General features: G+C 45.5%; 1 protein-coding gene across 2 annotated transcripts; it reads left to right on the top strand.

Moving 5' to 3' along the window:
- The first annotated feature begins 12235 nt into the window (after window positions 1–12235).
- Window positions 12236–70174, top strand: LMCD1 (LIM and cysteine rich domains 1). Of its 2 annotated transcripts, XM_082683176.1 has the most exons (6): window positions 12236–12407; window positions 41100–41188; window positions 46991–47246; window positions 53800–54129; window positions 67138–67353; window positions 69517–70174. In XM_082683176.1, exons 1-6 carry the CDS (start codon window positions 12366–12368, stop codon window positions 69673–69675), a joined length of 1092 nt encoding a protein of 363 aa, XP_082539302.1. In that variant the 5' UTR covers window positions 12236–12365; the 3' UTR covers window positions 69676–70174. The 2 variants fall into 2 exon arrangements, with proteins under 2 accessions (XP_082539302.1, XP_082539303.1); XM_082683177.1 differs by lacking the exon at window positions 41100–41188 and having other exon boundaries at window positions 12239–12407.
- The last annotated feature ends 1915 nt before the right edge of the window (window positions 70175–72089 follow it).

Here is a 72089-nt window from a genome sequence, read left to right as displayed (position 1 = left end):
TACGTGCGAGCATAAGATTGATTTGTTTCTCGGGTGGATTGCCTAAGCTCATTCTACAGTTAGAAATAACTTCCCGCAAAGCTTTCTCATGCCTTCTGGGATGCAGGAACATAGTTTGCCCCATGATGCTCTCTGACCCGATCACCCCAAGTTCTTGCTCTTTTTCCCATGGGCTATGAGGCTCACTGCAGAGCTCTTGATTCTTTGGGAGTACACTAGGAAGGTCCAAAGGCTCCCTTTGGCCTGACTTCTCAATGTCTTTTGTTACAGGTTTTCCACTTCCTAGACACATGAGGGGAAATGTTCATGATTATTACTGCAAGCTATAGAATCAGACCAGGGTTCAACTCCTGGCTCTGCCACTTCACTTTATGTGACTACAGACAAGCTGTTTATCCTTTTTGAGCCTCAACTTCCTCATCTGTGAAATGGGGATACTTAAGGGTCCCTAACTCAGGAAAGATTAAGTGTGACTGTCTTTGTAAAGGATTTGGCTCAGTGGCTGGCTACATGGCAAGAGCTCTACAGATTTTAGCTCTTACTCTTCCTAATGGATGAGTGTTTGGGGTTCTGTATTTAGACACCCAGGAAGTGAAGCCACTAGGATCTGATGTTTTAGGTAATAGAAAACTGGGCTCTCCAGCCAAACTGAACTTCTTTTGCCTCAGGGCCGGTACTTTTCCTATCATAATGCTCCCCATTCATCGCCTTTTATTGTAATTGCTTATTTAACATCTGCTTTTCCTAGGAGAGTAGATTCTGTGAATCTTTTTTTTCACTGCTGCATGCCTCACAGGCAGCAGAGCCCTTGGTACAGAAAAAAACATTGAATAGGTATTCATTGAATGACTGAAAGACTGAACAGCTAGAACCACAGACCAGAGGACTGAATGACCAACTGAGGGATTCAGTGAATGAAGGAACGAACGCATGAATGAGGGGTTCAGATTGGTCATCTACATTCAGCTGGATATGAAAATATTATCTTAGCATGACAATAGACAAGACTACTAAATACAAGATTTTAACTTGGAAAAGGAGGGTCTTCAGGCGGATATATAATACTTGTTTTCTAGTATTTAGAGTTCAGTTCTTCTCCCATCCCCATCAATGATAGGATGGGTGATAATATCCTATTGGAAAGCATTACTCATTCCGCACTCACATGGCCCTTAAACTGCACATCCCTCCCACCCTCCATCATGATCCAGAATCTGCTTGACAGTTTCAGGCCTCAGTGTGTCTATCTATGTCAGATGACATCATGGCCCAACCATGTGTCTTGGGCTGTGAGAACAACTTGGGAAATCAACAGGAAGCCCCAGATCTTTCAATGCCTAATTTCTGATAACTAAGAATTTTTCCTGAAATCTCCCACCCACCCCTGTCTTCTTGGTGAGCTCATCTAGTCTTTCCAGAAAGGCCGATCAGTGACAAGGCATTGCTGGACTTTGTCAGGGGGATTTGGTGTCTTCATACCTTGTTCATCCGCCACAGGACACACTCATCTTTCAAGCGTTCTGGAATTCTGCCCATGAATGTCTGAACATTCTGCTGCAATCCCAAAGGACCTCTTAGAATGTACATGTTTAGCCGCAGAATATCCAAACTCTTTTTAAATTAAAACCTGCCTCAAATGAACATACTTAAAATGACCGTGGAGCGGTATTTTGACTATCCTATCCTCCTCTTAAGAATCCTGTGGCTGTAACAAAATAAATGGAACACTCAGTTAATGCCATTTTCCTTGTGTAAGTGATGGGGGGAAAAGCTCCCATTTCCAGGCTGATGAAATCCTTAAAGGTCACTAGGAAGATTTTCTAAGAGAACCAAGCATGGTGGCTACTTGCCTGGAAACTAGTAAATAATAATTACACAGCTACTGCCTCTTTTCCACTCCAGACAAGAAACTGTGTACTTTCTATACATGAGCACGTTTAATCTCCCTGTGGGGACTAGGATATTGGTATTACTGCTTCCATTTTATAGATAGGTAAGTGAGGTTCCCAGTAGGTGCCCATGGAGGGATTGGAACCAAATGTGCCTTCCTTCAAAGCTGATGCTCCTACCTCTCCACAAGTTGCAACACAGCTCCTGAGATAAGGGAAAGCATGACTGATGACCAAGCAGAATGGAATAATGGAATAAATTAGGCATAATAAAATAGTACCTAAAGTCTAGAGGAGAGAAGACCTTGTGAATACATGACCAACAGTTTTCTATTAGATCAACTGTCATCATGTGAGAAAGGGAGAGCCCTTTAAATAGATTGCAGAAGCTGGAAAGAACAGGTAGGTGACAGCCCTAGGAAGGCAGATGTCAGCCAAAGTAACACAGAACCTTCTAATAATGAGAAATGTCCCAAACTGCTAGATCGGTCTGGTGAGAATGAATTCTTGAACACGGAAAGTGTCCAAGCAGGGGGTAGATGCCACAGCAGTAGGTGGTGTACCTTTGAGGTCCTGGCCCTCTGTCTGCTTTGGGTAGATGCCCACTAATTATCAGAGAAATTTACCCCTGCCTGTACCTCCTCACCATCTGCCACAAGCAAGCAAGCAAAACAATGTGTGCAGAAACAGTCTCATGCAAGTTTCATTTCTCTGAGGCTAGAGAAGGAATGGTGGGGAACTGTTACTCTGAATCTCTTTGTGACAAACAAGGAAGAATTGGGGCGATATTGGAAGGGAGAGAAATCTTCTAGACGAAGGAAACTAGGGTATTCCTTTGTGCCAAGTAATGGGTCACATGCTTCAAACATGCTCTCTCTTTAAGTGTGGGGCCACCCTCTGCAAGTAGGACTAATCATTTCCATTTTATGGCTAAAATAGTCTAAGAGAAAATTTAATTTGCCCATGGCCACAAAGCTAACAAGTAGTATAACCAGGACTCAAACCCAGATATGTCTAACTTCAAAACCCTCACTCTTTGCTCAATAGTTTGCTGCCAAACCCAGTGAAGGAGATCGGGCAGGGTGCTGAGAGAAGGTGCTTAGGACAGGTGGATTTTGATGGGTAGAAGAGGAGTAAGAAGGCAGCAGCATGAAGTAAAACACAGGAGTGTAGATCAGAATGCACTGCTCAGACAGGCAATTTAATCACTGAGCAAAGGCAGGTAACAGAAAGGAAATGGATCAAGCCAGACATCACCTCCTTCACAATGCATTCTACTTTTAGAATTGAACCCAAGCCACAGAACTGGTTCCAAACTACAAGAGATACAAGTTCATAAATAGGACCTCAGACTTTCAATCTAAACAAAACCCACACATGTCAGCTTTGCCCCTAAAGGTAATATACAGAAGCCACTTCCCTGTGATTTCAATACCCAATGGGGAGATGTTACCAGGTAAAGCAAGTTCATAAGGCTTTGGATAATTAAAATGCCAAGATGGAAAAAAGAATGAAAAATGTGATAATGAAAGAAGATGATGATGATGACTTTAACTGTTAATTTTTATCTTCGGTCTCCTGGGAAACAGCGGTGCTACAATGCTCCCGTCAATCCCTGGCTAGTCAACCCTAATGAGTTGAACAGGCCTGATTTTCCCCCATTTTATTCCAAAGTAGAATTTTATTCTAAATGGTTCCCATAATTAGGTTGTTGAGGGACACCTACAATTACACCACAAGTGTTAAGTGTCTGTGTATGTGTAGTGAGGGGGGCAGTGGTTTATTTCTATTATAGTGATCCAGATCCTACACTCTAAGAATTAAATATGATCAGCACATGATGCCAAGGCTGGGGCTTGCTGGGACTTCAGTTGGTTCCCTGTACTTCTCATCACTACCATCTCTGCTGTCTGACACATATGGGTCCAAATTCCTGCTCCATGATGAGCTATGTGACCTTGGGACCATTATTTAATATCCATAAGGATCAGTCTGCTGTTCTGTAAAATGAGAATAGTTTTATTCTTGCCTCAGGAAGATGCTGGGAGGATGCAATAAAATTGCCGCTGGAAAGAGCCAGGCAATCATGTTGGCTGTAGATCAGAAGTGGCACTTGGTACAAATTATCCTGAGCATGTCCTTTGAAATTGGCAATCCCCCCTTGGATAGGCCACTGTCAACCCACCACTCAACCTGTCCAAGCTAGTCCACCCCTCCCCCCCTTTCCCCCCCCTTCCCCACAGATCAAGACCATTCTTTTTTTTTTTTTTTTTTAAAGATTTTTATTTATTTATTTGACAGAGAGAGGTTACAAGTAGGCAGAGAGGCAGGCAGAGAGAGAGAGGAGGAAGCAGGCTCCCTGCTGAGCAGAGAGCCCGATGCGGGACTCGATCCCAGGACCCTGAGATCATGACCTGAGCTGAAGGCAGCGGCTTAACCCACTGAGCCACCCAGGCGCCCGATCAAGACCATTCTTACAGTAGGAACTTAGAGCTGCAATATTACCCCTTTATCCTATTTAAGATATTTTCTCTTTAGTGAGCCATAGCAACATCTCACTCCCAGTGGGCCATGTAGAACACATGTATTTTCGTACATCTTGGCTGCAAAGTACATGCAGGTCAGCAAATTACAATGATTCAAGAGGGTCTACCTCAGCAAATTGCTTCAAGTTCCCCAGTGTCTCACATTCAAGCCTCATCCCCAAAGATGCAAGACTAGTTTCATGACAGCTGGAATCCTGGCATGGGAACAGAACATTTGGAAGGGCCATCAAGCTTAAGCCAAACTTTGCACATAACCCCATATTCACTCCTCACAGTGATCCCCACTTTGACACAGAATAAGACCAAGGCAAGGGGAGTTGTATATCCAAAGTCACTTACAATGTCTGAAGGAAACCATGGTCGTCAGCAGACCTACCCTAGGGAAGGTTCCTAAATTTCTGTCTTGTTTCTCCAAGTACCTCTAACTGGTTTTCTTGTTCTAATTAATGGGCCAAATCCCAAATCATTTCAACTACTTCACATGCAAAAAGCAGAAAAACTACATGAGAAACACACAGGGTCTTCTATCTCACCAATCCAGCAAAGGCCACACTGAGATCATCTCTAAAACCCACTTTGCTTCTGTATGGGTCAGGGTCCTGGCCAGAAACACTTGAAGGAGTAATCAAGGGAAGTTTAATAAAGGCACCATCAATGAAGGCCCGTAACAGCAAGAAGCAAAGACCATCCTCCAGGCGCCATGGGAGAGAGCTGTTCCCAGGATCACAGGAGCTGAAGCTAGAGGTAGAAGAGCGTGACTACCACCTCCAAGATTCAGGCCAGTAGGGAAGAAGAGGAAAGATTAAATATACTCACCCTGATCTCCTACCAGTGTCTCCTGTTCCCAGGAAGACAGCAAAGTGGCACCAGCAAGGAGTCCATGTGTCAGTCTACCAGGCATGAGCTGGAGTAGGAGAGCAAAGAGTGGATCAGGAGGGAAACACACAAAACATCCAGAACAATCCCAAAAGGTAAGAAACCCTGTCTTCCCTTCTGGTCCAAGCTAAGTCCTTACTGTAAAGCCAGGCAGCTCATGAGAGATCCCATCTGGTTTGGATCCTAACTAAGGAGCAGCTCTTTATACTCTTGTTCACCTGGCAAAGAAGGGAATGGGGTCCACTGCACCATCAAGTGGGATATATATCTGATACTCAGAAAAAATTGATCACTTGCGCCTAGTAAATAATAATACATTTGTGTTGTAGGTGGCCTTAGACATGATGGCCAGCTGCAACATTTTGACATAGCTAGAATCAAAATATTGGGCTCTGGACTCCTGAGCCAATGCTCCTTCATGATGGATAGATTCTCCTTATGTCCTTCATAGTCCCTGTCAGAGCCAGCCTATAAGGCAGAAGAATGCTTGGGTCCAACAACCACATTTTGTTTCTATCCAGATGTTTTGGCCTTATAGGCAAAGCCTTATGTGATCTAGGAAGCCATCCAAAAATCTGGAGAAAATTAGATAGTTATTCTAAAATTAAAGTTACTGTAAGAACGACAGGAAAGAAACCAAAAAAATGTAAGTTGTGAACAATTCACATATACATGGTATGAATGATGGCCCCAGTTGATACAAATTAAAACATATAAGTTCTTTGGGACATATTTGTATCAATTAATATACATTAAAATATACTATTTGGCTCAGGGATTATTTGTATCAGTTAATATACATCAAAATACATTAGGTGATTCATGGTTTATTCACATATACCTACTATTAAGTGTCGAGTATTTTAATGAATAAAATATGACTAAAAAGTCATAACCAAATAGAAGCCATCACTCATATTTGCATATTAAAACAACCATGCTACACCTATTACAATGTAACACAAAAGCTTCATCATCGGGAGCCATGATTACTGGAGATTTCCCAAAGTGCCTGACATGAAACCAAAAGATCTGGGTTCAAAGTTTGCTTGGCTTATTTCTAGCTTTGTGACTTTGGGTAAATAGCTTATCCTTCCAGTGCTATGCCTCAAACAGTAGACCAGACATGTAGTTATTGGTTCTCAGACTCTCAGTCTTTCCACCTGATGATGAGAAGTTGTTAGTTACCAGGCAAGTATCTATTAAGACCTTTTGGGTGTCCTGGCTGTGAATTAAATGGTAAATCAGGTACTGTCATCCCCCACTGCTTAGAACTCTATAACTGCTCTAATATGGTAGCCACTGGCCATAAGTAACTAGTAAGCATTTGCAATGTGGTTGATCTCAGCAGAGGTGTAGTGCAAGTGTAAGGCACACACCAGATTTCAAAGAGATAATATACAAAAAAAAAAAAAAAATAAGAAGAAGAAGAAGAAGAACGTAAAACATCTCAGTAATGGTGTATATCAATCACAGGAAGAAATTACCAATTTGAGATATACTGGATAACAAAAATATATTATAAATAGTTCACCTGTTTCCTTTTACTTTTTTAAATGTAGCTATTAGAAATTTTTAAATGACATATTTGGCACACATTATGTCTCAGCTGGGAAGTACTCATTTATAATTCCCCAGTGCTCTCAGGAAAGAATTTAGCCTCCGTAGCAGAGTCCAATGTGATCTAGTCACTGTCTATTTCTCGGATCACCTTATGCATTCTCCCTGTCCATCATTACCCTCAGACATAGAAAGCCTGTACCCACCTTAATGTCTTTGCTCTCATGACTCCATCCTTCTGAAATTTCTTTCCATGGAGACTCTAGTCAGAGCTGACTCATTCTCCTCCTTCAGGTCTCAGCTCACATGATCCCTTCAAGTCAAGCCTTCACTGGACCACCTGATGTGAATGGACCACATAACCAGTGAATCTCTCCTCCATTGCTTCCTCCAAAGCACTCACTGCCATCCTCGATTACCTTATCTAATTATCTGTTCACCTATTTAATGTCTGTCTCCCTCCACTAGGATAGAAGTTGTGTAAGGACAGGAACTTTCTCTGTCTCATTCATGGTCTGTCTTAGCCCAGCTCAGGGCCTCCTGATTCACTGTAGTTCTTAGTTCAGTGTTTGTTGAATGAAGGAATAAATGAATGAACAATGAAAACAGCATGAATACAGAGTCAAAAATCCCAGTTAGGACAAACCCACTGATAATGACAATGACAACAATACTATCTTCCTTCAAGTGCTTACATTTTCCCTGCAGTCAATCCTTAAGAATCATAGGGAGGTAGTGTGGAATAGTGGAAAGGACACAGTTTCAAGTTAAAAGTCCTAAGTGTGTGGGTGTCTGGGTGGCTCAGTGAGTTAAGCCTCTGCCTTCAGCTCAGGTCATGATCCCAGGGTCCTGGAATCGAGCCCCACATCAGACTCTCTGCTCAGCAGGGAGCCTGCCTCCCCCTCTCTCTGCCTGCCCCTTTAATATTTTTAATTTATTTTCAGCATAACAGTATTCATTGTTTTTGCACCACACCAAGTGCTCCATGCAATCTGTGCCCTCTCCAATACCCACCACCTGGTTCCCCCAACCTCCCACCCCCCGCCCCTTCAAACCCCTCAGATTGTTTTTCAGAGTCCATAGTCTCTCATGGTTCACCTCCCCTTCCAATTTCCCTCAACTCCCTTCTCCTCTCCATCTCCCCTTGTCCTCCATGCTATTTGCTATGCTCCATAAATAAGTGAAACCATACGATAATTGACTCTCTCTGCTTGACTTATTTCACTCAGCATAATCTCTTCCAGTCCCGTCCATGTTGCTACAAAAGTTGGGTATTCATCCTTTCTGATGGAGGCATAATACTCCATAGTGTATATGGACCACATCTTCCTTATCCATTCGTCCGTGGAAGAGCATCTTGGTTCTTTCCACAGTTTGGTACTGTGGCCATTGCCGCTATAAACATTGGGGTACAGATGGCCCTTCTTTTTACTACATCTGTATCTTTGGGGTAAATGCCCAGTAGTGCAATTGCAGGGTCATAGAGAAGCTCTATTTTTCATTTCTTGAGGAATTTTTACACTGTTTTCCAAAGTGGCTGCACTAACTTGCATTCCCACCAACAGTGTAAGAGGGCTCCCCTTTCTCCATATCCTCTCCAACACATGTTGTTTCCTGTCATGCTAATTTTGGCCATTCTAACTGGTGTAAGGTGGTATCTCAATGTGGTTTTAATTAGAATCTCCCTGATAGCTAGTGATGATGAACATTTTTTCATGTGTCTGATAGCCATTTGTATGTCTTCATTGGAGAAGTGTCTGTTCATATCTTCGCCCATTTTTTTTTTAATATGATTGTCTGTTCTGTGTGTGTGGAGTTTGAGTTCTTTATAGATCCTGGATAACAACCTTTTGTCTGTGCTGTCATTTGCAAATATCTTCTCCCATTCCGTGGGTTACCTCTTTGTTTTGTTGACTGTTTCCTTTGCTGTGCAGAAGCTTTTGATCTTGATGAAGTCCCAAAAGTTCATTTTTGCTTTTGTTTCCTTTGCCTTTGGAGACATATCTTGAAAGAAGTTGCTGCGGCTGATATCGAAGAGGTTACTGCCTATGTTCTCCTCTAGGATTCTGATGGATTCCTGTCTCACATTGAGGTATTTTATCCATTTTGAGTTTATTTTTGTGTACGGTGTAAGAGAACAGTCGAGTTTCATTCTTCTATATATAGCTGTCCAGTATTCCCAGCACCATTTATTGAAGAGACTGACTCCACCCCTAAACTACTAGAACTCATACAACAATTCAGCAACGTGGCAAGATACAAAGTCAATGTACAGAAATCAGTGGCTTTCTTATACACTAACAATGAAAATACAGAAAAGGAAATTAGAGAATCGATTTCATTTACTATAGCACCAAGAACCATAAGATACCTGGGAATAAACCTAACCAAAGAGGTAAAGGATCTGGACTCGAGGAACTACAGAACACTCCTGAAAGAAATTGAAGAAGACACAAAAAGATGGAAGACCATTCCATGCTCTTGGATTGGAAGAATAAACATTGTTAAAGTATCTATACTGCCTAGAGCAATCTATACTTTTAATGCCATTCTGATCAAAATTCCACCGGTATTTTTCAAAGAGCTGGAGCAAATAATCTTAAAATTTGTATGGAATCAGAAGAGACCCCGAATCTCTAAGGAAATGTTGAAAAACAAAAATAAAACTCGGGGCATCAGGTTACCTGATTTCAAGCTTTACTACAAAGCTGTGATCACCAAGACAGCATAAAAACAGACACATAAACCAGTGGAATAGAGTAGAGAGCCCAGATATGGACCCTCAACTCTGTGATTAAATAATCTTCGACAAAACAGGAAAAAAATATACAGTGGAAAAAAGACTCTCTCTTCAATGAATGAAGCTTCTAATAAGCCCTACCACCACAAAGCAATGAGCCTTGGGAAAATCAGATCTCTCACTGTTCCAACCTAGAAAAGATAACCCATTTTCTTCCAAAGAGAAGCAAAAGTAGAATAAGGCTGTGGTATAATGGCCATATTGCCTCCATTGGCCAGAACGTCCCAAATTATAATAGTCCAACGAGGTGTCCAGCCAAGACTCTGACTATAGCTCCCCTTAAACATCTGGCTCAAGAGTAGGGTTCAAAGAGTCAGCGTGAGCATCTTTAGCCAGCAAAAGAGTAAGTAGTAGAAGGGACTGGGGGCTACCTTTCTGCCCACAACAGGTTATTCTCCAGAAAAAAAGAGACTGAACCACCCCAAGCAGTAGCTCCTGATTCTCACATTCTAAGAGTCACAATATCTGCCTCCTTAGCTGACACAGGGCCCAAGGGCAAAAATAAGGAGGGGAAAGGGGTCATGAGTTTGGAGCTATACAGTGTCAAAGTTAGTAGAATTAGAATTATCCCATGGAACAATAATTTCTCAAGATGGGGCAAGAAGGGTGGCTGGGAAGCAAGTGAGAAATGACTTCACTGGGAAGGCTTCTGCCCAGTTTGCAAGGGATAAAGCATGTCTTTGTTACTCCTCTGGCTTCTGTTCCTATAACTCTGAAATATAAAGGCTTCTGGCATAAGATCCCAGTTCAGCACCATTGTTCCTAGGAGTTGCTACTGAATGGGCTGTTCACATGGAAACCTCCTCCAGGCCAGGCTTCTGGTGGCCACCGTTTATTTACACACCAGTTTAACGTGCAGCCCACCTTGGAAGTTTGGACATACTAGACTAAGGTGTAGCATTGCACCATCTCTTCCTAGTCCTGCCTGCCAGCTACTGCTGATTAAAAACAAGAACCCAACCTGTATTCATTTAACACACATGTTTCAAGTGTCCATCATATGCTAGGTGTTGGGGTACAGCAGGGAACAAGCAAAACAAACATCGATTATAGCAGATCCACAAAAGAAGGATCACAAACAGAAAGCCTTTTCTAGGAATGGGAAAAAGGAATCATAATTTGGGATTATTGGTCAAGATTTGGGATGGCTGGAGATGATGATGTGTTAAGAATCAAGATGGAGGAGGCTTTAAGAGGGAAAGTACCTCCAATAAGAGAGGAAGCCCTAGAATATGGCCTGCAGTTCCCCCACCCCCTCAAATTAGTCACATGAAGTACTATGAGACCCCCTCCCCCTTCAATCTCCTCTGCAACCTAGTTTTACCGAAACCCACTTGAGCCCTGGTTTCTGGCAGGGGGTACTGCCACTGTTGAGTTACAGGACTGAAAACGTCATAACATTCTCCCCAGGGTAGAAAGGGGCTGGGGTTTAGTCCTTTGTCCTGGCAGAGAAGAAAATGCCTCTAAGATCCCAGGTCTGTGGAACTGGCTCAGTAGAGATGTGAATTTTCAGGCCCACAATATGGCATAGTGAGGGAAGACCTTGCTCATATTGTCTTATGAGGCTTGTTACATTAGACGTTGCCAGGCAAGTCAACCCAGAGATGTGAGACATCCACAGATAGAATCTTGCTTGTCCAGATAGCCGTTGCCCAATTTATGGAGTTTAACGAGAGTTTCCTAGTTTATGGCTTCTTGTCATCCATCATGTGTCCCCTCTCCCCTGGTAACTGCTCACTCTCACTAACTCAGATGTAAAGCCTTGACCAAGGGTTCAACAGTGGACCGGTGATCCTGAGTGTGTCCTCATCTACCAAATGCAAGTGATAATCACCACCATCATCATCACGGTGATAACACTTGACGGAATTCCAAAACTAGAAAGAAGATGTACCTCTCCGCGCTTATAAAATCAGGACCGTATCCTCCTCGCTGAAATGGGAGGATTTACACAAAGCAAGTTAGAAAAGGCAGATTAATAATTTACTAACCTTAATTTTAAAAAAACAAAAACAAAAAACACCTAACTCACTGAGCTCTCACCTCCTGTCTGGTGATTGGAGGATTTGCCCCGGTTTGGGAAAGTTAGCAGGCCCAGTCCGCCGCGGGGCTGCACACCACCTGCCTCCCCTGTCGCCCCGCACCTCCCCTAGGACAAGGCAGAAAGGGTGGGAAGGGGAACACGGCTCAGCATTTATTTTTGGACCCAGCTCACTAAAAATACCTCAGCCTTCCTGTTTGATCACTCTCCCTTTTGACCTGAATGGATCGCGGGGGCCCAGCGGCCCTCCCCACCCTCTGCTCGTTGTCCTTTAAAGGAGAAGGGCGTGGGGACGGATTCCTGCCGCCTGCTCGAGGGACAGATGTGAGCCGCCAGGGCAGGCAGGGGCCGCGGCCGCACTGACGTCAGGGCAGCGCTCGCGCCGCCGCAGCTGCCTGGACGGCCCAGGGCGCCTGGAGGGGAGGGGGGGAGCCGCGCGCTGCCATTGGCCGGCCGAGCGCGAGCGCCCGCGAGGATTGGCTGGCGCGGTTTTAGAGGGAGTCCCGCTCTCCAATTAAAGGACCCCGCGGCGCCGGGCTGCGCACAGAGCTCCCCCCGGGCCCGCGAACTTGGCCATTCAGCCAGTGCTGTCCCCGCTGCGCGCCCTCGCGCCTCTGCCTGAGAAGCCAGGCGCTGTTCCTGCACCAGAGAAGATGGCAAAGGTGGCTAAGGACCTCAAGAAAGGAGTTCAAAAGGTGAGCTGCGATCTGTCTGTACTTACCTACATTCTTCCTTTTCCCCATGTCCCTCCCCCAGGTTTCCCGGAGGCTTACCTAGACTAAGAAGGAAGCTCATTAAATTCCAAGACTTCCCAGAAAACAGAACAGTTGGGAGTACATATTTGAGCTAACAGGCACACACCCCAAAACTTAGTCTTAAAAACCATTGTGTAAAGTATTTGCAAAGCATCTTAGTTCTTCTATGATGCTAATTAAAATTTAAATAAAGTGGAACTTAAAAAAAAAATAGTAATCCTATTGTCTGTAGGAAGAAAAATAACCCCTCCCTTACCCCTCTTGGGATTGAGGTGAAAGTTGAGGGGAGGGTAATATTTACTCATAAGGAAATCTCCTCTCTTGCTGTCATCCTAGTGTTTTGTTTTTCACACACACACGTACACACATCAGTATCTTTAGTTGGTGATGTTGGCGAGGGCAGCAGTTCCAGCACATGGGAACTAATTTCTGTCCCCAGGGTCTGCACATTTCCCTTTCAGGAAGATCTGGCCTGGAGCCCAGAAGGTCACGGGTGATTCACTGCAGGAGGGGCCTATGCTGTGCCTGTAGCTCCAACACCCACTTACCTGGATGCATTTGGGAGAGGGCACAGGCCAGAGGCTTAGAGGACAAGTGAGCTGGAAGGGAGCAGAGACACAGACAGTCTAAGCCAACGGAGAACCGAAGCCCAGGGTTTAGAGCGGTTGCTTCCAGGAGGCAGTGGTGCATAAGGAATGCCTAAGGCACTGAAACCCTGGCCCTGCCACTTTTTAGGGGCACTGTTTTGACCAATTCACTTTTCTGTGCCTCCGTTTCCTTGTCTCCAGTTTTGGGGATGGTAGACCCTGCTTCTCTCCCAGCAGCAACAATAGCAGCAGTACACTGTGGGTTAATCTCCCAAAGCAGTCATTTTAAATTCTTGCAGGGCAAAGCCCTCCTCAGACCTCTGCCATTACCTGTGGAATAGAATGAGAGACATGAAAAACAAAAACAAAAACAAAAACAAAAAAACAAAGGAAAGGACAGGAAAGAGGAAGAAAAGACAAAAACCCCGAACATATGTCAGAATCAAAATAAAAATGCAAGCCACATAACTTAGAAGCACAGAGTTCATGCATCTGATTTATAGCTGCACCATTACACAGCTGACCTCCCCACAATCCCACACAGTCCAGCGGACCCTTCTGAATGTGTACACCAAGTCAAACTTAATCAGGGCATCTCTCTGGAAGGTACCATGTCCCATCACATTTGCCAGACTCTTTGGAGAATCCGGGTCCTCTTTCAGTCTATGGAATTCTCCTAACACTTTAGACCTCGGTAAGATACCTGTTAATTTCTACCTACTAACAAGTCATGCCTACACTGCTTTTATTTCTTTATACATGTTTCTAAACTCCTTGAAGACAGACCTTTCTGGTTCATCTCCGTTCCAACACAGCATACCATACACAGCAGGACTCAATAAACGACCAGTGAACCACTGAATATCCATCCAGCTAAGACCATAGTTTTCGCAGATGGTACATTTTGTACGTGAATGTTTTTTAACTTGTGGCAGCACCAGGATATTTTTGTATCTGAACAGCCTCCCCAAATTCAGCTGAAGTAAAAGAATTTGGGGCTAAAGGGGCCAAGCCCCACGGTCCTCTAGAAACTGAGGTGATTTGGGGTGGTTTTACTACAAGCAGATTGATAGATGATGTGTGAAGACCCAGTACATGGAAACCCTCCTCCTTCCTGAGGGCCAAAGCCACCCCTTGGAGGAAGCCTTGTTTTTATTTTTCCTTTGCATCGGTGAGTGTGATTATCCGGATTAGAGGTGGAACATGTTCCCCTTCTTGTCACCCTCTTGTGCCAACTTCCTTGGCCTGCAAAGGGTTTATTTTCCATTTAGATCCAATTACAGGCTTAGAGAAAGAATGTGGTGGGTAGAGATGAAAGGGTTTTTTTTTTTTTTTTTTACTTCTTGGGACGATGGCAATGAGGAGGACAGTCACCACTAGGTAGATGAACCAATGTCTTCAACTCAGAAAGTCAAGAGAAGGGAGCTGGGGAGAAACTCTCCTTGCTGAATGTTATAAGAGTGATTAAACACCGTGTCATACCAACAGCATGCTGAAAACCTTTTACTGCATATTTACTCTTTAAATCTGCAGCAGGGGGGGGGTGGTTTATAACATTTGGCTTCAGGATGCTTAATCACACTTAAGCATTTTGAAGCGATTTCATAGACTCTCACTTACAAAATGAGAACGGGTTTAAAATGGCATACAAACTGTCTCTACTGCCCCAACCCCAAGGGGAAGTAGGTTATGAGGAATCCCTAGCAGCTGGAAAGTCATAAAAAGGTCTTCAAGAGAACATAAAATCCAAAACCTGGAGTTGCTTTAGAGATCGTCTAACCAATCCCAGACGAACTGAGAGACTCACCATGGATCATATACCTAGTTACTGGCAGAACTTAGAAACAGCTACCTGCCTCCTCTCATCTGTGCTATGTTAAATGCCACTCTTGAGCCATCATTTGTTTTTCTACTGGGAGAGAGAAGGTCTCCTAGTACAGAGAGTTCCCACAGAATAGTCAACATTCCTTGGTAATAAAGGGTCTGGAAGGCCAAATGCCATTTCTTTTGGTGGAATCAATCACTACAGTGGATTTGTTCTTCTATTGTTTATTAAGCATATTTAAGAATACTGCTACTACTATTCTTGGATCCAGAGCGAGTCTCATACCCCAGCTCTACCACTTAGTAGCTGTGTGCTCTTGTGTACTCCATAATTAATGTCTGAGTCTGTGCCCTTATCTGAGAATTAGAGAGGCAGTAGCCGCATCTACCCCCCAAGGGGTCTGTGATCATTAAATGAGATAATGCATAAAAAGGGCTCAGCCCAGAAGCTGGCAAATAGACTTAGTTTTTATTGTTGTTATTGGTATATTTTGATGGGTGTGTGAATGTTCAAAGGGGTCTTTTGGTGAAGGACACAATTTTCTTTATGAATATCCCATCTGAAGAGCAGCTAACTTTCATTCATCTGAACCAAAGCAAGTTGCTCAGTTTCAATAAGCCAAACATTGATCTCATCTTCATTCTACCCTAACAGATACAAAATCTGCTTACATGGCACAGAGATTACCAGTCATTTCACTATGGAGTTATAGAATTTTAGGCTTGGAAGGGGACAGGGAGCTCTCTTCACTTTTTAGGCAAGGAAACTGAAGCCCAGAGAGGTCAAGCTCCATATTTGAGATTGCTGAGAAGATGGGCTGAAGCCAATTTAGGCTCTGCAACAATATGGGCCCGTTGATTGCTAAGAAGCCACTTGCAGGAATTTAGAAAGGACGAGAACAAAGGGATCTAAGAGCATGTCCACTGTGGACTATGCATGTGCTAGTAGACCTGCTCCAAAGGGTTCTCTTTTCACCCCTCAACGCCATGTCAAAGGAGTATTAAATGATGATTTTAAGTGTATTGCCAGGCTCAGCTGGGCGTCTCCCCACACCCTTCTCTGCACTCCCTCCCTCTTGGCTTTCCTGTCCTCCAGCTTCATCCTCCCCTCTGTCTTCAACCCTTCCTGCCTTCACCTCCAGTTCCTGCAGCGTGTAACACTGCTGGCACGTTGCCTGAGCGAGCCGATCCAATGTAAACATGGCTCCTCAAGAATGGTCGTTGGCTCCCTCAATCTTAAAAATATATCAAGCTGTCACTTAAAGACCGTAATAGCCAAGGTATTGGAGACATGCCCATAGGTGTATAAGCAACCTGGCCCAAAAGACAGGCTTGTTTAAAAAAAAAAAGAAAGAAATTATCCAAGTCCTTCTTAAAGGGTCCCTGAAAACAAATGCTGAAGCCATTACTTTGTACATTGAAGATGCTTGTCACATTGTGCAGACATGTCTGAATATGGGGGGTTAGGGGCTGAGGATTGACTTTCACCAGTGCATCCACCACCTGGGGTGATGGGAGGCAGGGAAAGACTTAATCATAGACCATCTCTAGGCTTACTCTCAGCCCTCTAGGCTCCAAGACCTTCTCCTAGCCAGGACCTATGCACAATTCCATAACCAGACAGTGGGTAAAGGTATTCCCTTCGGAAGGGCCTATGGTTTGATCTTCTCTCCATATTAATTAGCCAAAGATAACAAAGGATAAAAAGAATGGGCTGAGTCAAGCAAAAGCTGGGGATCAAGAAGGAAGGACATTGACACAGGCTCACAGGTGCATCATTCTTTCTCACCCCCATGCCCGCCACTTCTGGTGAGGAGAAGGTAAGGAGCAGAGCAGTGAGGGGATAATTCCTCCTGCAGCCCACTGGAGTCAACAGGACTCCAGAAGAGGTATTCAATTTGACTTTGACTTTGGAAAGAATCTTTTTTTAATTTTTTCCAACTTGTACATTCAAAATAGTATGTGAATAACAAAGTAGAAATCTGGCATGATGAGTATAAACCTTGGGAGTTCTTATATCCCCAGTGTTCATCCAACACCATTTAAACATAGATGATGAGAAAGGTTTTCTGGCAGAGGTTGAGTCAGCCTAATAACTATAGGCATTTATTTATCAGTTGACTTTGGACAGGTCACTTTTCCTAGGAAGTAGCAGACCTGGGATGAGAAAAATTCTTCCTTTTTCCTTCAGCCCAGTGACCTTTCCAATACACCAGACTATCTCCCGAATAACAAATAATTCCAGAAAAGCAGGCTAAAACTCTGTTCCACTAAAAGTAAAATTGTGGAACAGCTTTTCAGGACATCCAGAAGGAAGAGACAACTGTTGTTCTTTAAGTGCCTTTGTTTGGAAGTACTCCCCCCCCCCCCAACCAACACAAACACACACACACTCTTTCTGTTGCTATCAGAAAGAGAATTTGGCTGGCAGCTGTCATGATCTTGGTAGGTACAGGGCCACCAACCACTTCTACAGGAGTCTCTCAAGATTATGTTATTTCCATAACTTCACATAGGATATTTAAGATGTCCTAAACCCATTCTTGGAGCTTTGTACATATCAGTGGTCTGGATCTGCAGAAATTCTAGAAATGTTTTCTATATAGCTTTTAAAGAAAACATCAAACAAGAAATTGGGTCTTCTGTGTGAACCAAGACTCTTTTCAGTGGCCAAATCCTGAACTTGGTTCCTAGGCCTAAATATCTGGTGTGGAAACTTGATGGTGGTTTCACAAGAACAGAAACAGAACTAAAACAATTACAAAGCTTTGTCAGACTTCCAGATCAACTCTTTACTCATTGTCTGCTCCTTTATATGAGAAGAAAACCCCTTTCCTTTTTTTCTCAGGAGAGACATGTTGTCTCTTCCTTTCACCATTTGTTTGGACTCTTGTCCCCCTAAGAACTCTGCAGGAAGACTCACTCATTCTCTGCTAGCATAGACAAATTCAAGGAAAAACCAAAGAGAGGAAAGACCTCTCTTGAGTGCATGGAGGTGCTTGAAGTTTCCCACATCCCATTTTACCTCAAAGACTACCATGCAAAAATGTGAGTGTTCTCCATGTGAGTAGATTAAGACTAAGTTTACATGATCATATGATGGCAGGTTAGGAACTCAAACCCAGCCTTTCTGATCCCAAAACTTAATCTCTCTCCACTCTAAGGAAAAATAAGAAGGCTTTCCTCAGAAGTAGCAATCTGGTAGAGAGGAGCTCTGATTATCACTGTGCACTTCACTCAGAGATCAAGGTCTCTCTACACATTAATAGTCTGATTCAGAATTTGCCCAGCATTTATTACCAGGCATTTGTACCTCTCTGGTATCTCTTGGTCACTAGTAGGTATCTGCTGTCACCTACAATAAGTCAAAGCCATTTCCAGGTAGAGAACAAGGGCTTTCTAGATTTTTCCTGGTTCCTGGTTTTCTAGAAGTCTAATTGAAATCTGAAGGGAGGAGGCTGGTAGACAGACAGGAAGCATAGAACAGTATCCTAAAATTACTGAAGAAGCAGTGACCCTTGGCCAAAAATAAATAAATAAATAAATAAATAAAAATAAAAAAAATCCTAGAGATCCCAGTCCCAGAGCTTCCAGGAAATTTTAGCCTGAGGATAAGCTTGGCCTCTGGAATGTGTATCTCTACATGCCTGGTCAGCCTGACTCATGGTCTACCCAATAACACGTGAATCAGGACCAAGCAAAACATAGCCAAGCCCCCACCAGGACATGCTTTAAAAGGAAATAAGATCACGGAGGGGGAAAAAAGCAAAGGCTCCATTTGGCAAGGACAAAGAAGTACCAGGGTCCAGCCCATGGCGGCTGTTTCAAATCCACATGATCTGTTTATGGGATTTTTTTCCTCCTTCTGTTTTAAAACATTAGATTCTTTATAAAATTAACCTTTGGACAAAAATGCAAGTGAATCTTTATTTAAAAGAGCTGAGCAGAATCTAGGGATTGGCTTCGTCAGTCCCTTTGTGCTGCAGTTGGGACGTGGGAGAGAAATAGCATATCCAGAATTTACAGGAGACATACTGAGGGATGCACGGACTCATAGCATCTTTTATGAATGTGGGAGGAAATGGTGTGTTCTATATTCTGTCACTTCCATGCCCAGGATACTCTGATTTCATGTCAACTTCATATCTTCAAACTTCAGAACGTCAAGTGAACATTTTGGCTATGAATTTAGCTTCAGCCACAAGACTTAGAGGCCAGTTGAGAAGTAGTTAAATACATGGCCTTTGCAAGCATGGAGATCTAGATGTGACTTATGGTTCTGCCATTTACTGGGTCTGCAACCTCTGCCAAGTTGCTTTTCCTCTCTGGACCTCTGATTCCCTGTTTGAGAAAGAGAGTTAACAATGGTTCTACATCTAAACAATAGTTGAAGAGATAAGGCACGCCAAGTACCTGGATGCCTAGTACGTGCTCAAAAAATATTTCCTCTTGCTTCCTGGTATCCTCTCTCTTCAGTACAGCATGGAAGTCCCATAGGTAGTTAAGTGCTGGAGCATGGAAAACCAAGTTCAGCTTACCTACGTCATGTCACATGTGGCTTCTAAGATATCAGATTGCAAGACCTTCTCATTGTAGCTAAACTTAGACTTAGCCATAAATACACTCAAGCTGCATCATATGTAAAATTGTGACAGTGGCAATAATTTGCTTTGGGTGGCTTGTTGCTACACTTCTAAAAAGCGGTCCTTCCCTTGCCTGAGACCAGACGTTGGTCCCAACCGTGTGATCTTAGATAGGAACTTACCCTCACCAAGCCTCAGAAGTCTTGCTTGTAAATCAAGGTAATAGTCACTCATTTCTTCATTTAGCAAGTATTTATTCAGCATCTATCGTGTGTCAGCCATTGTGCTGGGTGCTAGACAATGGATAAGAGAATTTTGGTCCCTTCCATGTAGACTTGAGTCTGATGAAATTCATTTCTCATAAAGGTAAGATAAGGCCAAATCCTGTCAGCGTTCTGATTCTGTGTATTTCTTGACCATCTGTATTGTGTGTGCATGTACACACAATTCTTCTTACACAGTTAATTCTTCTCTTTTGCTACCCACCCTCATATTTCTGAGCACTGCACACCTCTAAGCCACACCAAACCCCAGTCACTTTTACAGTGTAACAAAGGAATGAGTGTGATAATTCTCCCAGTATTTGCATATTTAAAAGATTTATATATTTAGTTATTTGAGAGAGAGAGAGTGAACAAGTAAGGAGAGGGACAAAGGGAAAGGGAGAAGCCGATTCCCTTCTGAGCAGGGAGCCCGATGTGGGCTTAGCTGAAGGCAGACACTTAACCAACTGAGCCACCCAGGTACCCCCCCCACCCCAGTTATTGCATTTTAAACAGGGTACTTAGTGATGAGCAGTCTGGGGCAGAGCAGAACTCCTGGCAGCTCCCAGGTGCTTCTGGTAACCAGCAGACCCTTCAACTGCCTGGCAGACATGATGGTGGACACACTGTCTGTGCCCAGCCTATGTCCTCAGAGGCAGCCTAACACCCCAGGCCCTGTCCTTAATGGTGTTGATGGCAGGGGCACCAAAGGACAGAAGCACAGAGAAAGGACTCTTGGCTGACTAACGCCCCATAACCCGCCCTTAAGACAACAATCTATTTGGGCTGTATGACTAAGTGGCATGTCCAGGTACTGATTCATGAGGCTGACTACCAACATAACTGGCCTAGCTGATCCATTGGCTGGAAGAAGTGGAGGGAAAGTGGAGCCCAGCCCTGCGCTCATCCTGGAGGAGAGCCGTCCACCTGCCGAGGCATTCCTGTGCTCTGTGCCCAGCCCTGGCACTGTGGCCAGCCAGTGTCCTTGTTAAGGGGATCTAGCCATAACAGGGGAGGGGGAAAGGGGCCAGTATTTGGAGGCTTATTTTAGAGGAAGTCAAGGGGATTTTTTTTTAATCCTGTAAGCAGAGAGGGGAGATATTTTTAAGCAGGGATCTATGGACAGAATTAAGGGTATCAAGGAATGTAAATGAAGAAAAACTGCACCCTTATATATGCAGCCTCTGATTCAGCATTTCCTTCAATTATGAATGAAGACAAAAGCCCTGAAAGCTTAGCAACCGCTTGACTTTTTTTTTTTTAAACCAAAAAGCTATTGTACAAGACATTTACATTAGAAAAAGATAGCTGGATATAGGCTCTGTGCCCTTGATACCAATGGAAATCTGATACTTTCCTATCCTGAGATCAATACTTTCCAGCTGAGATTGATGTCTAATGTACCACTTATACTGGCCCATGTTTGAAATAACAAGAAATCCACTGCTAAGTCTTGTTAATTAATGTAATAAAGGCATGTATATTACTAGATCATAGATCTGTTTTTACATATTGGTACTATTTCAGTAATAGTGGTTTTTTCTGTCATCTTACATATTTCATGCATTTAAAACATTATTCTGAGAAGGGATGCTTTTGTGTCAGACAACCAAAAGATCCCAAATATATTAAGACCTCTGTCAAAATAAAGCCGTAGCAGTATTCTATACACATATACATAAATAGGTTCAGCTGTAGTGGATTGAGATCTGAGGCTCTTGGAACAGACAAACTGGGTTTAAATCCCAGCCCAGCCACTCATTTCCTATTATCTTGGACAAGCCACATTACCTCTGAGCCTCAGTTTCTTCATCATTAAAATGGGCCTGAGCGTTGTTGTCTCCAACAATGATCTGTTAAGTTCTTAGCACAGTTCTTGAGAAATAATGTTGCTTGTTAAACAGGACTTACCTCATGAGAGCTCATGAGAGCAAAATGGTAGAGAAAATAAAAACATTACTTTGATGAAACTTATCCACTTCTAATTTGGCACACTTTAAGAAGTTAGTCTGTGCAAACATATATGCAATTATTACATGCCAGGGACTAAGGGACTAAGATGATCAGTGGAAAAGTAGAAGGAAAAGAATCTCAGAAGCTGATGGTTTCAGAAAAGGAACAGCCAGCACGACCATCAAAGAGCGAACAGTGCCTACAGACCTTGATCAGAGGTACATGTGGAACTGAGGGAGATCAGAAGAAGCAGTACTTAACCCCACCTGGGAGGTCAGAGAAGGCTTATCCAGGAGACGACATCTGAGCCGAGTGTTGAGAGACAAGGATAAATGAGCTGTTAGGAGCAGGTCACGGTCCAGCTTTATGCTTTCCAACTCTGACACGTATAGTCTCCATCCTACCTGACTTCTAACTTGGGGAATATCCCCCATCTTGAACTGTGGAGAAGTACATTTCCATGTATCCATCCATCCCCACATACGTGTCTTTTATTTTCTCATCTGAGGACTTGCTCCTCTTGCCTCTCAACCAGAACACTTGAGAGTGATTAGGGTAGCAGGCCCTGCCAAAGTGGCACACAGAAAACTTTATGACAGTGGCTTGAGACTCTCCCTGTTCCAGCAAAGGAGATCCAGCTGACTCAAGCCCCCTGGAGTTTGAACTTTTGCAGGAAGATTTAGGTTCAGATAACTGAGAATATGCAATATCAATGGGAAGAAAGGAACACACACACACACGCACACACTATGAAGTTCAGCACACTGCATATATGAGCAGAACATGAAAATGGTTCAGAATCTCCCAGGCATGTTTGTGCACCCCAAGTTTTATTCACCCTTAGACTCTGACACCATAAATGATACTTAGAGGAAAAATCCCAACTAAGACTCTTGGATGAAATAAGTGAAAGAAAGTCAACCCTTTGAAATATGGAACTTGTTTAACGAGATCCAGAATCTTACATCAAAACAATTCCTCTTGTACAGTTCTTCAGAGTTCTCACTTGGCCTGACAATGTGGGCTCCTCGCTGCTGTGTGTTAGAGCAGGTGAAGCATAGGAAGGAAAAACACATGGTTTGGATGTCAAAAAGCCACTGGGGTGATTGTTCTTGTTTTTTTGCTAGCTGTATATGGTAGCATATATGTATACGGTATGTTTAAAAAAAAAAATCCCAGATTATTCCCTGTCAGTTATCTGGAAAATGAAGTTATGAGGATCATGCCTGTGTTTGCAAGGACCTAAAAAGAGGCGAACTTTGATGGAAAAGCTGTGTTTTCCTTGAGTCTGTCCTCCTACAGAGCCGACAGGCCTCAACAGCCCTTGGGGAGAGACATAATAGTCACACTATCTAGAATGGTTGTTGTCACCAGCCTCCACATCCCAGGCTGGGCCCTGACAAGGAAAATCATCATACGCTTATTTGAATAATGCTTCTACTGTATATTGCAGCAATTACAATTAATTTTTAGGAGATAGAAAAGGCTCAGAGTTTCTTCCTAGTTCATTCTCCTTATTTAACAAACAAGGAAACAGGTCTAGCAAGTCAGGTGACTTGCTCAAGGTCACAGAGCTAGTTAGTGGAAAAGCTGGGGTAAAAATTTGAGGTATCATAGCATTTCAGGTTTAGAAATGCTTTGAAAACTTTATTCTGTTCAACCGTCCCATCCTTAGCCTTAAACATGAGGTGAATTGGACAGGACAGCCAGATGCTCTGAGAATACCACTGACCAGCATGCATACCTCCTGAAGAGATCTATTTTTTGAACCCCTCTAAATAGTAGAAGTTCATCCTTATCACGAGTGAAAAATCTCTCTCTCTCTCTCTCTCTCTCTCTCTCTCTCTCTGCAACTTTTTCCCATTGCTTCTGTTTCCCTAACTGCTCAATTCAAGGATGCAATGACCACTTTTTTCTAATGTCCCAGTTCTGGTAACTAAGTCCTACATATTGTTCAGGATTAAGGTCAACGCATCGTTTCCTGGGTTAGTTCCTGCCTTCTGGGAGACCTAGTGTCAGCTTTTAGCTGAGTGAGATGGCCAACAGATAGCTCCCAGTTTTTGTTTTGATGTGAGTTTGGGGACTTGCCCAAGGGGACTTGAGTTTGCTACCTTCTTCATCTGAGCAACATATTTACCTCTCCTAATCGCACCCATTTGGGAAGGTCACTTCTCTGCCACCAAACTATCCTGTTTCTCAGAGGAGAGCTTTTACAGTACAAAAACATGGCAAAAGAGAAGGGGATAGGCAATCCTAAAGCACTAAGAACTCCAAACCCACATCATAAATACTCATGAAAATTCAGTACTTGTCCACATGTAAAGCACCTGATTTATAAAGGGCAAGAGTCAGGAGGAGGTGATAAGAAATCAGAGAAGACTAAGAAGAAAAAGAAGAAACCTTGACAAACAGAGGTAATATGTCTTGAGAAAGCTTTAAAAAATAATCACAAAGTTATCATAGTTTATTACTGTGTGGAATTCAAGAGCAGTAAGAAAGTAATGTAAACTTTATATCCTGGTGACGTTTCCATCTGGAAGGAATGCTCAAAAAAATAAATATGAAGGCTGGTCACCAAAACCAACTTACTTTCATTAAACAATGCCACTAAGAAAATAAAAGACAATCCACAAAAATAGTCACAGTACATATATGTGACAAAGGATTATATCCAGAATATATAACTAACTCATTTAAATAAATTTTTAAAAAGCAGTCCCATTTAAAAAGAAAATAGCTGGAGATTTGAACAGCCATGTCACAGAAAATGTCTAAATGGCCACTAAGTGTAGGGAAAGATATTCAAACTTATTACTCATCAGAAAAACACAAAAGCACAATAAGATAGCATTGCACGCCCAGAAGAGTAATAAAATTAAATACTGACAATAGCAAGTGTTGATAAGGACGTGGAGCAGTTAGAATTCATACATTGCTGGGAAGAATGTAAAGTGATACAGCCACTTTGCTGGGGCATGTGGGTGGCTCCGTTGGTTAAGTGTCTTGGTTTGGCTTGATGCATGATCTCCTGCATCACAAGACTGAGCCCCATGTGGGGCTCTATGCAGAGTGGGGATTCTGCTTGAGGATTCTATCCCTCTGCCCTTTCTCCCATGTGGACGCATGAGTGTGTGCACTCTCTCTGTTTCTCTCAAATAAAAAAATCTTTTTAAAAAAGTGTTTAAAAAGATACAATCACTTTGGGAAACTGGTATGGACAAAGAACTCATAGAGGGTAGAAAAGGGTAGAGAGAACATGAGTGCAAAGGACACAAGACAGACCTGGAATAGAGGAAGTGAGACCAGCACCCCTCAGTGGTATCCTTACCCATGTGGTTTAATCTAAAACCTTGGACCTATAGACCAAGATCAGAACTGGCATAGTAGGAGTGGGGACAGAGGTATGGGAGAGAGTCTTTTTGGCAGATACAGGAAGCATGGGGAGATGAAAAGGAAATGAAAGTGAGAGGGTTGGGGGAGGCACTATTCCAAACCAGACTCTGAATTTTTAATGTCTGGTTCCAAGTTTTATTATCCTCCTGCAGACTTGCCTATGAAAGGATTGGCCTTAGGATAGTGAATGCGCCAAGGCTTGATTTGTTTCCTTCCTTCAAACGACTGACTTGAACCTTCATCTGACCCTTAAGGCCCCCCTCTTTCTGGCTGGAAGTCTCTTGAGAACAAACTCCAGTGATTTCCATGGTCTCGGGAGGTAGTTGGCTCAGGCCTCTAGACGACAGCAGCCGCATCTCAGGAGAGTTGGCCCTCCTGAGAGACAAGAGCCAGCAGGACGACTGAAAATTGGCTGAAGTTTAGTCCAAACCACTTATAGCTCAGACCCATATCGACTTTAAGTTTCTAGTCCTTGATGAATATTTATACCAAAATAGGGCCAGTGGAAAAGTTCCATCTGTGTAGATTTTAAGAGTTTTGCCTTCCCTCAGCCACGTTGACCAAACTCAGGAAAGTAGGGGAGTCACTGCCAAGTATATGCTCTTTGAAGTACAAGAAATTCTGAGAAGGCCCTGGACCCATCATATTTCTTCTCTTCCCGAAAACTTAGATTTGGCACTCCTTTTTTTAAAAAAGTACTTAATATCACCACCTCTCATAGGCTTTATAATTTTAGCCTAGTCCTGGACACCATGGACACTCATTTGAAAGGGTGGGGTCTCTTCAAAATTTTGCTGGGTGAAATTGTTTTGCTGGTTGGTGTTTTTCCCACTTTTCTAAAATCTGGGTGGTCCCATTAATCACTTTAACTCACCTCTTTACTTTGCTAGCTGACAAATGGCCCCAAATTTTCTCTTCAGTTTAATTAGTCACTCCATACTCCTCAGAAGCAACAACACAAAAAATTTCATTAAGTTCTGCCCTTAAAATGAGGGACAAAAATAGAAGCTTTGCTCTTGCACGAGGCATATTAACTGCACTTACCAAGCACAGGCCATGGGCCAAGCACCGTGCTACACAGTTTTCCTAATGTTTACAGAAATCTCATTTTACAGATGAGTCAGATTCAGAGAGATTGTGTAAATTGCCGTGGTGACATAGCTAGATGATGAACATGAATTAAATGAAGGAAGTTTAATCCATAGCTCTCCTTCTTCCCTCTATGCCATTTCTTATGTATATGTAACATGTTTACAGGGTTCCAGAAAGATGGGCCACATGAGAGAGTAGCCCTCAGGCTCGGACCTTTTAAAAGACAAGGGTATTAGCTAGAATTTAATGATGTTGTTTCATATTTGTTGTATTTTTTATGGTTACCTTCTGTTTTAATACATTTTAGAGGGAAAGGTTTTTTTTTTAAAGAAATAAGTTTTTTAAGTAATTTATTTAAAGAAAAATAATCACACAGATGGCATATTGAGGACAGAATTCATGAAGCAGCAACATAGGGTTTCATAAACATCTAATATTCAATTACCCCTGATCTCTATAGCACCTTATAGTTTTCTCAACATCTTATATGCAGTGTCCTATTTGATTTTCACAATACCTCCATGAAGCTGGTAGGAATTATGATCCATTTTAAAGGTGAAAAAAAATCAAGGTTCAGAGAGCAGAAACTGCTCACCAGGGTCACACGGGTAAATGATAAAGCGGCCAGGACTTGTGTTCAACTCCTCCAGTTCCAACATGAACAGTTCTCCCCCAGTGCCCCGCCAACAAATCCTTTCAAGGGCAAGAGTGGATAAAGGGATATTCCAAAGCAATGAGCCAAGACTAAAAACGCCATGGAAAGTCTACAGAGCTTAGCAACTCTCAGGCTGGCCTAAGTTTTCGATTTCCCCGTGCTTATATATATTCTGTTTCATGGAGAAGCCTGCAGTTGCTACATTCTGAGTTGCTCTAGAGAAGTCTGATTTTCTCTCTCTGGTGAGTCGCCTTCCAGAAGTCTCAGAAAATGGCTCTCCCATCCTGGGAGCATCTCTTACCTTCGGGGGTACACCACAGATGCAATGGCACAAACTAGAAATGGGCCCCTCAAAGAGGAAACGCTGGCTTCTGCCCAGAGAGGAGAGCATTTCTTTCCATGTCTACTTGCCTTGAACAACTGACCAGAATTCAGACCACAGGTCTGGGTGAATGGACGGGCAGGAATACCATAAACCGGGGAGAACCAGCGGGTTTGGTGGCAAAAAAGGTGAGATCCAGTTCCCATCAGTCTACCCAGGAAGAGATTCCAAGAGCTGAAAACACTTCTGCAGATAACACTGAGAGCCACAGAGAACTGCTGAGGCCATCAGAATGGATGGATGCTAAGAGAGAAGCATGTTGAGAATCAGGAGGAGGTCAGAACCAGTGCTGGAACCTTTGAGAGGAGGAGGGAGCCACTGAGGAAGGCCAGGAAGGGTTGGGCAACCAAGGGAGGCTAAAATCCCAGAAACTATAGGAAATCAGTGCCATTCTTGTTTTTCCATCTCTTCCCGTAGGCATCGGCCTCAGATGAAGGATACCTATTTTGCATTAGCTTTTCCCGTAAAACAGATGAAGCATTGATCAAAGGCAAAAATGAAAATGTTATAAAAGAAGCTAGTCAAACACATACATGTTCACTGAGGCGCTACTATGTGCAAGGCAGTGTCTGAGGCACTGGTGGTAAAGGAATAAACTCGATACATGGGGACCCTGCCCCACTAGAGCTTACCGTCTAGCAGGAAAGGATGTCATTAAAGAGTTATATTCAGTATTGGATAATTACAACCGTGATGAGTACTACAAAACAGTATAAAATACAGGGTTTTCTAAGACCACGTGAGAGGGGTACCTGGAAGACAAATAGAAGTCAGGTGAAGGTAGAGAGAAGTGTTGGAAGCAGAAAGCACTGCATATCCCAGAGGAATATGGCATCTTTCCTGGGCCATGTGGCTAAATGAATATTCTAAAATTATTCAAGAGATAATTTTCTGGAAAGTGACTTGGCTTCTGGAGTTCTGATTTTACATTTTAATTGTGTTAGATGAGCTTCAAAAGGTGAGTCCTTGAAAATGAAATATTTGCCAAGTGAATGACCATCTGCTAATTGCTGATTCATAAAACTAGGCATAGAAAAATGTGACCTAAATACTCTTTAAGTGTGACCTAAATACTCTTTTCACTTCTGAGAATTTATGATTTCCTTGTATCAGATTTTCGTAAACATAGAATCGCACTATATAAAGTTATGTACAACTAGTTCATGAAGGGGAAAATCAAGGAAAAGATGAAATATTTGAAAAACATATGATGGTAGAGACACCTGGGTGACTCAGTTGGCTAAGCATCTGCCTTCAGCTCAGTTCATGATTCCAGGGTCCTAGGATCGATTCCTTTATCAGGCTCAGTGGGGATCCATCCCATAGCTTATCCCTGAACCTGTCCCTCCCCCTGCTTCTGCAGTCTCTCCCTCTCTCTCTCTCTCTGACAAATAAATAAATAAAATCTGAAAGAAAGAAAGAAAGAAAGACAGACAAACATGATAGCGAAGAAAAAGAAGAGGGAAGTCATTTATAAGAAGGGTACTTTTTTAAACCGAGAAACTGTCTTGCTAGAGGCATGCAAAACACAAGTGGTTTCTTAATATCCAGGCACCAAAGTTGGCTTAAGGAAATGCGTGTGTCTCAGGGTTTCCATTGTCATAAGCTTATCTAAGAATTTATGTGTGAGATTCCCACCAGGAATCATTTGCATAAGCAAAGGCTCCAGACTTTTAATAACAGTGCTATATTTTTACATGGCACACATGCTATTATGATATTAAGATTCAGATAAGCAAGATTAAAAATTCTCCAAGTTGGTTTGCTAAGTCTCTCCATTTCTAAAATTATCTCCAATAAAAGTGTGTTATCCTTAGATCAGTAATGCTGCAAGAATTCAGACACACGTATACACACACACACACACACACACCAAATTAACATCCTTATAGGAAGACATTCTTAAGACATTAGGCCACTAAAATCAAGGGTCATATAAAACTGGGGAGGTTTATAAGTTCAGTATTGCCTGCCTCAAACTGACAGTCTTATCCAAGAGGAGGTGTGTGCTAAAAACTGAAACCTAAGAACCAAGAAGCCAATTGGATTTTAATTTCCAAGTATGGCCTGAAGGTATTAGGCCTGGGGACACCAACAGCCTGTTCTCATTTAGGAAATGGGGGGAGGGGAGAGTCAAGAAACCCTACAAGGACTTTATTTTCTTTTATCTCAACTTCCCTCAAACCACTTGGTAAATCTCTGATAAAATTCCCGAGAGGGTTGGATAACTTCTGGCTCATAGCGAGACTAGTGGTTTTACTTACATCTTCCTAAGAACTGGCAGGGCCTGTCCATGAAAGAAAAAAGACAAGTTTAAAAGAGATAGCACTGGAGCCTCTGGAAACAGTTTGGCAAGAAATGCCATGTCCCACTCTTGCACTACGGGAATCTCTTGCACAGTCAATGAAAACAAGGCCCACACTTTAGGAACCTAGTGGTCTCAGAAGATCTCTAAAAAGTCTGGACGTGGGGTAAGGTAGGAGGACCCTCCTCCTATTCCTATTTCAAATAAGCAGGGTGCCCCTCAAACAATGGGCTGACTTGTCTAAAAGCAGGTAATTCTCAAGAACAGGAAAGGACGGTTTCGTCTTTCACTTTTGTGTAGTTCACTCCTTTCATGGTAGCCTGGGAAGTGCCTGTGAGTAGTTCAAAGGGAGCTGGTGTCAAAGGAAAATTTTAGTTCAGTCCTAAAAATCCTATCACTTCAGTCCAGCAGAGTCCCTTATACGTAAAATTTGTGGACCTGCTTTGGATTCAACCATGTGTACCCATTAGCTGTCAGCAAGAAGCTGGTGGCCCAGAGGCTGGTTTCCTCTTTCCTTTGGTCACCATCATTTTTGCTCTGCCAAAAGAGTGTTAAACAAAGGAGTCAGAGTCCCGAGCTGGGCCAGGCGATTTCCTGCATTTTCCATGTACAGCCATCACAAGGATGCCAGCCATCAATTGCTCAATTTAGGATTTGGAACTTTCTGCCTTGTTCTGTACTCTTCTTTCTCAAAGTGACTCCAGCCTCATTACCTTTGAAAGATAAGAGATATTCTTCTTTTTTTTTTTTCTTTTTTAGAGATTAAAAAAAAATTTTTTTTTTATTTGACAGAGATCACAAGCAGGCAGAGAAGCAAGCAGAGCCAGGGGGGCGGGGAGAAAGCAGGCTCCCCACGGAGCAGAGAGCCCGATGTAGGGCTCGATCCCAGGACCCTGGGATCATGACCCAAGCCGAAGGCAGAGGCTTTAACTCTCTGAGCCACCCATAAGAGATATTCTATGACTATTTCAAGGCTGCCCACCTTCAAGTGCTCTGGCCGATGCCAAGTGGGAAAGGAGACCAGAATTGTCTCCTAGCTCCTCTGTCCGAAGGTCCCTCACATCAGGCCTTTCCAAGAGCCGCAAACCCTTGGAAAATGTACTGATTTGAGTCTTATTGCTTCTTTGCCTATTTTTGAAGAAAGTGCTAAAAATACAAGAGTAAACTTACGAAAAGGCGGCTGGAAGGAAAGAAAAAGGGGTAGATAATCCCCTATCTCGGCTAGTGGAGCGCTCACGGTGTCTGCTCCATTATGCCAAGTACTGATGCGGTAGGAGGCAGACATTACTAACAGTCTCAGCCAGCCAGGCTTGCCAACAGGGGAAGTAGATTGCAATAGCTCGTTCTAATCAGGAGGAGATAGGATGCAGCGGGTTAAGGATGGGACCAGCCCTTGCCCAAAGGCAGACTTCTGTGTGCCTACTTTGTTCATGGCCCTGGGTCTGGGCATTCCTGCTTTGCTGGAACCAGCCTCAGGTCCGTAAAGGCTGACTGGAAGAGAACGAGGGAGGGGTAGGGAGGGAGGGTAGAGCAGGCTCTGAAACAGAGAAACCTTTCATTTCATAGTTCCCTTTCCACATGTGGATTTGCTTTTCTACTCAGTTTCCATAGCTGTATTAACCCTTTTCGTGAATCTTGGGAACCTCCAATGATTTCCTTCCCTGAAGGGAAAGACAGAACCAAACAAATGATGACAAGTATAGAACTGTTCCATAGAGGACTGTGTGTGCCCGTCCTGCATGCATGTGTGTGGACGTGTGTGCGTGTGTGTTTGCACGCATGTGTGTGGATGTGTGCACGTGTGTGTTTGCACGCATGTGGATGGGTGAGCAACAGGTCCTACATGGTGGTTAGGAGTTTATAGGGGAGGGTGGAGGGGAGAGTTTCCCAAAGAAGTGGTAGGAGGAACTGACCAGTGGTTTTCAGAACTTCCCCACAGGCATTGTTCATCAAGGAGCCTGAACAGAGGGATTGGGACCCATTTCGGGGACAGCTTGGGGGAGGTCCAGGAGTGACAGGCCTTATTCACCACGCCACAGAGGCTGGGACCACCAGGCATTCTGCTAATTACTCATACACTATGGAACAGCATGTTCTGGGATTTTGTGAATTTTTACTCCTTGCTGGCTGTCCTGATTTTAACTTAATTTTACCTGTGAGACATGATGTGTTGAGAGAGGAAGAATAGTAAGTAGAACATAGTGTATTTTGCCCAAACACAAGTTCTCCTAGAGTCAAGCATGACAAACTATCTTGACAGAAGATGGGGGGCGGGAGTTGGGGGGACAACCAAAAAAACAAAACAAAACAAAAACCCAACACTTCTTATAGAGAGTAAAAAGTACTCTTTTGTTGGACATTTGTTTGAGACTTTGTTTGGGACACCAGAGACTCCTGACATCATGGGCTAAATCCATCAGACTAACTCTGTCAACCACAGCTGGCCCGTGGAATCAATTTAATACACACAAACCATTTAATAGGAAAGATAATCGAATCTGTACCCTGAAATACTGACAACTCAAGCATTTATGCCATCAGCTTATCACCCACCAAATGTTTTCATTTTTTGTTGCCTTAAATAGGGTTGGTCTTTAAAAACAAAAAGGGAAAAGAACAAGTTTTCCATCCATAGAATTCTGAGTACGAGATCAGTTGGGCTAATCTCAATTTGTTTAGTCTGTGCATTTTTATCCTTGTTACACAATTCAGGAAAAGGGTATCTAAGTTGAAGTGATTTCCTTACATCTGTGCTTGCCCAGACAGAAGACTAGAAATGCTCAAGGAGCAACCCTGGGATAGGAACAGTAGATTTGGTAATGTACCACACCTCTTTGCACCTACATCTGCACACACATCTGTGTCCACACACAGTACCCTGAAGAATATCTGAGCCCCCAGACAGAACCTCTGATGTGGACCCCGTCTTTGTTGCCACCTTTGCGAGACTTGCTGTGGTTTTAGGAGGCACTTTATGGTAAGTTGTTTCCATGGCTAATTTGCATGGCATCAGAGAGAGCACAGGTCAGCCAGTGCAGAATGGAAATTCAAACAAGACCGCCAGTGACCTGATCTGCTCACTCCTCTGACCGGCGTACCATATTCTAAGCTAGCCATCTTAAGGCCAGGTAGGATAAAAGAACCCTCCAAGATTGGGGCTACAAACCCCACTTTTCATCTCCTATTTGGGGAAACAGGGTTTTTCTTGGCCACAAACTGAAGCCCTGGCTTGAGGTTTCCCTGGCAAGAGTACAAGCATCGGTAGGGAGGGGAGTGAGCCAGAAGCCAGAAGACGAACACAGAGCAGTAGTTGTGCCTGAGATTGGAGAGAGCAAGATAAGGAACACCTATTTTACATGAAAAGAAAATAAATATCCATTATGGAATAGGGATGCCCAAAGTCACCTGAGTGGAAGAGCAGACAGATTGGAAAGAGTCTGTGTCGTTCAGCCAGCATCCCTAAGCTCCTGGGCCCCCATCTCCACCTCTGGTAGCGTACAGGACTTGTCACATGGAGGGTTTGTGTTCAGGAAGGGCAGCCCATGTCATTTTGATGTCAAGGATGGATCGTTATTGTATTGGTTAGTGTACTGATTTCATTACTCTGTTAAGATTTTGTAAGGCTATTTGACAACTCATTCTTTCAATCATTGGGGAGCTTCAAAAAACAGAAATCCAGACCTTGTAAAGACCATAGGGTTTTTGTTTGGAAAGGGGAATGTAAGACTCTCATTATACTTCCCAGCTGGGTCACTTTCCAAATGCATCAATCACATTTCTTAAGGTGATGGAGGTGGGGGGCAGTGGGCAGGGGGAGGCAACTTCCCATAATGCTGTATGTGACCATCTGACCCTTAGGTGTCCTAGGTTGGGCACCTCTGTCTGACAGGACCTCTCGGTCCCTACTTGGGCTGGGGAGGACCACCTCTGACCTCAGGCCTGACAAAGGGTCTCAGCATCAGTGTGAGTCCCTCAGGGAGCCAGCCAGCCAGTGAAATTTAGAAGCAGAGGAAGGGCTGTGGTCTCCCTTCTGTCTGGCTGTTAAGAGAGTTCCTCCATTTGGCATGAAAGCCTGTGAAGAGGGCTTGTGCCAGAGAAGGGACCAAAATGAAATAAACCAAGTCAGGTGTGCTGTTAAAAACCCCCCTTGGAGGGAACGGTGGTCGGGAAGTAGAATGTGGGAGGAGAGGTCGAACCAATGAGCTGAGAGCCTCAGGGTCCACATTGTAGTGGCTGAGGGTACAATGGGGAGACCCATTTTTTCCCCAAACTTGTCTGTGCATTAGCAGAGAGAACTTCCAAAATGACTACAGACTGTGGCCCATCCCCACAGAGCGTGGCTAAATTGCTCCAGCATGCAGCCTGGACTTTGGAAGTGGCAAAACTCCCCAGGTAATTCTAATGTGCAGACAAGTTTGGGAACCACTGATGTAGCCCCTTGTTCCTTCACGTGTGGTCCCCAGACTGGCAGCAGCAGCTTCTGCTGGGAGGTCGATAGAACGATCGAATATCAGGCTTACTCCAGCCTTGTGAGACCAGAATCTTCATATTAGCTAGAGCCTGGCTGGTCTTTATGCTAATCAGTGTGTCTGCTTAATTTGAGAAATGCTGCCTCCAAACAGACGCAGACCAGGCCAAATCCCCCTACTAAAGTACAAACTCATGGCACACTCTTTTTCTAATTCCTGGCGCCAATTGCATTTGTAATTCTAAAGCTATAAGAGTTCTTTGAGAAGTGTAAACTCCACTGACGTGTCTGAGAAAGGCTTCTTGGCATCACCTATAGTGCACTGGTTTAATTAACATGGAGAATCAGGATTCAGAGAGAACTGGCTTCAAATCTAAGCACCAGCACCTTAATTTGACCTCTTTGAATAGTCTTAATTAGGGAGACCAGCTTATCGAGGTTGGTCCAGAGCTTTCCTGGTTCAGTACTAAAGTCCTGCATTCAGGGTCTGATTCAGTCTCAGGCCAACCAAGACAATCAGTTTCCCTTTGGTTACCTCCTACACAGCCTGGGGATGCCAACAAAGATCAGTGGTTCTCAGACTTCAGGTGTACAATCCAAATCACTGGGGGTGGGGGTCGGGGGGTTGAACAGGAATGGCTGGTTCCTATACAGAGTATCTGTGTCAGGGGGCTGAACAAACAAGTTGTTAAGGTGCTGCTCAGGGACCACACCTTGAGAACCACCACAGGACCTCGATCTCAAAGAGGAAGTGTAAGATTGCCTGAGCTCAAGCACAGTACAATGACTAGAAAACTGTCAAGCCTAGTACTCATTACAGCTGCTATTAATTATTTTTATTATGGAAAAGATGGGACTTAGGAGAGGGTGGGGGTGATGCTCTCTGAGGCTTAGAGGAGCACATGCAAAAACCCCAGTGTATATTTAGGAGAAGTCTAAGAGGCTCAGATGATTGGAAAGAGAATCTGGGTAGAAGTAGTAGATGATAAGGAAGTAGAAATAGATACATTTGGCCCAGTGCAGTGGATCACATCATAGGAGCCCTGTGACATCTAACACTCAACAATATTTATCCCTTTAAAGGCAACTCAGTACAACTTCAGAATGAGATGGGTGCTAGTATCCTTAATATAAACATTTAAGAGTTGGGAATAAATCCAGAAATGACTTGCTTCTTTGTTATTAGGGTTTTCTTCTTCTTTTTTTTTTTTTCTTAAGTGGCAGCGTTTCTAAAAGATGGTCCTCAGCATGCTGATCCCAAGCCACTGTCTATCTAGTCACCTGCAGTCCTGGAGTTGGAGCCTGAGCTCCAGCTCCCTGGTCTGGTACTAAACACACATGACCTCTTGTCCTTCACTTAGGCTTGTCCTTCACTGGAGGGAAGCCAGTGCCTTGGTGCTTTTCTGCCACAGCAGTGCCTGTGGTTCTGATTCACTTTCTCCTCTGGCCACTGCCTCTCCAGCTGCCCCTGAAGCCTGTCCATTGCCTTAAAAATCTGTACTATAGTTTATTTAGCAGAACTGGGTTGGATGGTAGAAATCTTGGGACCAAGGTGATCATGGCCTTGTCCTGCTGCCCTCAGCCCTAACCTGGGACCTCCCACTCCTACAGACATGCTGTCCCTTCTGTTTGGATCCAAATGGCCTGATGCCCAGAGTCAAGGCTAGACTCGTAGGAGGCTGTCTGAGGTCTGGAGACTCCCAGTGTGGTAGGAATCATAGGATCTGGATTCCAAAGACATGAGTGTGAATTATGTCCTGAGCCATAGCAAATCCCATCAGTTCTATGAGCATGTTTCTTTTTTTTTTTTTTTCCATGAGCCAAATGCAAAGTGTCTACATCCTAAGGTTGTTGGAAAAACCAAGTGAGATAAGGAATGTAAATACACTTTGTAAACTGTCAAGTGCTATACCCTTAGTGGAAAATACCATGGCAGATTAGATGAGAGCACAGCTCTGAAGTAAGACTAGCCTGGTTTCACTTCCTGGCTTCACCATTCACTAGCTATTGGAGCCTGGAAAAGAGGCTTCACCTCTCTGGGCCTGCTTCCTCGTCTGAACATGAAGTCACTAAAGGTACCTCTCATCAAGCATATATATTGTGAAATCCTTGGCATATGCCCAGCACATAGGTGTACTCAGTAAATGTTAGTTACAGTCAGAATCATTAAGAAAGCTATTACATTTTTGCTTCAAGCCCAGTAGATGAGGGTAGAATGAGGAGACCTCCCCCATTCCTTATAGGATCTCCAGTCTAGACCATTCTGAATGGACAAGTTGCTTCTTCTCTCTCAGACTGTCATGCATCCTCTGTTGATTAGGAATAATGATTATACTTCACAGGGTTGTCAAGTGTCCAGGAAGGGAATGCTTAAGTAAATAAAATCGCTCCATGGATTGTTAAGCTGTACACATTTTGGAGTTTCTGGGACCATTGTTTTTTGTTCATGAAGGCAGTTCTTTTCACGACCTTCTCATAAGTTCACCGCACCCCACCCTTCACTGCCCTCACTCTGCCTTCTCTCCTTGGTGGGGGAAAAGGGTTTGTTTTCAAGTAGCAAAGCATGTTGGCTAATAATCTTTAATGACACATATGCCTGTAGAGTTTACCTGTAGAAGACGAGTTAGAGTGATTGACCTGGGAATAGAATTTATTGTCAATATTCAGAACACCCTAGCTCAGAAAGCAAACCCAAGGATGGTCAGGAGGACATGCGATGGGGTGAAGATAGAATTTCTAAAAACATAAAATCATGACTCTTGTGCAAATACAAAATAAAATTTAGTAAAGATTTTATTCAACTCATTAGTTAATGAAGTAATCAGCAAAATATTTAGACCAGTTCAAAAAAGCATTTGAGGGGGTTGTATATTTATAGGCAATTTAATGTTAGGACAAGATTGATGGGTTAGGTATGTAACTGATGTCCAATGGGACAATAAACCATAATCTTCCAGGTTATCTACTTCAAAAGACAAAAACTCCTTGTATTTGTGTCTTTGCCAGACAAAAATCTCTAAGTTAACATGTAGCTTCACAAAGTCTGGAGTACAGCAAAATAAATATGTCTAGATAATCCTTGAGGGGATTATTGCCGCCATATGACACTCAAAGGATGTGCCACCACTTTTCTGCCTCATGTTTGGATAATTTTGGATAGTTTGGATAATTTTTTAACAACGGTAAATATTTTACTTTACGAACAACCTTTTAATCTGACTCGATGTTCACAACAGCCCTGTGGAGGCAAAAAGGGGCAGGGAAAACCTTTTTGCCGAGGAGGAAACCTAGTTACATATGGGAAGAGAACTCCCATTGTCTAACACCAAGTCCCGCACTCATTCCTAAACTCCATATTGCATTTCTTCTCTTCCCTTCTTCGTTCCTGTCCTTCCTTGTTCTTGGTGATATCTTCCTCCTGTAAGACTTCTCCGGGGGCGTCACCTGACAGAGATGCTCAGAGTGGGTTGGAGGCCCTGTTGCCCCCCAGCCCTTGTGTCCCCAGGGCTCCTGGCCTGAGCTAATAACTCCTTTTATTATTAAATCCCTCACGGGATTCAGTCCCATAACATCCCACTCTCGCAAGCCAAAGAAAATAGTCAAAACATGTTATCACCCCTCAGGAAAAATGATAGAATAGACGCTACATTCTAGGAACCCATTTTTTTTAAAGTAATGGCTCCTTTTAAGCTCTTTTCTCAGCTACTGTGTGTGAGCCACTGTGAGCCGCCACTGTGCCATCTTTCATCCGAGACAAAGTCCACATCAGAGAAACCTACCGTTTATAAACCAGAATCTCCTGTTTGAAACACTGTTTCTGGTTGATGTTTTCCTCTTCTCAATAAACAGGACCATCATTTTCTGAGTCCCACACAGCCGGGTCTGTCTGGCTCCTGGACGAATGACACGCAGGGGACAAATGGCTATTTATTATGTTACGCAGTCGGCCAGGAAACTGGCTACAAGTGTGGCCTGATAGCCCGAATCTGCTTCTTCCCTGCAAGGCCATTTATTTTTCTCTCCCAGGACTCCTGTCACCATGGAAACTGTCCCACTAGCAGGATGGAGACAAAGGCCAACTTTCTGCTTCCTGCACTTAGTCAGAGAGGCAACGCTTACACGCACGAAGCAAAGGGGACAGTAGGAAAGTGTATGAGGTGTGGAGTTAGAAAGTAGTTCCTCTGAAGTTCCCTAGAATTCTGAAACTGGAAAAAAAAAGATTTTTTTTTTTTTTTTGGAATGTCTGATTCAGGGTCTGTCAGACCACTTACACAAGGCGTGCTGACAAGGAGAACAAACACCCCGGGCGTAAAATGTCCCTGTCAAGCCCCTTTCCTTGCAGCCTGCAGCAACCCATTTAACCCTCCCAGTAGCTCCACAAGGCAGGTTGGTTCTTATTATCTCCATGACCCAGAGGGAGAAATGGAGACTCTCCAACTCCACTCACTTGCCCAAGTCCAGCAGGAGAAAGGAACAAATTTAGGACTAATTGCAAGAGCTGCCTGTTCTCCACCCCCCCCCACCCCGGTCCTGCTCTTCACACAGGCTGGCACCTTGGGGGCTCTGAAAGCTGTTTCGCGTCCAGTGTCCACCATTTTTATTTGATCATGAAATCCTGCTTCCAGCCATCAATGACCCCTTTGCAACATCTCACAGAACGAAGATTCTGGGGAACAGGATTCCAGCAATCTCGATCCAGGCCACTTCTCTCATCTTACGGAGGAACAGCTTAGGCCAGGGGAGGAAATGAGTTGCGTCTAGCTGCACAGCTAATAAATGTCAGAGCTGGTACCACGGAGCCAGCCCCGTGCCTCCACAGGCCCATGCTTTGCTCTGCCGTGTGGCCTCGCATCACTGTTTCTAAGCAAACCCTGAGCCAGCAGCTCAGCACTCTGGCCAAGCATCAGGACCAAATCCCCTGATAGGATGACTGTTCGATCGGCCACTCGTTAGAACAGCAGTGCTCGCACACAGCGTGCTTTGCCACTTATGAAATGCTTCCACATAGCTCTTCTGTTTCCAGGCTTTGCTGCCTCTGGGTCTTTCTGAAATGATCCAACAATGAAGCCTTATTCATAAGTTGTATACCTTCCAAAATAACCACTGAATCACTCAAACATGAAGTGTGAAAGGATCGCTGTGTTTCAACTGGTTGAATCCAAGGTGACAAGAGGCAGAAGCAGTAAGAGGTGGAGGTTTGCAGGGCATTTGGTGCCAGGGTTTTCGAGAACAAAGTCCTCCCTGTGAAGGAAAGCCCCCCAGCTTCGGACGATGTGTGGAGGGTGAGCATCCTCTTGCTTTCCTGTGTTAACAAGAATCCAGCTCTGACCAGGCACAGATGTGAACATGCTGTCTTCCAAATCCATGCCACATGGCGTTTACTCCACAGAGTCGTGTCAGAATCTCACAGGTTGTGAGCGTGTGTCGGGACGGCGGAGTTCACGAGGGCATGCTGTAAACAGCAGCTGGCAAGTGGGAGCTGGGGAGCTAGGTGTCCTTGTGGGAAGCTCTGAGGTACAGAAGAGAAACCTTGTGAAGAATGTGTCTTCTCATGTACTTCTTCAGATCCTAACCATAGCCATGAGGACAGTCTCCTAAGTTCTACTGCTTGTTTTGTCCCTACTTTGTCCCCACTTAAGAGCAAAGAGAGTAAAGGAGCGATGCTCAGATTGCAACATCCCATGCATCGTGCCCTTTCTTGTCTTTTGCCCTCACACACTTTCTCCCTCCTCCCTTTCTGCCTGCTCGTTTTGCAGAACCCCCATCCAGAGTCACCTCCTCTAAGAAGCTTCCCTGAACTTCCTGTATAGGTTTACTCACACCCTCCTCTGTGCACCTAAAGTCTGTGTGCAAAATAACACCAGCTACCAGTTTTTAGAACCCAGTGTGAACAGACACTGTGCAAACATTATCTTTGTAGTCATTTGACAAGTAAGGAGAATGAAGTCCCGTGTGTCCAAGGCCAGTACGGCTGTTAAGTCGCGAAGCTAGGTTTGGAATCCAGGTCTCCCAGGCTCCAAGGTCCATGCCTTTCTGCTACGCAACAGGCAGCTTCCTCTGATTCAAACTTGCCCCTTCCAGAAGCAGGTGAAAAGTATGTGTTTCTCCCTCTCCCTCTAGTCTGTGAGTATCTCTAGGGCACAACCGAGTCCTGCCATGAATCCCAGTGTCTGACCTGTGATAAATAAATGTTTAGATGAATCAACGGTCCCTTGAATAAGCAGCAGCTTATCCCTTTATTTTACAAGTTGCTGAGGTCTTCTTGATAAAACCGTAAAACATTCATGTAACTGTAGCAAGTCATCCCCACCCCAGCAGCTAAGTTTCTCAGCCAGCAGATTCGTACATGAACCCCCTGCTTTTCCAATTTTAATGTAATACAAATCTCCTGGAATTTCGTGAAAGTGCAGATTCTGAATCAGAAGGGCTAGGGCAGGACCTGGAGGGCTGCAATTCTGGCGAGCTTCCTGTGAAGCTGCTGATTTGAAGACCCCATTGGAGAGCCAGTTGGGTCTCAACACAGCAGTGGCAGCAGCCACTAGTGACAAAGAGTAAAGCCTGCCCCTACGCATTGTTTTCTTTCCACAGGACCACCAGACTTCAAATGCCCCCGATTTTCTGTGTTTTAGCAAAATATTTGAGTTATGCTTTGAGCCATAAACATTTGGCAGCATGAACATTTGTTTGTGTGTGTAGCTTTGGTTTAATCACACCCTATCAATAAATCACAAATAAAGGAGGGAGAGGAGGCACTCGCTGGAAGATTCCATTCCAGTGACAAGTGGACCAGGGAAGCTGGAGAATATGGAGGAAGGAGGAGATGATCTCTCTTTAGCAGGGAGTTTCCAACAGGGCCCTGGTGGCTGGCTGGCAACAGCACCCAAAGCCCCCGCCTCGTTCCATTTTTACTGAGAAGGGTCCCACCCTTCCACACTTGCCTGCCCTATGTCCCTTTCCCGTCTGGTCTTCTCCAGTCTTGGTAAACAGTAACGGATGGCTTATTCATCTCAAGCCCTTTGAACCCCACACAATTCCTTTACTGACATGCCAAGTCTTTTAGAGGTCAAGCAATCCCCGGCCCAAGACTTTTGGAAGGAAAACACCCTCTTTTCTGTCTCCTTTTCCAGATGTCCTTGGGCCAGCAGCAGTCAGCGAGAGGTGTGCCTTGTTTGAAATGCAAGGGGACGTGTTCAGGCTTTGAGCCACATCCATGGAGGTAATAGACTTTGTCAAGAGAGGCTCCGCCTGCCTTCATTTCTTGGCTGTCCTTTCTGGGAACCCCTGGTCATTCTTTTCTGCTGGGACTGCTTAAGATGCATGCATTTCAGGGAGGGCTGGCTCCGGAGGGAATGCTCTCCTGCTTTGCCTAATTCAGAAATGACAGAGAAGCCCTGGGGAGCCCAGATGAGAAAGGAGTTTAGTGCTTCACACACCATTTTGAGGTGGAGGCCGCAAGCTCGGCCCACCAAGGACCACACTGGGAAGATGTGGACAGTTGTTAGTCAGTGCCTGGTCCTCTCTGGATTGCTCTATCCTGGGACGAGATGCATGTGGTTGATCTCCCCAGACTATGCCATCACCCCTGTTTTGATCTCAGAGTGCCAGAAATAAAAGTCACTATGTCCATGAGACTTAAATACCAGGCTGTGGTGCACTCATGCCCAAGAGGGAGGGCCACAAGATCCAGCTGGACTGGGATCTGCCGAATTTTTCTTGTTTGTCCTTGAGGACTCTGAAAACCAGAGGTAAGGCTGCTCCACTGCTCAGCTCCCGGGCGCTACTACCATCAGCATCTACATGGTTGGTGCCTGCTAGGGGTGTGCAGGGCACAGCCTGTGCGACCGTCCTGACAGCCCTGGGAGAGAGAGGCTAAACTCTGCAGGGCATAAGAGCAAAGAGGGAGGTTTTTTCTCCTCTGCCATAGGGTTTCTTTGGCCACTCAATGAGGGAGCAAAATTTGGGAGCTATCTGTCTCAGAGTTGTTGACTTCCATCATGAGTTGGCCATTGCAAAAACGTTTGTTGAGCTGAACCAAGTCTTTTACATTTAAATGTTGAAGTAAACCTGAACAAGGTGATAGTTTCTCCTATTTTCAGGTCAGGAAACTGAGAGTGAGTGGGGAGACGCCCGTACATGGCAGAACTCAAGCTTGGGTCTTTGTGAACCCCACCCCCACGCTCTCAAACACTCGGCAGTACTGTGGGTCGTGAAAGCCTTTGAAGCACAGGGCTGTACCCTGCCAGTCCTCAACCTCACGGGAGCTCATGTGGTCTTCTGGATGTGAGGGACCTTCAAAGTCATCCAAACTCCACTCCATCCCCCACACAGCGAACATGCTCCTCATTGGGGGAATGCCTCACATATCTATTTTAGCCCCTCGAGCTCTTTTTGGTCTTGAGGAGAGTCAGCTTCCCTATACTTTCACACCCTGGTCCTGAATCTGCCATCAGGATGTCAAAGAACAATGCTAACTCCTCATCAGCTCTCCAAAGACAGCCTGGAGAGCTCCTCTAGGATCCCCATTAGGAGCTAATGTTCCCTGAATGCACCCACTGACTCAGTTCAATAATGTTTTCCCCGCTCAAGGATCAGTCCCTCACTGCCTGCTGTCTGACATCTGAAAAGGTTCATTCAACATATTTTTGTCTAGTTTTCTAGCTGTTTATGGCACAAGGGCGATGCCCTGTTCTTCGGGGCTATAAGCAGGAGTGTCAATCCCTACGTTCCCCACAATTCTACAAAGGATTTGAACATCAAGTCAATTTATCCTTGAGAAATGCAGATTGTAGCTTCAGATCCCAAGTTAACAAGTGTTGTCTTTGGTTGGAATAACTTTAGTGGGGACCTAAATTCAAGCCATACTGGAGCAAGGAGGTCCCAGAACCTTAGGGGAATCCACAAGAAAACATATTCATGCTCCAGTTCTCATACTTTCAGTAGTTTGAGAGATATTTGAATGACCCAAGTAACAGCCATCCTGCTTCAATGACCAAGTTCCTCACCTAATAATCACAAGACAAATCCATGTGCTGACTCAGCTTGAATGAACACTTCCCTCCTGTAAGCCTCACCTTTCCAATCTGAAAAATGGGAACGATGGAGCCCATGTGCTCTTGGCTCCACTTTTAGCTTTACAATGCATAGTTGCAGGCAAGCTGTCTGTAATCAAATTAGTGATCGACATGGTTAGCAGAATTAGCATGGTAATTAGTATTAGTGGCACAGATGGTAGAATTATTTGGAGAGAATGGTACAGAGTGAATGGGCAAGGGTAATCTTTCATGAAAACAGAAGGAAAGTCCTCCCTCACAGCCTGAAGCCTCCTGCTTTCCTGATGGACATGTCAGATTTCCTGGCCTTCTGAGCCATCCTCAAGAGGCTGACCTGCCCTTCAGGGCAGGGGACACACATATCCAAGGCTCCAGGCTTTCCACAGAGAGCCCAATAAAAGTCTCTTCCTTGCAAGCAGAGTTCTTTTTTAAAAAAAAAATAGTACCATAATCCTAATTGCTTTATTATTTTTTGTAAATTCCCACTGTCTTCAATGAGTAGAAAAAACCCCAGTTTGAGGGAAGCAGGGGACATGGTATGAAAAATGGGAAACAGATCACTGGCTCTTCAAATCACCCAATTTTACATCCTTCAAGGGTCGTTCTTTGGATTCTCCCACACCCTCATTGTGGCACCCTCTCTGAGGAGGTCCTCTGTGTATACCAGCATAGGCGGCTGCCCCAGGAATTACAGTGTTAGCTCTGCCTCTTCTCCCCAGGGCAGTGGATCTTCACAGATGACTCTGCCCAAAGAGCTGGGCTTCCTATACTTTCTGAGAGGCAATCTAGAGAAAGTGGACCAGAGCTGTTTAAATTCCTAAAAGGCATGGACTAGGGACTCTGGCACTTTGATGAGCATCCAGATCACCGCTGAACAGGATTACAAGTACCCCTGCCCAGTCCCACTCCTGACCCATGGAATCTGACTAGCGGGGGCCAAGATGGGCCATCTCCAAGTTTACCAAGCTCCCCAGGTGATTGAGATGCACAACAAAAAGTTTGAAAACTCATCAAATAGACCAAGGGTCCACTACCTTTCTGTCAAGAGCCTGTTTGAAACATTTTTGGTTTGGCAGGCCACATGGCCTCTGGCACAACTAGTCAACTTGGCCTTCATAGTGTGAAAACGTCCATAGGCAGTATGTAAATGGATGGATATGATTATGTTCCCATAAGCCTTTTGTTCAGGATGCTGAATTTCAAATTTCATTTCATTTTCCTGTGTCAGAAGATTGTAATCTTCTTTTGAATTTTTTTCAACCATGTCACAGTGTAAAAGCTGTTCTTACTTCCTAGGCTGTACAAAAGTCAGGTATGGGCCAGATTCAGCTAATGGAATGTAGTTAGCTGATGCCTGATGTAGACCAGCTCTTTACTGTCAGATAAGAAACTCAGCCATGGACCTGTGTTGGGCTGCTGTTCAGGCTGGGGTCAGAGTCGAAGGCTCTGCCTTTTCTGCCACTGCAGGTAGCCCAGGACAGCCATTTTAATACCACTGAGTGTCTTCCTGGGTGTGTCAGTGTCCCCTTCAGTCTGGATGCCTGAAAGAGGGGAGTGGGGCTAAGAAGTGTCTTCCTCATCTGTAGAACCCCAGTGACAGTGCCTGGCAACATGATAGTATGAAGAAAAGGAGAAAGAAGAATATCTCATATCCATCAGCATTTTCCATTTCAAACTGTTTTGCATTTGCTCTATCTCTAATAGCATCCTGAGAGTCTCATTAATCATAAAAGCAAATGGTAGCTTCCCCACCCAGCTCCATGCATAGAAGGCACTGGGGCTCAGAGAATCTCATAGGACACCAGACTTTCCCTCACTTCTTTCCTCTTCCTCCTTCCACTTCCTCCTCTGCTGCTGTCACTCCCCACATATAAACCAGTGGTGCTATCCCCTACCTTCGAGAAAGCCTCCTTCATGCCTGGCTCGTAAAAGGGAGAGGCAAGAGAATGTTTATTATGAATAGGATGCCCCAATTCTGTAAAATGAGCAACCCCTTATTATGAAAACAAAAGACTTTGGTTTTGCCCTGAATCATCTTCAGGGTCATATTCTGTTTTAGAGTCCTGGAATTATCCTTGTGATCATGGATTTTACCATTTCTCAAATTGTAGCCCACTGAATGTGAATTTGGACCGCAGGCTTCTCTTCAAATAACATTGGAAGGGCTGCATTCTCCCTGCCTTAAAGTCACGCGGTACATCAGTGCATTAAAAATAAGACATGTGTTTAACCTTCTGTAACCCACTGTCTCCCACACTTATCACCCTGAGCCTTTTTCCATGTGCCCCATACTTCCACGCTGGGGAAACTGGTCCAGACCAGCAGGACCACCCCAAAACCTATGTGGCCCTCACAGGGGGCAAACTTACCTTGTTACAGTGTCCATCTGATTTTCTCTCCCTCTCCCACCCCCGCTATAGGTTCCTGGAAGGGTACAGTGGGGCCGCCCTCATTTTATATTAGACAAGGCTTTCTCAACCTTAGCACGACTGACATTTTGGACAGGATAATGCTTTGCTGTGGAGGGGGGCTGTCCTCTGCATTACAGGATGTTTAGCCACACCCCAGGTCTCTACCCTTTAGAAGCCAGTAGCACCCCCTGGTGGCAATGACAATCAAAAGTGTCTTCAGACATTGCTAGATGGCTCGTGGGGGGTGTGACCTTACTTTAGAACTGCTGGTGGAAGGGGTGCTTGGGGTGCCTCAGTCGGTTCAGTGAGTTAAGTGTCAGCCACTCGGGTCATGATCCCAGTGTCCTGAGATAGAGATCTGCATGGGGCTCCCTGCTAAGTGGGGAGCCTGCTTCTCCCTCTGCCTCTGCCTGCTGCTTCCCCTACTTGTGCTCTCTCTCTCACTCTCTATCAAATGTCGAAATAAAAAAATCTTTAAAAAAAAAAAAATAATAAAGTCCTGATGGGGGAAAAAGGAGGATTCCTACAGGATGCCTGACTGTGAGGGGCTCATGCTACTGCAGCGACCTCTCTCTTGGGCCTGCCTCATCCCCGTTGCAGGTCTTGACAATGTTCACTTTGCTTAACAAGTTCTTAAACCTCATGCGTGAGAGCAACTGAGATACAGCGCACCTCAGGTGTCAGGCCTGAAAGGGAGGGAAGCGGTTTTCCACTACACCGGAACAGTCCGGATTTCGAAACCTTAACAGCATGGCACAAAGCAGCCAGATGTTTTAGTTTTTAATTGTCAGACTGAAGCATGATGCTTTCAAGGGAACTTGATGCTTCCCCAGGATGCATTTCTTTCTCTCAGTCTCACCACAGAGCATGGCCAGTGAGCATCAGTCTCTTTAGCCCAAGCAGTTTTCTGAGCTTATTCCCTTCCTCCTGGGTCCTATCCACCTGTTCCTTGAAGAAAACTTCTAGTTGTATTCTAAATTCAGTATGAATGCTAAATTGCTGAAAATTGCTGAAACTCCGAACTCATGAGTCTTGGGAGACAATTTCAATAATTCCTTAGAGCAGAGGTCAGCAAATTTTTTTTTATAAAGGACCAGATCGTGGATATTTTAGGCTCTGTGGTCCACACAGTCTCTGTTGCAATTATTCAAGTATGCCATTGTAGCCCAACTGCATCCACAGATAATATGTAAATGAATGATCATGGCTGTGTTCCAGTAAAACTTTATTTATACAAGCAGGTGGTGGGCCGGGTTCAGCCCACCAGTCATAAAGACTCCTGCTTTCTAGCATCTCTAATGAATGAACCAGCCTTTGCTGTTCTTTTTAACCAGCAAAAGTCACATCCCACATTCCCCACAGATAGACTAATGGTCTCCCAAATGCAGTTCCCAATCCCAAAGGCCTTTTGGTCTCTGGTTTCCATTTGTCTGCTGCCAAGTTACTAAAGTTGAACCCTGAAACTGCTTTCAAAAAGGCAGATGCTATCAGCAGGAGACTCTGCTCTTCTTCTCTGGAGGTAGATCTCACGTGTCCCAATTAACCTCTCACCCCCAGGAAAATATGCAAATCGTGCAAATGCAGCCACGAGGACCACTGCTTCAACTCTGAGCTGGAAGATGATCGGAAAATTGGCCGCTTGCTGATGGACTCCAAGTATTCCACCCTCACGGCCCGGGTGAAAGGCGGAGATGGCATCCGGATTTACAAGAGGAATCGGATGATCATGACCAATCCCATTGCCACTGGGAAAGATCCCACCTTTGACACCATCACCTATGAGTGGGCCCCCCCTGGAGTCACCCAGAAACTGGTAAGGCAACCTCCTCCAACCAAGAGGTTGTTTTCCTATCTTTGTAAATGTTAGTCATGCGTGAATGTCAAAGACAAGGTAAGAAGAGGGCAAGATTATAGAAATGATAGGAATAGCTCTGGTTCTATACCTGTTCCAGTCTTGTTACGTGATCTTGAGCTGAAAACTGTCAGGGCCTCGGTTTTCCTCATCCATGAAATGGATAGAAGTGTCTCTATGAATTCTACGGGTCCTTCCAGCTCTAGTCCAGGGTCGTTCATGGTTCCCTTTGGGCTCCCCACTTCTGAACAAAGGATGGTTTATCATTCCAAACTCTCAGAGTTCTTGTCTTCATGTGTGAGATGTTCATTTTCCCTCAAAGTGGCCTGGGATGTATCTATTGCAGGCCTGTAGGGGAGCACAGAAACAGTACTCTCCCCTCTCCAACAGCAGAGGCCTCTTGGGCTTGGAAGGGAGAACCAAGCTAGCTTTACACAACCCTGGGGCAAAGGCACTCAGAGAAAGACGAGGTCACACCCTGGCTGCCCACTACCAAAACCCCTAACAAGTCCCCATGCACAGGCCTCAGTGCAGACCATTAAATCAAAAGCTCAAGATCACTGGCACAGAATCACCAGACATGGGTATTTAACTCCCCAGGTAATCCCAGATACAGCCACATTCAGGGCCCTGAAGACCAGAGCAGTGCCCCTCAAATTTCAGCAGGCATATACCTCACCTGGACAGCTTGCAGAAACACATCTCGTAAGCTTGGGGCTGGTGCTGAGACTGCACTCCTCACACACTCCCAGGTGATGCGGATCCTACCCATCCCCAGACCACACCTGGAATGGCAGGGGCCTCGGTGATTTCCACAGGCTAAAAATGTCCTATAGGGGGCGCCTGGGTGGCTCAGTGGGTTAAAGCCTCTGTCTTCGGCTCAGGTCATGATCCCAGAGTCCTGGGATAGAGCTCTACATGGGGCTCTCTGCTCCACAGGGAGCCTGCTTCCTCCCCTCTCTCTCTCTGCCTGCCTCTCTGCCTACTTGTGATGTCTCTCTCTCTCTCTGTCAAATAAATAAAATCTTTAAAAAAAAATTTTTTTTTTGAAAAAAAAAAAAAAGTCCTATAGTTTTAGAGATGCATTTAATTCAATCTCTTCTGGGGAAGAAAGGAGAGGCTTCAGAGTCGTACATGGTCATACCCCACAGGCTCCTCCTATAGCTCCAGCTATGATCCCCCACTCATTACCTAACAATGCCCTGACCTTCCTCTTTCCTGCTCTGGATCTCTCTGGGCTTTTGCCCTCCTCAGGGACTTTGCACTTGCTGTTCCCTCTACTTGAAATGTCCTTTCCCTGCTCTTTGCATGGCTGAGTCTTCCTGACAGTCATGTCCCAGACAGGCCTTCCCTAACCACCCAATCTACAGCAGATGCCACTTACCCTCCAGCTACATTTTGTTCCTTCCAGTTCTCCAATGTTTCTTTAGAAGCTTTGATTATAAGCGGTAGTTGTCTAATGTGCGTCTTTGCTTAGTTACCACCTCTCTCACTGGAGTGAAGCAAGGCCCACAGGGGCAGACACCATGTCCATCCCATGTACCAGGCTATCCAGCACTGTGCACCATGCAGGACACATACTAGGTCTGATGAGTATGTGTGCTTTGTCACCCTCCTGGCCACATGCACGCCATGGACCGAAACTGCCACAAAATCTTGTGACTAGTCCACAGCGAGAGATACAGAAATTGAGAAGAAATGTTGGGGCAATTTAGTAGCAGTTGACATCCAAGCATGTGATCAGAGACCTCCTCTCACTGAACAGAATTCCACTGTGGTCAGACGCACGTGGAAATCTCATGTGGCATGAGCTACATTCTCATCTCATGTGGTGAGCCCACAAATCATTCTGCAATAGGTGGAAAAATCAAAGAGAAAAACCTGATCCTTCACCATAGAGAGTCTGAGCAGGGCAGTTCTAAGCTGTGGCTTAAGTGGGGGAAAGGAGGGAGGAACCCCTTCTAGATCAAGTGAAGACTGGCAAGATGCTTTTCTGGAAGCTCTACTTTCTGAAGACATATTTAAAAGAGTATGTCAGCATTTGTGAGCTCAGCCCCCCTGTGAAGTAGGAATTACTTTACGTGTAAGGAAACACAGCATGGTTAACGGGCCTTAGCCGGCTGGAGGGGCTAGACAGGGGCACATCCGGGCCGCGGAGGATGGCGTCCAACAACAGCAGTCAGTGCTGGGACATGCCGGGCGGCTGGGAACGCGGGTCTTCCTCCAGCGCCCAGGCCTGGGTAAGCCATCAAGCAGGCCTCCAAGATGTCAGTGGAAACTAAAGCAAGCAGCTCGTAAAAGAGCTGGCTGTGGGCGTCAGGAACTGGCTGGTGAAAACCCCGAACGGTTCGGCCCCAGACGAATCAGAGGAAGGCATCGTCAGGCTGTGATTAATGCTGGCTCATAAAACCACATGGTATAAAGAGCCCTCTGTCTGCCCCGCATCTGGCCTGCCTGAGCAAGTTGCCTTTCTGAGATTGGACAGTTCTCCCTTCCCATTCACCCTCCGGATGGTTTTATGTTTGTTTGTTTTTTTAATATCCAAGTGATTGGGACTGATTGTATTTTGGAAATGGGACTGAATCTTGATGTCATCCCTCCCAACCAGAATAAAAAATGGAGAAACTCTTAAGCCTTTAAAGACTAGTCACAATAAACCTAATGGTTAATATTTACTGAGTACTTACGTGTGCCAGGCACTATGCTAAGAGCTGTACATGCACGGTCTCACCTAATTTTCCAACACTGTTAGGGACATTACTGTGACTACACTTATCCACAGAGGGGGAAGCTGAGACTTGGAGAAGTGACACAACTAGCCAGCTGTCCCATAGCTGGCTTAAATGGCAGAGCCCGGCCTTGGACTCGGGCCTCCCTGACTCCAAAGCTTAGGCTCTTCCCTACCAAGCCAGGCCAGGAGAACAAGACAGGTAGGAGAGGCAGAAAGAAGCAGGTATTTTGGACTAGCACTTTCAAGAGAAGGCTTCTTAGAATGGGGAGAGACTTGAGCAAATCTTTGAAGGCTAGCCAGGATTTAGAAAGAGGCAAGTAGGAAAAGATGAAGGGAACCAGCATCCATTGAGCATTGTAGATAGATAGATGGATATGGATATGGATATAGACAAACAGATATATCAATACCTCACCACTCCCTATGTGGATAATAACCCCATTTTACAGGAGAGCAAACAGAGGCTTTTGAGGAGGCTCTGCAGGTGTGGCACCCATACCTCCTCCTCTACTCCCATAATGGCAAATGTTGCTGGTCAGTCAGGGCACTGTCTCCCACGGAGCCCTCACTGGACCTCAGAATCCTCCTCGACACAGCCCTCCCAGTAGCTACTACTGACTAGGATTGACATGTATGTACCATGAAGCCCATTGACTGTCCCTGCCTGACAGCGGGAGAAGCAGAAAGAACAGGCAGGATCGGGTCTTCCAATTCCAGAGTCCATGTGCCTTCCACTGCCCAACCCTGGGAATAAAGCACCTTTCTTTTCCACTTTTCTCTCTGCCCTTTGATTCCTCTCCTGATAAAGCCCAGTTCTGGGAACCTCTTCACCCAGGATGTCCCAGCCAGACAGCAAAGCACCAAATGACTCAGAAAGGCCCTCGTGAAAAACTTGAAACCTAAACCAACCTTTCCAGCTGCCCCGAGAAAAGGCCTCTTGCTAAAGGTTTTGGGAACATGACCTTAATCAGCTTCCTGGAGAGATTCCGGAGAGATTCCCTTACAAGCTCTGAGCGGCACAGGCAGCTGACTCTGACCCAGTCGTCTGTCCCCATTGTCCCCTCCCCAAGCCCATGCCAAGCGATGTGGTTGTCTGAATGGCATGTCGCGGCGGACTCTAATACCCTCCCCAGGGTCAGCGAGCAGAGTCTGCCGCAGGTGTGTGATCGGCTGCTTGGGCCAGCCATGCAAGGCCAGCCATCACGGAACACACGGCGCTGGCAGCCGGATGCTGCAGTGCCCAGCTGGGGCTTTGAGCTGTGATGGGAACCCTGGATTCCTGGGGAAGGAACATCCCTGTCTCCAGGGTCCTGGCCAGGAATCCTCCAGCTCTGCAGGCCACAAACACCTATAGCCAGGATAGAGCCAAGGAAGGGCACAGAACGTGGGGATGGACAAGCAGGTGGCCTGCACCTGCAGAAGGCCAGCTGTCTCTACCGCAGAGGAGTCGTGGGAATGTCGGGAGGTCCCTTCTCTGGGCCTCAGGGTTTCGAGGGGTAGTATTAGTTCCTTCCTCCTAGGGGTTCTGTGAGAACTAAATGGGTAAGCATGGGTCAGGCACCTGGAAGGGTGCCCAGATCACAGGAAGCAGGAGTAGGTAGCTACTCCCACCATGCCTTCAGCCACTCAACCTGGGGTGTCGGCAGCCTTCGTGGGAGAAGAGGTTTTGCTCCCATGAGCTCCGTCAGGCATACACTGGAACTGCTTCAACACTTGGAATGAAGGAGATGTTGGCCGAGTCTCGGTGCCCATTCTGGCACAGTGAGCAATGCTCTTATTTCTACATCTCCAAAATCCTGCCATAGATTCTGGGCCACAGGCAAGATCAGAAGGATTGGGATAGGTACCTGCCCCCGATGGCAGTCCCTAACCTGTCTCCCCAGGGCCCTGTGCCCTGCCCCAGCCTGTAACCTGCTACTCCGCTGCTCTCCCTGTCCTCTGATGGTCACATCCTATCCTGCCACCCACTGTCCCCGGAGAGGTCCCCAATCCTCAGAGGACCCGTTTCACACTCACCCAGGAGGAGCTGAAAAAGTGCTCACTTCTCAGCCACTTACAGACTCCTGAGTCAGAGTCACAAGGCCATCCTGGGATTCATGTGCACCCCAAAGTGTGATTTTAGATTCTTCACACCCACCTACTTGGCATGTTCATGCTGGAAGCCCCTGCAATTTCATACTGACCCAGAGAAAAACCGCATCCCCCCTTTCTTCCCCAGAGTCAGGAGTCAGCCCTTCCCAGACACGCAGTCAGCTGTGTGGCCCGCAATGCTTCTTGTTCTTCCATGTGTGGGGATTCAGGGCATTTACCTCTTGGGCCAACCAGAATCCATGGGCTCCTTGAGGCACTTTCCTGACCTGTAGACTCAGGTTGGTGCTACCACGCCTCTCTCCTAATAGAGGTAAGGACTGAGTGAGGTCACCACAGACTTCTCATGGGGGTTAGGACCCTGAAGATCATGCAGTCTACCCCAAACTTTGCAGATAATGAAACTGAGGCCCAGGAAGCTGAGTGCTTGCTTAGTCTTACACAGAGAACAGCAGTTGGCCAGGAGCTAGAGCCTTTGGTAGACTTTGTCCACCACCCAGGCCAGGTCCTATATCCAGCAAAGCACCTTGGAAGGTTCTGGGGACTATGCAGATGAAGGGATGGTATCAGGGTGTGCTGTGAGCCCACAGAGCCAGAAGAAGTCTCAGCCACATGTTCCAGGATCTAGGACGTCACCCCCCTAGGGGGCTTCCACAGCCGCTCACATCGTGAGTCCCACAGGAACATGGGTCACCTGCCTCTCCCTTCTCCAAAACTGCTCTCATCTGAAATTCATTGATTCTGAAACTCAGCAAACCAGGCTCTGGACTAGTACACCCCTCCCTCAGCTTCCTCATCCCTACTCCCTAACATCGGGCCACAACGTGGGTTGTCGTTATGAACTGCTGCATGATTTTCCGTGTTGATTAACACAATTCAGTTCCAAAATGAGTCCGGCCCCAAGTGATGTGACATGGGGGCAGGCAGGTTCCAAGAGGGTAAATATGGCAACGGCCACCTGAGCAGCGGGAATCAGGCAACCTGGTGGGTGTGTCAGGGGCAAGCCCAGAGGCCGAGAACAGTTGTCAAGGATAAACAGTTTGCCTTTCACACTTTCTCATGCTGTCTGGCCTTGACCTTTATCTCCCCCAAAATCTTCCCATCCCTGGCACCCACCCAAGTACAAAATTACTGTTCATTTTTTTAAAAAAAAAAAGCCAAATTGGACAGTTATCTATGAACATATTAATATCCAGATGGTTACCCATCATACTGATGTGGAAATATTACTATCTTGAGATTTTGTCAGTTCATTCTCTTAGAAGGTGCTATTGCCTATTTTTAAATTAATAAACCATGAAATACCTTATGCCTCTAATGATTTAATTATACTTTTCTGAGAAAAGCAATTTTAAAGTAGATCGACTTTTTTTTTTAATTAGGAGCATTGCCATGAGGTAAATGAAGTAAAAATGTTCAGTGTTGAAGGAAACCAAACCTGTATCACCACGCCAAAAAAATCTAAAATGAATACTGACTTAAAGTACACCATTCTCACCCAGAATGTGAATGTGTGACAATGCAGGCAGAGTGGAACTTATTCAGGCCTCTCTTGGGTGTTGCCAGATTCCCAGCATTTCTACCTGGACCGCCCTCCGGTTCTGCAGAAAACCCAAAGAAGCTGGAAACTTCGCCAGTTCCAGATCTCTGCATGGACGTGTGCCAATCACAGTTGCTTTATCTCTTCCCCACTAGGGCCTGCAGTACATGGAGCTCATCCCGAAGGAGAAGCAGCCGGTGACGGGCACCGAGGGCGCCTACTACCGCCGCCGCCAGCTCATGCACCAGCTCCCCATCTACGACCAGGACCCCTCTCGCTGCCGTGGACTTCTGGAGAACGAGGTCAAAGTGATGGAAGACTTTGTCAAGCAATACAAGAGCGAGGCACTGGGCGTGGGAGAGGTGGCCCTCCCTGGGCAAGGGGGCTTGCCCAAGGAGGAGGGGAAGCAGCAGGAAAAGCCAGAGGGCCCGGAGACCACCGCCCCAACCACCAACGGCAGCATCGGTGACCCGTCCAAAGAATACGTAAGTCTCTCCTGCCTCCCGGTGTGGCTGAAACTACCAGTCCCCAGGGCTCGTGCAGTCACGGCCCCAACTCCAGGCTTTTCCCCTCGTTCATGCCGTCGTTCATGTGTTCATCCCGCCAGCAGCTTATGGGGTGCTCATTTACTCAGGCCACACACTGTCCTGCGGAAAATAACACGATCCCCATGCTTGGGAGGCTCAGCGTCCAGGGAAGGTCACAGACAACCAAAGTGTCACAGAAAGGGCATCTAACCTTGGTTGGGGTGAGGGTAGGCTTGGAGGAGGAGCTGAGGACCTGCCTGGCTTGGGAAGAATAACCAGGATGCATCCAAGTCTTCAGGCCTGGCAGGGAAGGCCTGTGCCACCTTCGAGAGGTGAGCGTATACAAAAGGCCTGAGTTCCAGAGAGCGAAGTGGAGCCGGAGGGCTGAACTGAGTGCCATGTGTCTGAAAGCATGGTGCGCTGGGGGTGTGGGGACACGAAGCTGGCATGGTCAGCAGGGGCATGCTTCCCGAAGCAGCAAGCCATCCATTCGTCACTCATGTATCGACTAGCCTGTCCTGTCCGCCAAGCCCCAGGAAATCAAACAGGCAGAGGTCCCTGTGCTCCCATTGGAGAATAGCAGGGATGTGGGACATCCCTCTGAGGGCCACGGGGAGCCATGGCAGGCTGTCGGCGGGAGGCGCCACAGGATCTGAGCTGTGCTTTGGAAAGCATCCTTGAGGAGTGTGTGGAAGATACGCTGTAAGGGAGTGAGCTCCTGGGGGCTGGTTGAGAACAAATGAAGAAGAAGCCGTCTGGGAGGCGAAAGCCTCATGGATTGGTTTGTCTGATCTGTCCCACAGGAGGTGAAAGGACTAGCTTGATGCAGGTGCCCCCAAGGACTGATGTCTGCTCTTTCCTGGTCTCTGACCCCCTTCTACCTTTTGTCCTCTGCCCCTTTCAGCCAACTGGCCTCAACCGCCTCTGTATGGGATTTGTAGATCAATGTCCCAATACAGGGAGTCCTCAAGCCAATTACCTGTCCTGCTGGTAACAGCTGGCAGTCACCTGTGTGACCCAGACATCCCAGGGAAATGGCAGCCCCGATGATGCTGTCTCTACACTCAGAGAGAGCCAGGCTCCCTCTCCCCTGCTGCGACTCAGACTTATCATCCAAAACCTGCATCCCGCATGTCCAACCCCCTTGTGTTGGCACATTCGTTTGGGATTGCCATCCAGTGAACTGGGGCTTCACACTGTTAATCTGAGAACTTTTTTTCTTTTTGTGAAAGATTTTATTTATTTATGTGTGAGAGAGAGCACAAGCAGGAGGGCAGGGCAGAGGGAGAGACAGAAGCAGACTCCCCACGGAGCAGGGAGCCCGATGTGGGACTCAATCCTGGGATCCCGAGATCACGATCTCAGTTAGAGCTACCCAGGTGCCCCTAATCTGAGAACTTTAAGACAAAAGAAAAAACCCATTTTCCCTACCACAAATTTGGAAAGGGCGTCGAAAAAACCTATTGCTCAGGAAGGACACATGTCCCAGCAACTTAAAAAAAATTTAGATCCCGTTACCATGTTTCATAAACGATTCTTCTCTCCATCCAGCCCTCTATCCAAATAGTCATCTGTCCTTAAAGCATAAATACTGCCTAATTCCAACTTGGAAGGTGATCTCTTTAAGTCATTGTGACATTTCCCAATTGCCATTCCCAGGAGAGATATGCTGATCTGAGAACATATTTTACCCCTGACTCAGCCCCACATATTTGCACAGCATGGAAGTGGGGCAAAGGTGGCCTGAGATCCCGGGTCTCTGCCTACCGTCAACTTTAGGAAGTAGTTGTGACAGTTTAGAAGTATATAAACAACAAGATCAGACAATGAACAGGGAATTTGAAGGAAGTCCATATTATTTGGGCTGGGCTGCCTGGGGAAGACAGCCTTCTCCTTCCTTACCCTAAACCCAATCTTGCTTAGATAACTAGTTATGTAATTAGTGGATTCAGTCTGTATTACATGCACCCCTCTAGGTGCTGCTGGCTTGTCTTTTTCATCTCTGTATCTTCAGCAGATGCCATCAGTATAGAGAGTAGGTGTCCAATAAATATGTGAACCATGAATGAATGAACAAATGGGTGAAGAAGTGAGCCTTGAATGATGAGGACGATCTAGATGGCCATGTTCCCTGGGGATTCAAGTTCACAATTATTAAGCACCTGCTCTGTACTAGATACCCTGCCCTGTCAGGGTCTTTGTTTAATTCATACAATCGCCTAGTGGTGTGAATTTCACCAACCCCATTTTACAGGTATGGAATCAGAGATTCAGAGAGGGTAGGTAACTTTTCCGAGGTCCCATAGTTTCTAAGGAGTAGGACCTGGATCCTATACTTTTCCTACTACATTATGCAGAGTTATAAAACCCTGCTTATGATGTCTTCCAGGAAGAAAGGAGGCTGGGGGCTTTTATTTATAAGTCCCTGTTTATCTCCTTGAATCCCGGGAGCAAATCCTACAAAGGTAGCTAGATAGACATAGACCATAGAGAATGTGTCCCCAGCAGCCCCAAACTTAGTTGCAGATAGTGCTCCCCAGACTGCTCTGCCTTACCCCAGTGAGTAGCCAAGTCAAGTGGACATGGGTGCTGGCCATCCATGTGCTGGGCCTTCTGTCTCCCATAAATGGGTAGTGGAGGACAGTTTACCAGAGCCAAGCATCAGGCAGGAATCCTGATTTTTGCTCCCCTGATGAGGGGGAGCAAAAATTGTAGAATTCAGACTGATAGCCCAAATCCACATGGCGATTTGTGGCGGCAGGGGGGAATGGAGGCAAAAGGAAGGCACACGAAACCTATTTTGCTAGAACTATATTGGTGACATAGTATGGCTTCTTATCCAAAGAATGATCATTATTACTATCGTTAGCTGCTACGATGTGGCATGCTTTCCCTGAACCAAGGGTAGTGCTAAGCACTAGAGTATCTAATTTAAAACTCCCAGCCACCCAAGGACTTGAAGAAAACTGTAGGATTTGAACCAACTTCTATCAGACCCCAGGCCCATCTCTCCTGTTGCCCAAAGAGTGTTGCTTGGAAAGCTAATGGTCATAAAGCTAATTTATGACATTAGGTCATAAATGGATTACATAGCCATGTGAATTTAGGAAACAGTAGAGTGACCAACAGTACATGCGTTTCTTTGTGGTGGGACTTCCGAAAGCCTCTGGTAGGCTATGGCAGTGGTTCTCAAAGTAAAATTACAGAGAAGGCTGGTTAAAACTCAGAGGTCTGGGCCTTAACCCAGAGGTCCCTGCTTAATAGGGGCAGGTAAGCCCAGAGACTCAGCTTTTCTAATGAGCACCCAGGCTGATGCTGATGCTGGTCTGGGGGTCACTCTTTGAGACCCACTGCCAAGGAGTATAAAAATAATTTTACATATAAGCTCAGGGAAAATGATATCACCCAAGAGGCCTATGGTGAGGATTGAAGAGATGACAACACTGGCATTTTCTAGATGTTTTTGGCCCGCTGGCTTAGGCAGTCCAGCTTTGAGGACACGGCACAACACTCTCCCGTTCCTTGAATGGTCTGTGGGAAGTTCTGGAAACACAGAATGGCTTTAGACATTGCCATATAGCGCCATGCAACCGCACTACTCAGCAGCCTGAGGCCACAGGCTCCCCTCCCTCCATGCTGCAGTCAGCCCACACCCCAGGGCACTTCTCCAGTGAGCTTGCCTGGCTCTCTCAAACTACTGTCAGCCTGTCAACCATGATGTTCTTCCTCAGAAAGCCTGGGAGGGGCCAGATGCCAGCTGAGTCAGACAGTGGGGTCTCCTCACCAAGCCCCTCCACCAGAATGTGCTCAGAGGAAAGTGTTATCCAGTCCAGAGGAACACTATTGCCAGAAGCCTTTTTCAAATCACCCATGTGGAAATGCCCCCATGAGCTGAGTTAGGGGTGAGGTCCTAGAACAGTGGGTAGGCCAACCCGCCTGTGGGAAGAGCACTCTCTGAGCATAACTCCCTCATGTGTCCAGGCCTGCAGGGTTCCTCAGATCTGAGGACGGTTCACAGATGGACATCCCATCTTTCCAGCTCCGGGCCTACACACAAGCACCCCCCGCCGCCCCGTGACGGGATGGGGCATCCTCACATCAGCTGAGGCACATCTGAAGAGTGAACCCAAGAGCTGTGGCTACCCTTGGGTACCTCAGAGCAGCCCTCTGAAAGCATCATTATTACACTGAGGTCAGGAGCGGCAGGACACCTGAGAAATGCTATCAGAGGTATCTGTGTTCATGAGGAGACACGACAGCAGAAAATCCCAGGGGCTAACTCAGTCGCTGTCACTCCTGAAATGTCCTCTTTGAATCAGTGAAGCCAATTAAAACCCCAAAGTATTTCACCTCCCTCTTTCCTCTACTTGCCCCACGTATATGTGCCTGCAAAAAACCGGGGGGTGGGGTGGGGGGGCACAGGTGGAAGAGTGTCTGTTACTGCCCAGCAGGCTCATTCGTGTCTTCTGGAACCATCCTAACAGCTAGCAGGAGAGGTTTAGGTTGTCATACCCATTTCACAGATGTGAAACCTGACAAAGTGAGAGGTTAAGAGGCTTGCTGATAATAGGTGAGGCTGGGACTCTATCCCATGTCCTTGTGAGCTACCAGTCCTGATAAGTCTGAGTAGCCCTGGGGTGGGACCTGGGTAGGTGGGGACACCACCACCAAAGGTGTGTGTACGTGGGTTTGCTGGGTGAGTGGCAGTGTTGGGAGTCCCCCCCTAGCCCAGTCCAGTGAAGAATCTGGGGGCCTTTTTTCTGCATGCCAAGAACAATGGAAGGACTTGCCCACAGCACGCCACTCCCTCCCACCGTGAGTTCTCCTGGGTTTGGAGGGCTTCACAGGGTTCCATGGCCAGGGAACTGCCAACTCCAGCAACTTGGAACATTCACTCCAGAATGACAAAGCTCTGTATCCACTTTCCAGGCCCTCTGCTCCCCACCTCTCCCACCTGGATGGGACCTATGAGTGCCTGGGCCGCAAGGGCAACGACCTCAATGCTCTGATTGTTAACAGCCCCACCAAACCGTTTCCTCGCCTTGAGAATGCTTACTTGGTATTTTCTCAGAAATGAAATATACGGATTTCCTGGGCGTGGAATTTCCGCCTCTCCCTACACCCCAAACTTGTAACTGAAGAATGGAGAAAGAAAGCCAGAACATAGCAGTCGATGTAATCTCCACCCTTTAGTATTTATCATCCCTGCCGGGTGCCCCCCACCCAGCCCCTTCCCTGCAGCACCCCTCCCACCGAGCTCTGCCTCTGATGGAAACTGACAGCAGCGGGCAGCTCAGCCTGACTCCAGCCCCAACAAGGGACATATTTGTGGGCAAGGGATTTCCAAACCTTTGTGCAGCAGATGTTTGGCTTGTGGGCTCTGCAGGTTGGCTTTCCTGCCAGCCCCTCTCCGGGAATTTGAAACCAGTGCCCCACCCCCACATCCTGAGCCCTGTATGAGCTGGAGGACCCAGGCCAAAAGGCCCAGAAAATCACCATGGTTACCAAGCTTCTCCACATGTGCCTCCCTCCTCCTTTACAGTGGAGATATTTTAATGACATTAAAGGGATTTTTTTTCCCCCACAGAAAATACTTTTCCATGTTGCCACATGGGCTTCACAAGCATCTTTTTTTTTTTTTTTCCTGGACTGGGCTGCATCATATTCCATTGACTAAAACAGGAGCTGGCAAATTTTTCCTGTAAAAGGCAGATGGTGAATATTTTAGGTTTTGCAAGCCATACGGTCTCTATCACAACTACTTACTCTGGCCTAGCTCTATTCTACTCTACTCTAGCTCTAACACAGCCATTGACAGGATCTAAACAGAGGACTATAGTCATGTGCCAATAAAACTTTATTTGCAAAAACAAGTGGTGGGCTGGATTTGGCCCACAGATATAGTTTGCTAACCCCAGAACTAGAACCACTGTAAAAAATTACTTTGGTTTTATCCATTTTCATCTTGCTGTTATAAGTTAATAGGATGATGATGCTGGTGATGTTGGCTGCCATCTCTTAACTGTCTAGATTGTGTGCAGGACTATGCCAAAGGCTTCACATCAATTTTTTTTTTTTTTTAACTGAATTCTAAGAATTCTCCTACAAAATATAATTTCCCCCTTTTTCTAGTCATCTAGCTTGTGAGTGGTTAAGCCAGAATTAGAACAAAGGCCTGCCTTACCCCAAACCCCACCAGGGTTCCAGCAAGTGGAAGCTTCTATTTCCCCAGCTCCCATGCAGCTGCAGGAAACACGCTTGGCCATTGCAACAGAGACGACCCCATGTAAGGCTTTTTCCTTCGGTGGGAAGCCAGTCCTTGCCTGCACCCTTGTCAAAGCTGGATTTGAGAACACCCCAGGCTGACGGCCTCTCTTCAGAGGGTAGCATTTATGAAACCTTCCTGGCTCCACATCCCCCTTTATCAGAAAAAAACAGTGAAGGAGAGTCCATTAGAAATGCCTAACATGTTACCTTGCTCAGCAGAGAGCTCCATATTCAATGATCTGCCCCAAGGAGAAGCGTGAGGTGAAACGGCTGGCCAACAATGGTGATCACTATATGTAAAGCCTCTCCCGTGAGCTAGGGCCTGCCATATGTTACTGATGAAGAAACTGAGGCTTAGAGAGGTGGGTGACTTATCTAAGTACTCATCAGTGATGAAGCAATGACATGGTTCTCCTTCCAAAGCCCTCAGCCTGACCACGGCATCCAGCCTGCCCAGTCTGTACTGTGAGGAGTCTCAGGAAGACAACTGCAGGGGAACAGAACACAAGAGTTTAAAGATGCCAGAAATGACATTGAGCCAAAAAAGGAAAGAAACTAAGAAAGAAAAAAAAAAAAAAAAACTCTGGGATACACGAGGCTCCAAAGCAAAGATGGTGAATAATCACCATAAGAGGAAATGGGGAGATGCTGTTTATAAATAAATTGTTGAGTATTTGTGTTGGAAAGAACCCAGCGCCTGAATTCAAGGCCCTTGTGTTAATATTTACTGTATTGTAATAGTAAGATTTTCACAAGGCACTCTGGGTTTAGACTGAGTAGGCCTTTGGAGAACAGCCTGCCAGAGAAGAACAGAATGATTGGGACAGAACTTCTGGCAACCTCGAGAGAGATTATTGCTGGTTCGGAGGGTTCTCCCTATCTGTTGATCATTCTCTGAAGGCCAACACAGCTCCGTTCTGAGAGATAGTTCTTTGGCCACGTAACCCTTGGCCACTGTCCCTAATCTACTGTTGCCTTAAACACTTGGTGTCTCGATGACTCCCGTTTCAGAAGACTTAATAATTCTGTGTGCCCACATTGGATATTCTTGTCACCTACTGCTGCATATCAAAACACCCCAAGGTATAGAGGCTTTAAAAAATAACACATGCCCTCCTCACAAATCAGCAATTTGGGCAGGGTTCGGTGGGGCTATTTTATCTCTGCCCGTGTGGCATCGTTTGGAGCAGCTGGCAGGCTGGGAGCCAGAGGCTTGTGTGGTTTCTCCACAGGGCTTCCCTGGCAAAGAGGTCTCGGGGTTCCTTTCCTGCCTGCCCAGGACTCCCAAAGTGTGTGTAGAGAGAAAGATTCCAGTGGAAGAGACTGAGTTGTCTTTTAGGACCTACCTCAGGAATTCGTAACATCCCTCCCACTACATTCTGGTCAACAGAGCAAGTCTTTAAGGAGGGGCCACAACCAAAGGAAGGGACTTAGACACCCCACGGTTGGAGGCGTGTCCAAGAACTGGCCAACATCATTTCCCACACCATGACCAAGGGAACCTCAACAATACCACGTCTTAGCTCCCAAGGCAGTGCCATCTAAAGTGTTCCTCAGTTTTCTCCAAGCAGGTGGTTTTACACACGACAAAGCCCCAAAGTACCGAATTTTCAAACCTTTTCATTTAGACCTTTTTCATTCAGAATCTTTCACCATTTGAACAGGGACAGAGCCAAGCTTCAGTGGCACAAGGAGAAACTTCACCTTTGTTCCACCAATGAAAGATTTATGTATGCCACACCTCCTCCCCCCAGGGGGAAATAGTCTGCAAACTAAGCTATATGGCAGATGTTAGATTCTCGAGGGTAAGCTCTGATGGTAGATGGTTGACAGAATGAAGATGGACCCGTTGATATGCTAGTGATGAGTGTTCTTCTCTATGCCCTTTAACATAGTCCCAAGGGACTTTTACTTGGCCACAGTATCTCCTTCATAGGGAAAGTAGCCTGAGAATGACCACACTGGGCTTTCTTAAAAATTGTCCAGAACTTAAGCATCCCAGCAATCTGAATTAGCTTTTGCTGTGACTGAACTGAATTGGTGATGCCATTTTTGCCGAGCTCATTTTTAAGGTCATTTTTAGACACTATATGATAGTGGTTCTCAAACTGGGTCCCCTGGCCACACCAGCATCCCTGGGAGCTTGCAGATTCCTGTGCTTCATCCCAGACCTGTCCGAATCAGACACTCTGGGTATGGGACCCAACAGTCTGTCTCAACGAGAGCTCTAGGGGCAGCTGGGGCAGACACAGGCCTGAGAACCACTGTCTTACAGGGGTTGGATTGGGAGAAGGGACTGACTATAGCGGAGTCTGGAGTAGCTATTGGCAATACAATTCATACAACTCTGTCCTCTGGCCAAGCACAGATGGAAAAACTGGAGATGGGAAAAAACAAAACTCATCGATGGTAGGAAAAACATCCTCTCAATCTGCATGATCATGGTGTTACGGAAAGAAACCCCAGGCCTTCAACCCAAAAGCACATCCTGCCTTCAACATTTCCTTGTCATCTTGGGAAAGTGATTTAACCCCTCTGAGCTACAGGCCCCTCCTCTATAAAGAAGGCTGGGGTAGAAACAACAGGAGATTTTAGCAAGCTGTTACTGAGCCCTTATAAAGTCCATTAATCCTATTATCTCATTTAATCCCAAGAACAACTATATGGTGTTAATATTATTAGTGTCCTCACCTGATGGATGAAAAAAACTAAGGCACAGAGTGGTTGGGTAACTTGCATAAGGTCACACAGCTACCTCCACTCTCAACCATCCACTGTAATTCAGAAATTGTCAACTTCAGTACCAAGGTTGTAGGAGAATAAGTTTGTGCAGAGAAAGGCAGGGCCTGGATCATAGGAGCCAAGCAGGCTACGCCTTCTAACTCTTGGTTGCTAGCCTGCCCCTCGTCTCTGAGGGGCCACCAGGCTTACATAACTGGGACACTGTCAGATCTTCTATCCTTTGAGATGATGGGGAAAAGCGTACAGAAAATAACTGAGAGGCCAGAGAGGGAAATTGGTTTCTGACACATGCTGACAGGGCTCATTACCCAGACATCTTGTTTTCATAAAATGGCAGTGACACTGTTTGCTTTGAAAAGGGCAGGCTACTGGTAGTAACAAGGCCATGAGCCAGGGATGCTGGAGGAACAATGAGGGAAGAGATACTCCTCACTGAGGGAGGACCTTGAGACAGAGCTTTCAGACATAGCGGGGCCAAAGCTCTGTGGGCACGGATTATTCTCTCTTCCTTCCCCCTCCACGCTGCTGCCGCCACTAGAATTATCTCACTACAGTACGAACCAAACACAGTGCTCCCAGCCTCAAGAACCAGTCATGGCTCCCCAATACCTCCAGAAGTTGCAACCATAACCTGGGCTCACAGCCCCTAAACCTTCTGACCTCCCATCCCTTCGTTTCCTTCTGTGGGTTGTGGGTGCTTTCCGATGTTCCCCAGACACAACCAGGTGCATTTTTATCCCACCCCCCTGCTTCCACATTAAGACACCTCTAGGAAACCTGGAATCAGGAACCCCACTAGTATATCACAGGGATACCCAGCTGGGTGGTGGATGGACACTAAGTCCCTTCTGCTAGGGAGGAAAAGGTCTGGAAACTTTGTCCTGTGAAATACAGAAAGCCAGCCAGCCAGAAAATTCACTTGGTACTCATACAGTGCTTGCCAAAGACTTTACACCTCCCAGCTGTGCCAACGGGATGGTGAAAATAAGTGAATGATGATTCATCACTTTTCTTTGGTTGAGACCCTCTGATGAGCTCCATGGGAACTGGGACTCAACCATGTGCAGGGGAACAGGGTTTTCATTGGGTGAAGGACTCACACCCTTTTTTTTTTTTAATCTAGCCATTCATTCGACAACTGCTGTGCTTAGGGACCCCTGTCAGGACATGGGGCATTCCTTGTCATTTGGTTTTCTTTCCCTGCTTTGCATCATCATAACTTTTATTTCCTCTTTGTATATAAGAATATATACTAAGTATGTAATTCAAGTCTATAACTTAAGAATGCCAATTGTTTCGTCTCTTAAAATGTGCCTACTCATCTTTGCATGGCAAAACAATATCTCTGTTGGGGCTGACCTATAATTAATTGGTGCTTAGTCAGATCGAGTTCTCCTCTAAAGCCAGGCTCTGCAAACATTTTCTGTGGAGGGCCAGGTGGTAAATATTTCAGGTGCTGTAGGCCAAGAGCCAAAACTGATGATGTTATGTAGGTACTTTATGTAACAAGAGAGAAAACAAATTTCCACCAACCAAGTGTTCTATTTCTGAAATTCAAAACCTAATAATATCATTAAGTATGGGCTTTTGTAATACAGGTTATATTAGTCACCTCAGGCTGTCATAACAGAATGCCACAGACTGGGTGGCTTAAATAACAGAAATCTATTTTCTCATCGTTCTGGAGGTTACGAGTCCAAGATCAAAGTGCCAGTGCAGTAAGTTTCTGACGAAGCCTCTCCTCCTGGCATGTACACAGCTGCCTTCCCAGTGTGTCTTCACACTTCCTCTGTGCGTGCACAGAATGGGAGAGAAGGCGATTGGTTTCTCTTCTTATTATAAGGACACCAGTCCTATCCGAGTAGGGTCCCACCCTTATGGCCTCTTTTAACCTTAATAACCTGCTAAAAGGCCCTACGCCAAATGCAGTCACATTAGGAGAACATAGGAATTGGGGAGCGGGGGGCGATAATTCAGTCCATGATACAGGTCCACCAATGAGAAAAATGGAATTCTTTTTTGGGAAAAAACATTTCACTGAACTGGAGTGTGAAGGTAAAATCTAGTCTTAGCTGGTGGGTGTTAAAAGGACAGGCAGCAGCTGGGTTTGGCAGTGGCTGCGGTTCGCCGACGCCTACACACCCTGTAGTAGAAAGACCTTTGGCTTCCGGGTCAGGCTTGGCCCATGTTCAAATCCCAGCTTTGCCTATCAGCTATACATTACTGAGCAACCACTGAATCTCTCTGAACCTCAGTTTTGCCATGTCTGGAGGGAAATAATGATTTTCTTAAAAGGGAGCTAAAGTAGAAGGGGAAGTAACTCTCTGGGGTTTCTGTAAGGCGTGCATTTCTGGAAGGAGTGCCCCGTGCTGAGCACAGTGCCAGACGGAGAGCTGTCTTAAGGAAATGACAGAGCTACCATCAGCATCAGCCTCAGCAGAGTTCTGAGGGTTAGGAAATAACTCCAAAATGACTCAAAAGATCCGATGGATGAAGTATGTACTCTGGATAGTATGTCATGAGAATGGCAATTAACCTCTGTGGTTTTCCTCCTGATATAATCATTGAAAGTAACACTCTACAAAACAACTGACCGGTACTTCTCCAATCTGTCAACGTCATCAAAAACAAGGGAAGTCTAGGGGCGCCTGGGTAGCTCAGTTTGTTGATTGTCTGACTCTCAACTCAGGTCATGATCTCGGGGTTATGAGATCAAGTCCCGCATCCTCACCAAGCCTCCTTGGGCTTCTCTCTCTCCCTCTCTCTCTCCCCCCAACCCCCTCACGCATGTGCACGTGCTCTCCCTCTCTCTCAAAAAACAAACAAACAAAACAAAACAAAAATTAAAAAACAAGGGAAGTCTGAGAAGTCACCCAAGAGGAACCTAAAGGAAACATGAGGACTAAAGGTAACATATCCTGGAAATAGAAAAAGGATATTAGGTAAAATCTAAAAGCATCTAAATAAAGTTGGGACTTGAGTTAATAATAACATACCAATATTGGCTAATTGTGACAAATATATCATATTACTCTAAAATGTTAAGAACAGAGGAAATTGGGTGTGGGGTCTATGAGAACTCTCTCTATCTTCACAATTTTTCTGTAAATCTAGAACTCTTCTAAAAGTAAAAGTTCACTAAAGAATAATTACATGTGGGTAAAAGATCCATTCAAAGTGCAAGGTGTCCCATGGGTTTTAATGTAACCAGGATGGAAGGTTGATTGATACGGTTCAGAGGCCACATTGACTTTTGAGAAACTACCACTTGTCCAGTTTGGATATAGTATCAAGGAAGAATCTCCATAGTTATCTGGAAAGGCTGTTAAAATACTCCTCCCTTCCTTTAACCAAATTCATACCAGTGAGGGGTCAGACTTTCTTCCTATATTGCAAAGAAAACAACATAATGCAAAAGATAAAATGCTACAGCAATTACAGGCACAGTCCTCTACTGAGCTAGTCAGTGAAGAGATTTGCAAAAATATAAAGTGGTGCCTCTCTTCTCACTAAGTTTTTTTTTGGGGGGGGGACAGTTATTTTTAATGGTGAATATGTCTATTAATATGTTGGTTTATTATTTTTAGATGAATTAATAAATAATTACTTGAGTTTTTATTCAGCTTTAATTTTCTTATGGTAAATCTCAACAACTATTACCGATATGGGCAAAACCGTTCTGGGGTTCTTAATAATTAGTAAGAACATAAAGGGTCCTGGAGGATAAAAATTTGAGGTTCCCTGAGATTAACAAGTACTGTATTTAGTCCTCACAACAACCTACCAGGTAGGCAACGTTGTTATCCCACACTGAAGATGAGAACACTGAGGAACAGAGAGGTACATTAACTTGCTGGAGGGCCCTCAGGAAATAAAGAGATGAGAGTGGAAACTTGAACCCGTGTCACAGTGTTCTCCTGACCACCTCGTATCCCTGGTGTCCTCATTCCCTTCTAGGTCTGTGAGTTCTGCAAGGAAGTGGCCCCCGCCGACAGCCCTGTGGTCTACGCAGACAGGGCAGGGTACAGTAAGCAGTGGCACCCCACCTGCTTTCTGTGTGTCAAGTGCTCTGAGCCGCTGGTGGACCTCATCTACTTCTGGAAGGACGGTGCACCCTGGTGTGGCCGCCATTACTGCGAGAGCCTGAGGCCCCGGTGCTCTGGCTGCGATGAGGTGAGAGGCCCCGGGGGCAGGGGACAGGGGGCTGGGGAGTGGGGAGTGTCCTCCCTCGACTACAGGAGAGGACCCGAGGCCAAGGTGGATGTGGCTTCATTGAGGATATGATCCGCAGATAGAAAGATGGAGGTTCGGAGCTGGAATCCTGAGCTCAGCTTCTGTGTCCTCATTTGCAAACTGGGGCAGAAATCAGTTCACACTCACGGGGTTGTTCAGGATGGGTTGGACACATTGTTCTTGTCAGGTCTTATCCCTGGCACAACGCCTGGCACTTAGTAAGTGCTCGGAAGAACACTGTGGGGGTACGAGGGGAGGAGGTGTGCGCTGGAAAGCAGATCGCCCACATTCAAACCTGGCTCTACACGATTAGTGGTGTGGCTACATAATGCCTGTGCCACAATTTACCACTCATAAAATGGGAGGAAGATAGGCCCATCCCAAGGGGTTACTATGAGGATAAAATGAGATGATGCATGAAAATGCTTGGCACAGGGCCTGACCAAGTAATTAATAAATAGGAGCTACTAGTAGTCTTACAATATAATACAGTATGATATGGTATAATACTAAAACATTAACTTAACACAGTAGAGATGCCATGAAAGGGCTTTGACTCTCCAATATGAGTTCAGGCTGGAGGAAATCTAAGGTATATATATATATTTTTTTTTTAAGATTTTATTCATTCATTTGACAGACAGAGACCACAAGTAGGCAGAGAGGCAGGCAGAGAGAGAGAGAAGGGGAAGCAGGCTCCCTGCTGAGCAGAGAGAACCTGGGAGCCAGAACCCTGGGATCATGACCCGAGCCGAAGGCAGAGGCCTTAACCCACTGAGCCACCCAGGTGCCCCAACTCTAAGGTATATTAACAATGACAACGATAATTATGATAATGGTAACGATTGTGTGTATGCCTATGACAACAGGAAACTCACTACCTTCATCATTGGCACATATGAGGGTTAGAAATGTCTTCTTCGTTTTGAGCCAGTATCTGCCTCCTCCCTCCTCCCACCTTCCACATATTGCTCTCCATATGAAGTTGAAATCCTACAAGGGTCTTACCTAGTAACTGTGATCGAGAGAGGTTAAGAGAGAAAAGGATTGTCAGCAGGCCTGCCCCACAACCTCATGCTTTTTAAAGATTTTTAAATTTTATTTGAGAGAGAGAAATAGAGCATGAGCAGGGAGAGGGGCAGAGAGAGAGGGAGAGACAGACTCCCTGCCGAGCATGAAGCCCTGTGACACGGGCTCCATCCCAGGACCCTGAGATCATGACCTGAGCTGAAGTCAGACACTTAACCAACTGAGCCACCCACGCGTCCACCCACAATCTCATTTTTGTGAGGATAGTAGTATACCTAGAGTCACAACACTCCATCATTAAGGGCTTACAGTGGATCAGTCATTTGCTCCATACTTTATATGTGACGTGCCACTTACATCTCACAGCGGTCCCTTTGGGAGAGACCATCATTGTCTACATTTTATGTTTGAAAAGAGAACAGCTCGGAGAGGTCATAAAACAGTCACTATGCCAAACACTTCTTATGTAGTAACACATGTAGCACTCATAAAACCCTGCGGGATAGGTAGTTTTTATGTCCCCATTCCACAGATGTGGAAACCGAGGCACAGACAGATAATTTGCCCGATGTCATGCAGCTGGTTCCCTGATTCCTGTTTGACCCCCAAGTCATAAAATGTATTTAAGAAGTACACTATTTGGCTCTCTTCAAGGATTCCTCAGCATATATATATACATATTCCAAAGTGTTACTTTATTCCAAGCCCAAGTGACCCTGTGTGACCACTGGTCCTTAGTTGGGCTGTGTTCACTGGGGTATGTAATCACATCTCTGAACACAGCTGGGCTCTGAATTTGGGCCAAGGAGTATTACAGATGCTAAATAAGTAAAACCTGCCTGTGGCAGAGAATTTTTTTTTTTTTCCCCATCTAAGAAGCTAAAATGCAATCATGATCTGTGCCAAACATTGTACTTACTGCCTGAGATTTAGGTCAGAATCCTCCACTGACGCATTTAAAGGTCAAGACGAGAATGGGGAAGGAGGAACCACCATCTACAACTTGTCATCCACGCACTGTCTCTACGAGGCACAGAACTTGAGTCATGCATTTCCTCTGTTCCTATCCCCTAGATCATTTTCTCGGAGGACTACCAGCGCGTGGAGGACCTGGCCTGGCACCGAAAGCACTTTGTCTGTGAGGGCTGTGAGCAGCAGTTGAGTGGCCGGGCTTACATCGTCACCAAGGGGCAGCTTCTATGCCCGACTTGCAGCAAGTCCAAGCGCTCCTGAAGGGCTGCCCATCCATAGCCAGAACCCACAGGATCCCACCAAGAAGAAAGGCCACGTGTTGAAGCCATCCTAACTGTCTGATGTGCCAACAGCAAGGAACAAAAACAGTGGTTTTTTTTTCAGTGGGAATATATATAGATATGCATACATATATTCTAGATTGGGTGGTGGTAGATCCTTGAGGTCAATAGTTTCAAAGCCAACAACGTTCTGAGGAGTCTTAGAATGGAGTTATTTTGTTGTTGTTTCCCAGCTACCAACTAAAGACACAGCTGGCATCCTGCAAAGGATCTCTAGGAGTTTCCCAGAATGCAGTTCTGGGTGATCAGATCACATAGCTGTAGAATGTGCGTGCTTTCTCACGAACGGGGGCGCTCCTCCCGGAACAGGCTGGGACCCCAACAATCATTTGTGGCCTCCTTTTCAAATGGAATTGGAATTTTAAATAAAAATCTTTTTCGGCATGATAAATGTATCAATAAAAGTTTTATGAAGTCCACATATGTCCCGGTGTAGTTATTCACACCACGGTGTGATTTCATTGTGTCCAGTGAGCCCTGTGACCCTGACTGCTCGTGGTGGCAGGAATTGCCCTAAGGGCTGGCATGTCTCTTTGTCACCTGTGTCTCATCAGATTTCTTTGAGGGTGTAGGTCTTCCAGGCTGAATCCCTGTGTCCCCCATTCTAGGAAGCCCCAGATCCATGAGGGAATGTGTCATGTTTCCTGCTACCCCAGAGAGCAGCGTCCGGGAGGTAAGCTGCCCTCACAGGTAATGAGGGGATGGGAGTAAGACCAGGTGGAGTTTGGGGAGCAGGCACGTGGAGCCACCGGAGCTCAGCCAACTGGTGCCCCAGGGGACACGGTGACCAGTGTGCGCAGTCTTGAAGAAATATGGGATGTTTATGAGAAATCTCTGTGCTTTTAATTGTTGCCAACTGGACACTGAATAAGCCAAACAGAATGGGTCTTTGGGCCAGATTTCCTCTCTTTTTATGGCCTCTCTGAACATATGCAGCTCCCAGATTAGTTTCCTTTCCACGACTTCTAAGAAAAGTTATCTTTTTTCTGTGGAGGGATCCAAAGACAAAAAAGACACGAGTCTTCTAAGCTCACAGCCCAGTCACCTGTGGCTTGTGTTTGTTCTTCAACTTCCCATCTGTTGCCAAGGTTCTTTCATTTCCCCATACGAATCTCACTCTGCTCATCCTTTACCTACAACACCCTGACTTTGCATGTTTGACCAAAAGTATTACAATTGCCTGGTGGTTTTCTGTTTCCAGTTCCTGTCTCCAGCTACCTGCTTCCCTGTCATGTCTGTCTCCCCACAGAGAAGCTTTGGGGGTGTTCCCTTCCTCCCCCACCCTCCATTGCTCCCCAGGACTCAAGTTAAGAACCAAGACCTCCCTGACATTTGGATCTTTCCAATATCTGGCTTGTCTTTTTTCTGGCCTTGGAACTCTCTGTTTCTCTTGATTTTCATCTCCTTATTTCATCTAGACAGTCACCAACTGCCTTTGATCAAGCCCTCTTCCATGCTTTTGCTAGTTTTGTGCTGGTTTCTTGAAGACCAACACCACCTGTTGAAATTCTGTCTGTCCTGAGGCATAACCTACTTCTCAATCCCTTCCCAGAGGCACCAGTGGAATATTCACTCATTCATTCACTCACTCACTAATTCACTCTGCAGATACCACTGGGCATTACAGAGTTCTATTACCCATACTGAGTATAGTACATAGAGTGTTTACAGAAAGAACAGTATCCCTTACCCCCTGGATTTTATAGTCTATGGGGGAATGGAGCCTTAGGCAAATACTCCTACAAGTCATTAAAAAGTTACAGAAAGAGGAGATACATGTATTTATAAAGAAACTGGACCTAGTTAGGGAGGTCAGGGGAGGTGCTTCTGGAAAAGTGACACTTGGACTGAGATCTAAAAGGTGAGTGAACTCTGAGCAAGCAAAGAGGGAAAGGAAATATTTAAGGATGGATGCACGATGTCATGTGCAAAGGCCCTGTGGTTGAACATCAGTTTATTCAATACCTATTCACTAGTGTTGGAAATACAGAGGTGACTGTGGCCCATGAGTGGGACTGAAAGAAGGCTAGTGTGGTGCATAGAGGGAGGGAGGATCGGTGTGAGACACAAGAGGTGTACCAATTTTATGGGCAATGGAAAAGAATAGTCTCTGTCCAAAGAGCAATGGGGAGCCTTCGGAGAGTTTTAAGCAGTGGTGGTAATGACTTGACAGAGAGATTACTGAATACATGCTCTCTCCTCTGCTGAAACCCCAGCATGATACTCGACTGATTTTGTCCTGGATTTTTTGTCTACACCACTGTGGGTAGGAATGATGTCCCTCTTCAGACCCCAGCAGATACCACCCAGAGCATGCTCCTGCCATCCCCATGT

This window comes from Mustela nivalis (assembly GCF_964662115.1).
Source record: "Mustela nivalis genome assembly, chromosome: 1".
NCBI lineage: Eukaryota > Metazoa > Chordata > Mammalia > Carnivora > Mustelidae > Mustela > Mustela nivalis.
Note: the sequence above shows the minus strand (reverse complement) of the source record. Positions and strands in the feature narration are given on the sequence as shown.

Excerpts from the sequence above, each read along its gene's own strand:
- LMCD1 (XM_082683176.1), top strand. The coding sequence starts at position 12,366 with ATGGCAAAGGTGGCTAAGGACCTCAAGAAAGGAGTTCAAAAG. Across the intron at positions 47,247-53,799 it reads CTGGAGTCACCCAGAAACTG|GGCCTGCAGTACATGGAGCT; the intron begins GTAAGGCAACCT and ends CTTCCCCACTAG. Across the intron at positions 67,354-69,516 it reads GGTGCTCTGGCTGCGATGAG|ATCATTTTCTCGGAGGACTA; the intron begins GTGAGAGGCCCC and ends CCTATCCCCTAG.